General features: G+C 44.6%; 1 protein-coding gene across 2 annotated transcripts; it reads right to left on the minus strand.

Annotated features, from left to right (window-relative positions):
* Nucleotides 1–19,167: 19,167 nt before the first annotated feature.
* On the minus strand, nt 19,168–52,545 carry Stk35 (serine/threonine kinase 35). 2 transcript variants are annotated; one of them, XM_038330508.2, is made up of 4 exons: nt 52,225–52,545; nt 51,064–51,664; nt 41,244–41,991; nt 19,168–23,716 (listed from the first exon to the last, which is right to left on the minus strand). In XM_038330508.2, the coding sequence occupies exons 1-3, from the start codon at nt 52,528–52,530 to the stop codon at nt 41,279–41,281; spliced, it is 1,620 nt and encodes a 539-aa protein (XP_038186436.1). In that variant the 5' UTR covers nt 52,531–52,545; the 3' UTR covers nt 19,168–23,716; nt 41,244–41,278. The 2 variants fall into 2 exon arrangements, with proteins under 2 accessions (XP_038186436.1, XP_038186437.1); XM_038330509.2 differs by lacking the exon at nt 41,244–41,991 and having other exon boundaries at nt 52,225–52,530.
* Nucleotides 52,546–72,089: the final 19,544 nt, after the last annotated feature.

Here is a 72,089-nt window from a genome sequence, read left to right on the forward strand (position 1 = left end):
TTCTTCTATCGTCCTGTTGTTCTTTACTCTTCCTCTGCCCCTCATTCTCAGGCTCTTTCTCACTCCCCTCTTCCCAGGCAAACTCCCCTCCCATTTTTCCCATTTACCCCCTTACGGCACCTTGTGAACACTTTCCCGTCTACGGCTCCTTATCCACTCCACCCAGTTCCTCCATTTTCCGGGTTTCTGGGACTACTCCAGGTTCTATATACTCACGTCTAAATATTTGAAGGTAGGATCCAAAAGTAAGAGAGAACATGTAGTATTTGTCTTTCTAGGTCTGGGTTACCCCCCTCAGTAGAATACACTCTAGTTCTATGTGTTTACCTGTAAATTGCATGGTTTCATTTTCTTTACAGGGGAATAGTACACCTTTGTGTTTACACACCACACTGTCATTGCCCATTCATCAGCTGAGGGGTATTTAGGTTGTTTCACTTCCCAGCTATTAGAGCAGCAATGGCCATGGCTGAGTAAGTATCTATGGAGTGGGATATCAAGTCCTTTGGGTTTATACCACGAAACGGCACAGCTGAGCCATTTGGTGGATTTATTTTTAGCCTTTTGAGAATTCTCCACACTTCTTATTTCCAGAGGGGCTGCACCTGCTTACAAGCCCCTTAAGAAATGAGGGTTCCCTTCCCGGCATACTTGCCCACATTTGTTCTAAGTCCTTTGTTTTTGTCTTAAAGTGTTTTAGATTTGCACTTCCGTAATTGCTAAGAATGATGCACATTTCTGGAAATACTTCTTAGCTGCATGAATTATACTCATTAGTGATTAACTCTGAGTTACCAGTAATGCACAGGTGTCACATATAAAGAAAGAAATCACAACCCTTCCCCCAGAATAAGTCGAGAATTGAATTCTCTACACTCAGAGCTTCCGTTCTGTCTGTTTGTATGAATCTGAGTCTATTGCTGCCTGAAGGGGGTTTTGTGAATCTGTTCGTCCCTATGTCTGTCCCTGTTCCTGTGTGTCTGTCTGACTCTAACAAAGGACTTCCCTCTGTATTTACTGAACAGCATAGAAGAGAAAGCATTACATGGGGAAGGAGTGGGATACTTCACAGAAACCTTGAACAGAGCCGGACAGGGATTCCAACTGACCCAGATACTAAATAGCATTGTTCATCAACCATTATCCATAAATGGTTGTTTTTGACCTCTATGGCAGCTTTTAGAACTTGCTCTGAACTTCTGTATTTGATGCTTTCAGCAAATGATACACACGCATTATCTAGGTCAAAGGCACAGAAGAGTGCATGTTTAAGATTATAGTTAGACATTAGCTTAGGTTTTAAAAGTTGATCACACGGGAAATCCAAGGCAAGTAGGGCTGATTGTTGCATTGTTCCCGTAAAGGCGGGTTAATAAACAGGTTGAGTACACAGTGGGATAGCAGTCTTAGGTCTTAAGTAACCTGAAGTGTATTATCACTCAGGCTGTGAGGTCCAGCAAAGTTGTTAGAATCTACAAGATATTTTCATAATATTACATCACCACACATAGCCATTTTTATTTCTTCTTTTGAAAAATCTTTGTTCAAATCCATAGCCCATTTTTTCACTGGGTCATTTGATTTCTTGACCTTTTAAAAATTCTTTATACATTCTGGATATTAATCCTTTTTCCAAACACATAGCTGGCAAAGACTCTTTGCCACTCTGTGGGCCTCCTCTTCATTTGGTTATGTTTCCTTAGATGTATAGAAGCCTGTTAGTTTGGTGAGGTACCAATTGCCAGCTGTTGGACTTAATTCCTGAGCAAACAGAGCTCTGCATAAAGTTCTTTCCTACACATCAACCTTGTGGGGGTACGGCCTGTGTTTCCTTCTGTAGCATCAGGTTTCACACTGAGGTCTCGATCCACTTGGAGTTGATTTTTGTGCAAGGTGCTAGATATGGGTCTAATTTCATTCATCTGTAGGTAGACAGACATTTTCCTCAGCACTGTTTGTTGAAGATGATGTCTTCTCAGTGTATGTTTCTGTATCTTTGTTAAATGTCAGACGGCTGTAGTTGTGTGTACTCATGTTGGGTCTTCTGTTTTGTCCCGTTGCCCTACAAGTCTCTTTCTGCCAATACCATGCTGTTTTTATTACTATAGTTCTGTAATAAATCTTGAAATCTAGAATGGCAATCCCTCCAGCATTGTTCTTTATGTTCACGATTGCTTTGGTAGTATGGGGTCTTTTGTGGTTCCACATGAATTTAAGGATTTTTTTTTTCTGTTTCTGCAAAGAATGACATGGAGAGTTTGACTGGGATTGCATTTATTCTGCAAATGGCTTTTGATAGGAGGTCACTTTTGCAATATTATTCCTTCCAGTCCACAAGCATGGGAGGCCTTTCCCTCTTTTAATGCCATCCTCAGCCTCTCAGGTCAGAGACGCACAGTCTTCACTGAAGAGATCTGTCACCTTCCTGGTTAGGTTTATTCCAGACACTTTATTTCATCATGTTTTGAGGGTATTGTAAGTGGAATGCTTTCATGGTATTGTTTCTTAGCATGTTTGTCATTGGAATATAGAAAGGCTTCTGATGATTGAAAGCTGACTTTGTATCCTGTCAGTCTATTGAAATTGTTGATCATTTCTAAAAGTTTTCTGGTGGAGTCTTTGGGATCTTTAATATATATTATCATATCTGCAAAACAGTGGTACTTTGTCCTTATTTGTATCCCTTTAATTTCATTCTTCTGTCTTATGGTTCCAGCAAGTGCTTCCTGAACTACACTGAAAAGGAGTGGGGATGGTGGGCAGTCCTGTCTTGTTCCTGATTAGTAGGACCGATTCAAGCCTTTCCCCATTAGGTCTTCACTATGTTGAGTTATGTTCCCTTTAGTTCTACTCCCTCTAGGACAGCAGTTCTCAACCTGTGTGTGGTTCATGACCCCTTTGGGGGTCACATACTAAATATCCGGAATATCAGCTATTTACATTATAATTCATAACAGTAGCAATGCTAGTTACGAAGTAGCAATGAAATAATTTTATGGTTGGGGTTACCACAACATGAGGAACTGTATTAAAGGGTTACAGCGTTAAGAAGGATGACAACCATTGCTCTAGGATTTTGTTTTATCATGAAATCACGTTGCATTTTGTCAAAGGCCTTTTTGGCATCTAGCGAAATGATCATGTGTGTTTTTTTTTTTTTTACTTTAAGCAAATTTATATGGCTTATATTTATTGACTTATGTATGGTGAACATCATCCCTGCATCTCCAGGATAGACTCAACTTGGTCATGGTAGATAACTTTTGTGATATATACCTGTATTTGTTTGCAATAATTTTATTAAGGATTTTTGCATCTATGTTCTGTAGTATTTGTGTGGATGTGTGTGTAAATGCACATACATATGTATCTTTAACCTGAATTTTTCTTTTTTCTTTTCCTTCTTTCTTTATTTTGTTTTGTTTTTTGAGACAGGGTTTCTCTGTAGCTTTGGAGCCTGTCCTGGAACTAACTCTTGCAGACCAGGCTGGCCACAAACTCACAGAGATCCACCTGCCTCTGCCTCCCTAGTGCTGGGATTAAAGGTGTGTGCCACCACCTCCCGGCTTTTAACCTGCTTTTTACATTAGGTATGACTTTATAAAATAAGTTTTGAAGTATTCTTTTTTTTTCTTTTTTGAATAATTTAACCAATTTTGGTTGTAGATCTTTTTTTTGAAAATCTGGTAGAATTGTACTTGTGAATCCATTTGGGCCTGGGCCTTTATTTTTATTTAGAAGCCTTTTTAATCCTGTCCCAATCTTCTTTTTTGTTTATTTTGGTTTTGTTTTTTGAGACAAGGTCTCTCCGTGTAGTCCTGGCTGTCCTGGAGCTTGCTGGCCTCGAACTCACAGAGACCCACCTGCCTCTGCTTCCCAAGTGCTGGGATTAAAGGTGTGCACCACTATCACCTCTTATTTTAATATTTATACACACATATCTTCTTATATATATATATATTAATTATCAGTCTATTTAGGATGTTGATCTCTCTTGATTTAACTTGAGAAGTATAGATGCCTCTAGAAACTTCTAGAAACTTGTCCATTTCTTTTAGATTTTCTTATTTTAAATTTTAATATTATTCAATTTTGCTGGGTGGTGGTAGCACACTCCTTTAATCCCAGTGCTCAAGAGGCAGAGACAGACGGATCTCAGCAATCAAGGCCAACATAGTCTACAGAGTGAGTTCCAGGACAGCCAGGACTATGTAGAGAAAACTTGTCTCAGAAAAAAATAAAATATAAATAAATAAGTAAATTCAATTCAATTTTATATGTATGGATGATTTACTTGCACATATGTCCATGCACCATTACTGTGTCTGACACCTATAGGACAGATGAGGGCACTGGACCTCCTGGAACTGGAGTTACAGACGGTTGCAAGCACATCACACATGGGGCCTCTGGGAGAATAGCCAGTGTTCTTCTGAGTCATTTCCAGCCCCTAGTTTGCACTTACAGTCAAGTTAAGAACCAATGTGAGCTATCACAAGCTGCTGGAACTGGGGTCTTCTTTAAAATCCTTGAATTTGCTGATTAAGTTTATGACTTCTTCTTTTAAGTCCTGTTGTCTGGTATTCACATAAGTGACTCTCATAGGACACCATTTCTACAGGACTGGTAGACTTGGGTCAGGGATGAAGGGCATGCTGTCTTGGCCTTTCATATCTGTGTTTGTATGCTCAGACCTGGACATGTGGACTTTTTGGTCATGTGTCTCACATGAGGTTCTAGGCTGCCTTTATGGAGTGGAAGCTGACTGTGTTCTTGTTTAAGCCTGGCTTATTTCAGATCATCTATGAAAGCTTGGTCAGTGTTGCTCTTGGATTGGAGGAATGGAGGCAGTTCCAAACCAGTGGTAAACAAGACAACAGGTGAGTGGGACTAAGGGCTGAATTTGCTTGCGTTGTGCTAAGTTTCGCCTGAGAGTGTAAGGATGGTGTGAGTGGACCAGGGTCTTGGATACTTACCAGGTCATTATACAGGTCAGCATACAGGCTGTGTGTCTGAGGCTAGAACTGAGGGGAGGCTGGTATGACCACCTATGGTTTGTGGTTTTGAAAAAATGGCCTCTCTAGGTTTATAGGGAGTGGCACTATTAGGAAGTGTGGCCTTATAGGAGGAAGTGTGTCACTGGGGCAGGCTTTGAAGTCTAAGATGCTCAACCCAGGACCAGCAAGACATTCTCTTCCTGCTGTCTGTTGATGCAGATGTAGAACTCTCAGCTCCTTCTCCAGCACCATGTCTTCTTGCACTCCACCATGCTTCCCACCATGACAATAATGGACTAAACCTCTGAACTATAAGCCAGCCCCAATTAAATGCTTCCCTTTATAAGAGTTGCCATGGTTGTGATATCTTTTCACAGCAATCAAAACCCTAACTAAGAAACCATCCAAGTTTCTAGAGATTCATCAGGCTATATAGGTACACAAATGTGTTTCCCGGCCTGGATCTTAAAATTGGGTGTAGTGCAGGTTGGCTAGGGTCCACAAGACTCTTCATACTAGACCAGTAATAGTATGCGCTACCTGGACTAAGCCTGGAGGTTGGATATGGCATAAGTAGTCCAGGGTCTAGTGAATTCAGCAGGCTGGGCTAGGCATATCCCTGGGGCCAAGTCTTGAGCTTGGGAAGGGTGCAAGCAAAACTCACTAGATTGGGCTAGTGCAAACAAGGTGTGGTAACTGGGAATAGGTCTGGGGATTGAGAGGTGCAGGGGCTAGGCCTGGATATGGTAGGCAGGATAAATTTGAGTGGATTCAGTGGATTGGGCTGGCACAGAGGGTCAGGAAGACTCACCAGGCTGGACCAGAACACAGTGTGTGCAACCAGAAATAGTCCTGAAGATTAAATGTGGTCTATATATTTCTTTATTCTCTTCTTCACTCCTACCCTAAATCTTTTTTGTTGCTTTTAAATTGTTTTGCTTCATTTCGAAGCTAAATCTGCAATTTATTTATTTTTTTTTTTTGATGTAGGGTTTTTCTATGTAGACTAGGGTGGTTTTGAACCCACTATGCAGCCCAAGCCAGCCTTGAGTTTGCAGCAATCCTCAGGTTTCAATTTTCCTGGTGCTGGAATTCTAGGCATACACCACCACAGCTATTGCCTGCACTGGAAACCATGGACTGCAGACAAGAAAGCAAAGCTTCCCTGACTTGTCCCACTCAATAGGAATCTTGTCATTTTGTTGTGTGTGTGAAAGAAAGCAAGTTTTGCCTTGTTTCAGCAATTTGGGACTCTCCTGTTAGGTATACACTAGGTAAAAGAGCCATGCCCTGCCAGTGTGGGGCCAGGAATGTGCGGGTTTGGTACCACCCTTGGTATGCTGTCTGGAGCTCCCACTTTGCGTTCTTCCCACATTCAAATTGTCTGGTCAGTGCTCCCAGAGCATTTGGGCAGGAGACCTAGATCGTAGTTATTAAATTCCCAATATTATTTGTCTGCCCTGAGGGGACCAGACGACCAAGTAGAGGAAATGACTGGAGGTTTCATAAGAGGGATATCATCACAGTCTCAGGGGAGATGGGGTGGGGCAGCTGACGTCCCCTGGAAGGACATTAGGGTCTTAGAGGTGCTGAGATGTGTTTCAGCGTCTCCCAACACGGACTCTAAACTGATTCTCTCACAAAATTAGTGTGAGGAGATTTAGCAGGTGGTGTTCAATGTGTGAGCAGTGGTCTGAGAAGCCTGAAGAAGTCCTGCACTTAGTGGGATATTATGGGATTAGTAATTTTGAATTAACAATCCACTTAGTGCAGAACTCCTCAGAACCTTGAAGCTGCACAGGGGAAGTTCCAAGAAAGAAATGAAAACAACAGTATTCTTTAACATTATTTGAACTTAGAACCTTTTATTTGAAGAGCGTCTTACAGGGTGCCTATTAAACAAAACAAACCAGGCAGTGGTGGCGCACGCCTTTAATCCCAGCACTCAGGAGGCAGAGGAAGGCGAATCTCTGTGAGTTCGAGGCCAGCCTGGTCTACATAGTGAGTTCCAGGACAGGCTTCAAAGCTACACAGAAGAAGCCTGTCTTGAAAAACCAAAAGGAAGGAAGGAAGGAAGGAAGGAAGGAAGGAAGGAAGGAAGGAAGGAAGGAAGGAAGGAAGGAAGGAAACAAAACTAGGACACAGAAGGAAGGGGTCCCTGGACCATGAGCACTTCGCCCAGATGTCTTTCTCCCAAGCTCCAGGGAGGCCCAGAAAAATCGACCTACACGTCTACGTTCCACTCCCAGCACCAACAGGTAAGGTGTTCCCAGGCCCGAGACTTCCGACACCTACTCACTCCCAGAACCCGCAGGTAAGCGATCACAGACACTCAGTCTCTGGGCAGCCCTGCCACTCAACCACGTCCAGATGTGCAAGTTCCAGTGCAGAAACAAAACAACGCAAAAATCCAAGACAATACTTCTCCTCCAGAAATTACTAATCCCGTAATAATGGACCCCAGTGAGAATGACTGGGAAGAACATCCAGACAGAGAATTCAAAGAATGATTTTAACTCTATCCAAACAGTTCAAAGAAGACAACATGAGTACACTCCAGTAAGAAAAAAGATAAATGAAATAAGGAAGTTAACACAAGAAATGAAAACAGAATTCAACAAAGAGAATAACTGAAGAAAAGCCAAACTGAAAGGATACTAGAAATGAAAATTCAATAATTCAAATTAAAAACGCAGCGGAAAGCTCCACCGACAGAATGGACCACATGGAAAGCAGATTCAGAGCTGGAAGACAAGGTAGAGGACTTGGATCATACAATAAAGGTCAATGATAAATTCTTTAAAATATGAACGGAATATAGAAGAGCTCTGGGACACCATTATAAAGACTAAATCTTCGAATTATGGGCATAGAAGCAACAGAATAATACTACACTAAATGCTCACAATATATTTTCAATAAAATCATAGAAGAAAAATTTCTTAGAAAAATTTTTCATCTGGAGAAAGAGATGGCCATCCAGGTCCGAGAAGCTCACAGAACATCAGCTGGACAGGAGTAAACAAACTCACCATGACATAGAACATCAACTAGTCAAGAGTTACAAAAGAAACTCCCATGACACAGTCAGAACATCAGAGACACAGAGTAAGGTTGCAGGTTGACTATAAAGCAGGCCTACTGGAACAACATCTGATAATTTTAAGAAACCTAAAGTCAGTGCATGCCTGGAAAGCTATATTCTAAGTTTTGAAAGACCATAACTGTAACCCAGAATATTCAACACAGCATAACTATCCAGCAAAACTGAAGGAGAAATAAAAGAATTCCATGATAAAAAACAGAATAAATGAACTTATGATCACCAAACCAGCTCCACAGAGGATGCTGGAAGGAACACTTCACTTTGTAGAGAAGGATATACACACCCAAGAGATCATAGGAAGTAAATAAACAATACCAGGACAGTGGACAAAAAGAGGTCTAAAAAAACCCACAAAATCAAGAAAATGACAGGAATTAATACACAGTTCAATAATAACCCTGAGTATTAATGATTTTAAGCCCCCAATAAAAAGATAGCCTAGTAGATTAAATTAGAAAACACAATCATGGCTGAAAGATGGTTCAGCAGTTAGGAGTCCTAGCTGTTCTTCCAGAGAACCTGAATTTGATTCCCAGTACCCACACAGTGGCTCATAACCATCTGTACCTTCAGTGCCTAGGGACAGGACACCCCGTTCTGGCCTCTTTGGGGACCAGTCATGAACATGCTTCACAGGGAACATTTAATCAAATTAAACTTTAAAAAGAGAACACAATCCACCTTTTTGATGCCTCCCAGAAACACAGCTCCCCATCAGTGGTAGGCACCACCTTAGGGTAAAAAGTTGGGAAAATATCCCAAGTAAACAAAACTACAAAACAAGCAGGTGTAGCTATTCTAATATCTGACAAAATAGCTCCCAAACCAAAACTAGTCAGAAGAGGGAAAAGCAGGGCATTTCATACTCACAGAAGGAGCAGGCACTAAGAGGATATTATAGTTCTAAACATATACACACCAAACACATGTGCACCCAATTTCATAAAAGAAATACTACAAGGTGTAAAAACACAGATTAACCCCAACGCAGTGATAGTCAGCAAATTTAATACCACACTGTTACCAATAGACAGGTCATTTGGACAAAAACTAAACAGAACATTGGCAGAAAAGAAACCACAGTTCATATGAACGTAGCAGACATCTCCAGAACATGCTACCCAAATGCTAAAGAGCATTCTTCTCAGTAGCATCTATAACTTTCTTCAAGACTGAGCACATATTATGTATCCTTTTCGCATCTAGCTAAGACTTTAAATACTATATTGGAGAGAATGGGAGCCTTGACCTTAGTGAGAAAGCTTTGGGTTTTCTCCTGTTTAGCATGATGTGTACGTAGCCTTTCTATGTTTAGTTCATAATCCCTTCATCCCTAGCTTTCCCATAATTTTTTTGGCAGGGGGAGGGGGTTTCAAGACTGTAGCTTTGGTGCCTGTCCTGGAACTAGTTCTTGTAGACCAGGCTGCAGAGAACCACCTGCCTCTGCCTCCCGAGTGATGGGATTAAAGGCGTGCACCACCACTTTTTCATGGAACTGGACCCACGACTTTTTCATGGAATTGGATTTTGTCAGCGACCAATGTCACAGACTTTCTTTTGCATCTCATGAGATGATCATGTTTTCCTGCCTTTTAATCCATGAATATGATGGCTAACATTTGTGGCCTTATGCATGTAGACCCTTCCCTAAATCTCTGGGAAGCTAAATGATGGTAGGTGAACTTTTTTGTATGAATATAAACTAGGTTTGCCAGTATTTTACTGAGAGTTTCTGTTATGTTGATCAGGAAGATTGATGTAATTTTTCCTTCCTTTGTTTTTTTTACCTTTGTCAGTTTTCCTTTGTTACCCAGAGTAATACTGGTTTCATTAAAAAAAAAAAAAAAAAAAAAAAGTCTGGAAGTCTGCCTTCCTTTTTCATGCCATGGACCAATTAGAGTACTGCTGGTGTTAGCTCTTCTGTGAAGTTCTGGTGGAGTTCTGCCGCGACTCCCCATCTGCTCCTACTGTTTTGTTTGTTTGTTTTTGAGGCTATTACTGCTTCACTCTCATTGCTGGCTGTGGATCTGTTTATCTTGGTTTAATTTTGGTATGTTGTATGTACGTAGTGAATTGTACATTTGTTTTAGATTTTCAAATTTCATGGAATAAAGGTGTGGTTTGAATGAGAAGTGCCACACATAAGCTCGTGTATTTGAACATGTGGCCCCAGCTGGTGGTGCTGTTTGGGGGTGGTTCCAGAAGGCGGTGCAGCCTCGCTGAAGAAAGCATGTTCCTGGAGCCAGGCTTTGAGGGGTTACAGCCGTGCCCCACTTCCAGCTCACTTGCTCTGTTTCATTGAGGCTGTTGAGATGTTGATCTCTTAGCTTCTCCCTAGAGCTGGCTGCCACCGGGCTGCCTCCACCACTGAGGACTCTGCCCCTCTGGAACCATCAGCCAAAATAAATTTTTTTCCTTAAGTTGCCTGAGTCGTGGTGCTGGGGGACCTGCATGTCAACATTCAGAAAAGTGAAGCTAGATCCTTACCTCTCACCCTACACAAGACTCAACTCCAACTCAATGAAGGACCTCAACCTAAGGGCCGATACCCTGACCTGATAAAAAGCAACTTCAATTCTAGGCACAGGGAAGGACTTTCTAAACAGAACTCTGACACCTCAGGAAATAAGATCAACAATTAACAAATGAGGTTCCATGAAGCAAAAAGCCCCGTACAGCAAAGAACATTGCCAATCAAGTGCAGAGGCAGCCTGTGGAGAGGGAGAAAATCTTTGCCATATATGCATGTAACACAGGATTAGCACCCAGAACACACAAAGCACTCACAAAACTACACACTGAGAAAACAACCTACTTAATTTAAAAACTGAACTACAAAAGTGAACAGAAAATTCTTAAAAGAAAAAATTACAATGGCTAGGAAATTCTTTAATGAGCGTTCAATGTCCGTAGCCATCAGGCAAATGCAGATTAAAATGATGTTAAGATTCTATCACACCGCCGGGCGGTGGTGGCGCACGCCTTTAATCCCAGCACTCGGGAGGCAGAGGCAGGCGAATCTCTGTGAGTTCGAGGCCAGCCTGGTCTACAAGAGCTAGTTCCAGGACAGGCTCTAAAAAAGCTGCAGAGAAACCCTGTCTCGAAAAACCAAAAAAAAAAAAAAAAAGGAAAAAAAAAAAAGATTCTATCACACCTCAGTCAGAATGGCCACCATCAGGAGTACAAACGACAACAAATGCATGGATGTGGGGGTGGGGAAACTTTAGACATTGTAAACAGAGTCTAAACTCGTAAAGGCGTTCTGGAAGCCAGCCTGGAAAATCAGCACACGACCCAGCTATAGCACTCCTGGGTATAGACCCAAAGAACCTTCTGTCTTGACTATAGCACTGCTTGCATGTTCATGCTCATTGCCATTCTACTCACGACAGTTAGCAAATAAAACCAGCCTAGATGCTAATCAATGACAAACAGAATCTGAAAATAGGGCACATATGCGTGATGGACGATTACTCAGCTTTTGAGAAATGAAATAATGAAATACGCAAGTAAATGGATGGAACTGGGAAATTTTTTTACTTGGTGATGCTACCCAGGTCCTAAAAGAGAAACGTTGCATGTCCTCTTTCATGTGGTGCTAGCTTCAAGACTTGCGTTTTAGTGTGGAGCGCACGTAGAAGTCAGAAAATCTTAGGTCAATGGGTGGGGGATTATAGGCAGGATGAAAGCAGAGATGAGGCAGAAAGGTTCAAGCAGGTACTGGCATGAAGGGGATGGGAAATGGGGGGACAGGAAGGATTAACCAAATGGAAGTGAGCATGAGAACATAGAGAAGGGGCAGCCACCCAGCTACACAGCAAGTCACGGAGTAAGAAGTGAAGAAAGGTAAACAGAAATAGAGAGAGATGAAAAGCTCAGACGCAAAAGACAGATGGGATCATTTAAGTTAAGAAAAGCTGGCTAGAAACAAGCCAAGCAAAGGTAGGGCATTCATAAGTACCAATAAGCCTCTGTGTGTTTATTTGGAAGCTGGGTAGTAGGACCCCCAAATGAATAAAGAGAAAAAAAAAAAAAAACACCAGCTTCAGCTTTGTCAACTTGGTACAGCTTAGAATCATCTGAGAAGAGAATCTCTTTGGAGAGACTGCTAAAATCAGATTAGCCTTTGGGCATGTCTTGAATTATTATTATTACTGAATCTCCCATGTGGAGAATTGTCTTGATAGTTAATATAAGAGGGCCTAAGCCACTGTAAGCAGAAGCATTCCCTGGGCAGATGTTCCTAGGTTGTATAAGAAAGCCAGCTAAGTAGGAGACGGAGCAAGCGTGCAGGCAGGGTTCCCCATGGACTCTATTTCAACTTCCTGCCCGGATCTCTCAGTGATGAACCTAGAAATCTAACAAGACAAACCCTTTCCTCCCTCAAGTTGTTCTTTTGCCATGGTACTGACCACACACAGAATGAAGCTAGTACAGTGGCTGCCACCTACTTCCCTTGTCCTTACTCAGAGCTGTACCAAGGAGCCAGGTGGGCATGAAGCAGATCTCAGGGTCTGGGTCACCCTCCCCACTTTCAACAGGCACAGGCACCATCCTCATTCCTGTGAACGTGACACATGGATGAGTCACGGCCCTGGCCCCATCTCATGATAAGCCATTAGGTAGCTCACTGACTCCACTCACAAAAGCAAGCCCTGGACCATCTGGCGCGTGGTTTAATCTGTATATATATTTATTTATAACATTTATTTATTTAGACCAGTTCTCACTTACATAGCCTTGGCTGGCCTGGAACTTACTATGTAGACCAGGCTCTGGTATCAGAGTCACAGAGATGCACCTGGCTCTGCCTCCCGAGTGTTGGGATTAAAGGCGTGCACCACCATGCCTGGTAGGTGTATGGTTCTAAGCAGCTGAAGTAAGAGTAACTAACACTCTAGAGAGAATATGAAATTCACATTTCAGTGTTCAAAACTAAAGTTCTGCTGGTACTCGGGCCACTCATTTGTGTACATAATTCTTTTTGTTGTTTTGTTGTTTGTTTTTTGGTTTTTCGAGACAGGGTTTCTCTGTAGCTTTGGAGCCTGTCTTGGAACTAGCTCTTGGAGACCAGGTGTGCACATATTCTTAATGGCAGTTGTACATCACAGCAGTAGAGCTGAAAAACGTCAAGGGACCCTATGGCCAACAAAGCCTAAAATAGTTATTGTTTGGCCTCTGACAAGTTTGCTGATCTCGATCCAGATGTCAGAAATTAAACTGCAGTATCACTATTTACATCTGGTGATATCCTTGAGAAGCTTCATTCCCACGTCTCGGGGGCTGGCTGGAATGAAGCCAGGCAGAGAATGGGTGAGGGCTCACAGGCTCTGGGGTCCTGTCCCACTGCCACAGTCTGCTCTGCTGGCTCCCAAGCAAGTTATCTCCTTGAGATTGGGGAAAAATAAGTAGACTGATTACACAGTATCTCTCTCTTTCACCTACTTAACACTTACTGCTGTCTATGTGCCTTACCAGGCACTAAGGACATTCCATTTCCATCCTTCAAACCCTCCCAGAAACCTCCCCTTGCTTTCTTTCAAATGGTCTTTTTCCATACATGTCATTACATGCATACACATACATGTATATATGTATGCATGTGTACATATAAATTCTTGAATTCACAAATACAGCTTGCTCAGTCTGTATAAAGTTACTTATACGTATATAATTAGATAATCGGTTGGTATGCTCTTTCCTAAGGAAGTCTATTCCTCTCACTCTCAGTGAAGGGACTCTAGCAGCTGGAGCAAAGCAAACATGGCTCTGGCAGGCCTTGCCCTTCTCTCCCATCCCCTCTGCCTTCCTGAAAACCATTAGATTACACCCCTAAAGCTAGCCACCAAGGCTATTCCCTTATTTGGTCTCTTCCTCCTCCTGAGGCTGACTAACAAGGTCCAACTACGAAAGGAGTGAAGACCAGGCTTCAAAAGCCCACTTTGGCTCACCTAATTAACATGCCCAATTAAAATTAAACACCTCAGCTGGGAGTTGGTGGCGTATGCCTTTAATCCCAACACTCAGGAGGCAGAGGCAGGTGGATCTCTGTGACTTCAAGGCTCAGCCTGGTCTACAAGAGCTAGTTCCAGGACAGGCTCCAAAACTACAGCAAAACCCTGTCTCAAAAAACAAAATAAATAAATAGATAAATAAATAGAACACATAAATAAATAAATACCTCATCCTAACGCAGGGTTTCCCCTTTTAACTATATAAACTGCCACATTGTCTATGTGCCACATCTGTCTCCCCTCTAGCCAGAGACAGTCCTCTGTCTCCCCACCTCCAGGGCAAACACCTTTACCCTCTCTTTCTTATTCCCTCCCCCTTCTCCCTCATCCTCTATCTCTTGTCTTTGTCTCTTATTCCCCTACCCTCTGTGGTAAATAAATCTTTGTGCTGAGAACTCGGTCTTGGGGTGTCCTGAGCCAATAGTGTTCACGTCACTCAGCATGCCTTATTGTCTGTTGTGTAGGGCTGAAGTCCCATAAGCCTTCTTGCATCAGTGATGGCGTGTCTGCCATTGTCCTTGTTCTGCTCCTGTTCAGGCAACCATGTTGGTGAGGCTGTATGGGTATAGCGCTTCAAGACACACTATTACAGCAAACTCCCTGTTCTCTGGCTCTCTTCCACAGTGACTCCTGAGTCTTAGGCTCAAAAAGCTGTGTTGTAGACGCATCAGTTGGGACTGGGCTCCACATATGCATATTTATATCTTGATGCCTTCTATACATTTGTGTATAAATTATAGATATGTACATTATGTTGTAAACTGTGGTATTGATATATTTTAAGTGTTAAGTTGGGAGGGTAGACCCCAGCCCCTCGCATCTATTCCAGCCTCCAGGCCTGAGAGTTTGTATCGGTCTGGACTCCAAATCCCAGGATGCCACTCCCAGAGTATTTAAATGAACTCCCAAAAGAGGAACACGTGGTCCCTTTTCCTTCCTCCTGGTGGTCGCGTTCACGGCCTCCTGGTTCCCCTTGGGGCCACCGGAGAGCGCAGGACTCCCATTAAACCTGGATATTTCTTAATTTGGCTTGTTTTGATTTGGTTTGATTGAGAATTTGCGTCAGCGGAGAGCCTGCGTTAGGAAATATTCCTAACATTAAGAAAAAAAATGAAGCATGTTAAAGAGTCAATGATGGTGGGGCCATGTTTCTTTAAATAGCCAGGACAGGTCTTAGGTGACATGAACAGACCTCCTGGATGAAGCAGGACTACCAATGTATTCCAGGTGGAGGGAACAGCAGTGTAAAGGTTCAGGGTAGAAATGTTCTCTGTGCTTAGGGACAGCAGGAAAGAAGATGATTTGGGAGCAGAGACAGAGGATGCTGGGTGGCAAGGCTGGAGACGTAAACAGAAGAAAATACGAGCTACTGTATGGCCTGCTCTGTTGACTTAGAAGGAAGTTGTGTGGATACGGACCAAGATGCTCTCGATGACATAGGAACTCTGGAACTTCAGGCATGGAGATGGTGCACGGCTCTAAGATGGAAGACAGGAAGGGAGACCTGAGCCGTTGAGACTGCAGGCTCAGCAGGGTCTGAAGCGGGATTAGACAGTAGAATGGGCAGAGCAGTCACTCAGAGCCCTGTCTCCTCCATGCCCAGAGATGTCCCAGAGCCTCATTTCTGTCTCCCTCTGACCCAGCCTGCCGCACCAATATGCCTGTATTCTCCCAGATTCATCCTCTGGGCAGCAGTGAGCAGGCAGCCAGAGGCTGAAGCTGACCAGAAGACAGAACTGGGGCAGGAGCAGGATTAGTGAGGTGCTGGGTGACTCCTTGCACTGACGTGAGCATGACTTAGTTGGGTGTGATGGCTACTGGTGTTAACTTGGCAGATTAAGGGATTATTTTATGTTGGTAGATGTAGGAAGGTCCGGTTTAGTGGTGGGTGGGGCTGCTCTCTGAGCAGGAGAAACATGGCTGAGCACCAGCGTGCATGCAGTCACTGTCCCTCCCCCTGGCTGTGGACGGGATGTGATCGTCTGCCTCACTCTCTGGCCACCCTGACTTCCTGCTCTAACTGTGAGCTTCCTTCTTTACGTTTCTTTTCTTAAGGTATTCTATCACAGCAATAGAAAGAAACTAAGACACAAATTGGTACCCAGTGCCAATGCTGCGGGAAACCTGATTCGGTGGTTCTCAGGCCTTTGAAACTGTTTTATGGGACAAATGTGGAAGAATTGGAGCCTTTGGACTAGAAAACCCCCGAGTACTAAAAGCAAAACGGACTGTTCTGATGGGAGCCTAGAAGACCAAAATCCCGAGAATCACAGTGCAGGCCCATCACATGAGTTCTGAGGGGAACAAAGGACTTTATTTGGAGCGGGGCTAGGGGGTCTTTCATGTGATATTTTAGTCAAAGAGTCTGGCTTCATTTTGTCCATATCCTAAGAAGCTGAATGAAGTGCAATGTAAAGACTATATGTACTCATTCGTTTGGCAGAGGATAGGTGTGTGAGCAAGCTTCAAGTTTCGAGCAGAGAATATGTGGGCAGCAGAATGGTGTAGCTGTTGGAGAGAAGAGCCATTAACAGAAACCTCTGCTGCACTGGAACCACAGTACAGATGTCCCCATCCGAGCTCCAAACAAGGCTGTTGGCATTACTGTCCAACTGGTTTTGAAGGCATGAAAAACCCAAGACTGAAGGGTTTTTCACTGAGAGCAGCTGAGGCCAGGTAATCTCCAATAGGGTCAGACAGAATCCCTGTGAAGAGGTCAATGGACATTTGTTTGCAATTATTTAGGCAAAGCAATGAAGACCCCCCCCACACACACACACCCCAGGATATTGGAGATGTCAGGATTGTGGGATGTCAGCCAAGGCAAGCTGCAAGAATGAATTGGGATCAATTGGAGAGGCCAGAGCTGAAGGGGTGTGGCTACTGTATCTTTGGAGATCAGCCAATGTCATTCCAGCCTAGGACACGAGGCAGAAAGCTGCAAAATTGGTATTTGCTGGGCTGGGTTTAGGTCTTGCTTTGACAGACTATTCCTTGTTATGCCCAGATTCTTCCCTTATGGAAGAAAGAATATTTATTCTATGTCATTCTAAATTGGGCAGTTAAGACTTTAGACTTTTTTTTTTTAAAAATTTATTTATTCTGTACACAATATTCTGTCTGTGTGTATGCCTGCAGGCCAGAAGAGGGCACCAGACCCCATTACAGATGGTTGTGAGCCACCATGTGGTTGCTGGGAATTGAACTCAGGACCTTTGGAAGAGCAGGCAATGCTCTTAACCTCTGAGCCATCTCTCCAGCCCCCAAGACTTTAGACTTTTAAAGCATTGACATTGTTAAAAGATTGTGTGGAGGGGGGTCATGAAGTAGCTTAGTAGGTCTTTACCTGCTCTATGTGTACCCTGACAGGCATATGCACATGTGTGTGTACCCACAAGTGTGCAAACACACAATCACAAAAGATTTTTAAAAAACTATGGAGACTTTTCAAATGGAACCGAATGCATTTTACAGTGAGCTGTTGTGTTAAGTTGGCAAGGGGTAGAGATGGGACAGTACAGACTTGCCAGACTCCAGAATCAACTAAGATGGGAGTCTGGGCACCCCTGTGGACTAGTGATCCTGGACTCTCTAAGTGGAAAAAACAATGCATGAATACATCCATTGCCCCCACCACCTCGCTTTGTAGATGTTGACAGCTGCTTGAAGCTCTCGCAGCTTGACTTTCCACCAGAACAGCCATACCCCCTTCGGTTGTGCCCACCCCCTCCCCCATGTAGCCCTGGCTACCCTGGAACTGTTAGGCAGATCAGGCTAGATCAAACTCAGAGATCCAGCTGCCTGTCTTCCTGGTGCTGGGATGAAAGGTGTTAAGTTGCTTCTGTTTGGGTATTTTATCGAAGTGCCAAGTAACTAAGACATTGGGTGTTTTAGATCTATCCCTTTTGGGATAATTTAGACCTAAATTACCTCCGCTAATCCTGGAGCCAGTGCTTTACTACTGTGTTACAGGTGTCATGCTTCATGTTAGCCATGCCCAAGCACATGTCACAACGCTTTCCCTTTTAAATACTGCCCTAACTCCAGTGTCGCACAAGAGTGGGAGAGAATACCCATGGGAGAGAAAGGGCATCATCACGTTCCTCCTGTAAAAAAGGCTTCTCTTGGTCCCTTTCATCACGCTGTTATGTGGTTACTTCCTACTCTGTGGGTGAGAAAGTGGAGTTGGAGAAGCGCCCCGAGGTTAAAGGGCTAATAACAGCAGGCTGATCTGCGGCCCTTTAATCCTGGGTGTGGGCTGTGCACCTACTTCCTAGGTCAGTGAGTCATAATCTAAAGACTGTTGACCACTCTCCCTCCCTGCCACTGGACAATGGAGTAGGTGTCAACACGTCATGCCTACCCAACCAACGACAAGGGGATGGGAAAATGCATTTATTGAAATTTACAAATGGTAGAACCTCTTTGAAAGTTTGACAAAAGCCAGGTCTGGCGGTGCGTGCCTCTTAAAAAAGAATCTTAACACTCATACCCATAAAATAAAAATGAAATCTTAACACAAGCACACAGAAACACAAACATTACCCCTAAACTTGTGGGTTACCCTCTTCAAGTGTCAAGGACAAAAGAACCCTTTGCTTTGTCCCTACATCCAAGGTCTGGATGGAGTTTACAGTCCAAGTTTGTATCAGAGATCTTTCCCTCTAACACTATTCCAGGGTCCTAATTCTTTCCTTTTGTTTTTGTTGTTCCTTCCAGGATTCGCAGATCTCCTGGGGAAAAACCCACGATGGTAGGCTGTATGTCAAACACTAACCTTTACTAGACAGGCTCTGCACAGTGCCAAGAAAGCTAAAGCTCAGCTTTCCAGACTCTACTAGAATCCCAAAGCTGACTCTTCAGGAAAGACGGCGGTGCATCAAGGCTGCTATTTGTCCCAGCTGGCAAGTTTTCATTATTAATTGGTCTGTTGAGGGCAGGTCAGTAAGTCTGGCTTGTCCTAGGTGTCACAGGACCCAGGCTCTAACCCTAACCCCAATAACAATGCTGTCCAAACCGGTAGCAACAAAATCACAAAACACTCATTTGCAAGTAGTATATGGCTTTTTGATCCCATCAAATAACTTTATTCACACAAACGTCCCTTAATTTACAAAGCTTCAGTCATTCATACACATTAGGGGGATCCACAGTGTTCAAAGAACTTAAATATAATGTATCATACCAACCCAAGTAAGCCAAGTACAAAAAATGTCCATATAAAGTTGTTCACACATAGGTCCTATATTACCAGCTTCTGTGCAAAAAAAAAGAAAAGAAAAAGAAAAAAGAAAGAAAGAAAGGGAAAATTAGTATTTGAAACTGACCTTGTGCCTGGCTTTCAACCTCAAAACCAAGTCTGGTCCACATGAATAACTGAAATATCCTCCGGGTTTGATGGCAGGCAGCCGACGGGATGTAATTTTTTTTTTTTTTTTGAAAAATATCCCCTTAAGTAGGTTTCTTTCTTCCTATGATCTCATCTGAATTTAAAAAACAAAAAATGGCTCACTCCTTCTGGTACTCTCCCTAATCCTGGGGGCCCCTAGGCAACCAATGGCAGTAGGCTTGTCCCTCGGTGATGGCTGTGGATGCTGACATCAGCCACTGCTATAGAGTCCCTGCTGCAGGGCTCCCCTCCCAGAGCATGTTTCCAGACAAGGCTCCAGACCTCTGCAGACCTGAAGGCTGTATGACGAGCTCAGAAATCAGGGAGGGCAGAGGCCTCAGCCTCCAGTCTGCTGGCCTGGAGAGCTGAGGAACCAAGCTCAGCCAATTCTGAGGTAGACTCCAGCAGTTGTCTGGAGCTGCCAGACAGGGAGGAAGAACCCAGTCAAGGGGAGGGATAACCCAAAGATCCACTATGCCCCCAGATGTGGAAGGAGGGGCATACAAGCAAGAGACAAGGTGGAAAGAGCTCACAGTGAGCAGGGTTGGGAGGGATAACAGGGTTGGGAAGGACACCGGAGTAAGGCAGGGTAGGAACGTCCCCCTCCTTGGAGGATAGCAGTCAGAATCTCACTCTTCCCAAGATTCCAAAAGATAGCTAAAGGCTAAAACCCACACTTAATCCATCCTTTTAAGCTGTCTTCTCAAGCAGTAAACAGCTAATAGCATAAACAGATTCCCACAATGCTCTTTTCCTCTTCTTGAAAAATATTCACGCAAAAACAATAACCTTATTGCTGCAAACACTGTTTTTCTAAAATAGTGATATGTTAAAGAGCTGAGAATCTTGGAGGAAGGAATGATGGAGGTGGGAACTATTGGGGCAAGAAGGTGAGGAAGCAAGGGAGTGGTCTTAGCACCACGGGGTTAGGAAGCGAGTCAAGGGCCTCTGCTCACTCCAGGTGTCTGTCTGCCTTCACTGCCACTGGAGTTCCCACTGGCAGTGCCACAAAGGAGGCCAGGCCCTACTCAGAGTCAGATCTTCACCTAGTGTGGGTGCACTTCTTCTCCAGCTGTAAACAGGGTATTTCTTTAAGTAAACATTAAAACATCCCATCCTTCAGGCAGTCAAAGGGCAAACCCTACAAGGTGGGAACAGAGTTCCTATTCCCTGCCCCAATGCGCTAGAGCTAGGTGAGGCTAAAGCCTGAACCTTAGTCTCCTGTGACCAGGAAGGGGTTAGCTGGAGCCAGTTTGGATGGTGCAGTCAGTGTCTTCCTGGCTGGAGGTAAGAACAGGAGGAACAAAGGCAGTGTGCATATGTGGGCAGCAGCATTTGGTCCTGCTCTAGAGCTGCTGTGAGGGCCACAGAGGCAAGGGGGAGGTGTGTCTGGCTACAGCCCACAGGAGGTGGGTGGGGGCTCAGAGTCTTCCTTCCCCTGTGGCTATATACAAGTGGGAGATTATGAGTACCAGTGACAAATGAACACAGAGAAGACAGCCACCTGCTTCTGGCAGAGTCTGGACAGGGAGGACAATGGAATAAGGCACTATGATCTGTCCTGATGACTCCCTTCAGTCACAGGGAGCTGAGCTCTGAGTGCAGAGAACTCAGGCCAGGCCAGTCTCCCAACAGCAATCCTCACACCCAAGAAAAGGACAAATGTTTGAAGTTCCGCACACATCTAGAAGGTGGGCAGGTCTAGCAAACTGGAGGCACCTGAGATGATGCTGCACAGAGCTACTGGCAGGCCTGCAACCCACATAGAGGCAGAGCGGAAATAACAGAGGAGAGGGATGCTGATTCCCAAGAGGGACAGGCAGCTGAGCTTAGAGAAGACTATAGAACCCACCAGGGGCTGACTCACTGGCCACTGCACAGCAAAAATGTCACCGGGCCAGTGTCCATCTATCCGGCTGGCAGGTGATAGCACAGATTGCAGGAGAGGGAGGGAAGAAAACAGGAACAGGCACTTGGGGCTCAAGACCTGGCTCTCATCTGAGCCAGAGATAGAGGTGCAATCACCAGGCCAGAACCAGCTGGGAGTCATGGAAGACAAGGTGTGGGGAAACAGGCTACCCCTCACCAGGCTACCCACCTGCAACCTATGGGGCTACTTTGACACGAAGAAAAGTATGGTGAGAAAGTCTTGATTGCAGAGAGCGAAGAGACGGAGAAGAGAAAAAGGTAGGTAGAATAGTGATTTGCTAGGCTTGAGTCTTTACCAGGAACCCAGCAGGACTATAGCACGGAGAGTGGGGTACTGAGCTCGGAGACTGCTTTTCCCATCTGCTCAGGCACAAAGAGACAGCAGCACCCAGGGGAAGAGAGGAGGGTGGAACAGAAATGGAATGTACTTTGCAATTAGGGGATGCTGCTGTTCCCAGCCCCCTCCCAGGTGCCACTCTGATTAAGCTCAGGAGGCTGCTTAACAACTCAAGAAGACAAGATGCTACCACAGTGCAGCAAGGTGAGCGCCTGCATTACCAGCTGCAGCCGCGTACCCATGGGTCTGCAGCTGCGAATCACAGGAACAGCAGCTGACCTCTGGCCAAGAGGAGAAAGAAACTTTGGTGCTGAGTTTCCTGAGAAGGCTGGAAAATGTTAGTGGACAGAGCTAAGCAGGGTTCAGTGTTGCTCTGGCCTTCCCCACACTAGAGCTGCTGAAAGAAAAGCTCCCCTTGGCCTCTCATTTCCCTACCCATCCTATGCTAGCTTAGGAAGAATAAACAAGATGAACACACAGATACCTTCTTTCCTGATCCAGAGACCCCATCTCATGTGGCCAGGGTGAAAAATCTGAGAAAGTACTGGAGCAACCAAAGGTGCACCCAAGAGAATGATGGGGTCCATCAAGAAGGAGCTGGAAGAAGGGTATCTTCCCTCGGGAGGCTCTAAGAACACTGCAAGGGAGTTAAGAGTGAAAGACTATGCAAACAGAGGCAGCAGAGTCACAGGGACTTTAAGACGGCTAGCTGCTATATGGGCCCTCTGCTAGCCACATGGGCATCCCTATCTGCCTCATACCTCCCTAGTCAAGGCAGGTCCTTTCTCTTTCAACAGACAACAGTTACAAAGAGTTTGATCACTTAACATGAAGTCCCTGGGGGTAAGAGATGGCGCTTGACAGTATCACCCAGTGGTGAGAGACACCATGGATCCTGGTACACGGGGCACACCTTTTTCTGTGAGGAAATGATGGCAGCAGCCATTTGAGGGTAATCTGCAATCGTCAAAACTGGACCTTGGGGCCAGGTAGTCTCTGTGACAAGCTGGACTTGCAGCACACTGGGAAGATAATCCAGGAGGCAGAAGGTAAAAAAGTAATGGCCTCATAGCAGTGACAAGAGGCCAAGGAAGACCAAGTCTAACAGAGAGTTGGCACATCAGTCCTAACAGAAGATAGGCTTGTGCAAGTGAGCTGGGGTGTCTTTATCCCCAAGTGATGGGGTCATCACTCTTGGTCTTCTTCCTCAGAGAGCCCGGCTGGAAAGGACAGAAGGAAGCAGTTCCAACTATAGTGAGTCCTGGCATGACCTGGGGCTCCCAAGAACTTAAAAAGAACCAAACCCACGCTTCAGGTCTTCTTAAAGAGTGCTTCTGGCAAACCCTGGTCTTCCTCTTCTGAGAGGTTCTTCATTTCTGATCCTGACTGAGGCCTGAGGGCTGGCCAGGACCAGCCCACCCAAGGAGTCCAAGAGCTCCCACAGCTGGCAGGGAAGTAACTCAGAGCCTGCTTCCTTAGATCTTCGTATCCCTTTGCAGGAGAGACACCAAACTCCGGGCAGAAAGAAGTTCTTTGGGAAGCGGGATGCTAGAGCGCAACTGAGAGATGTGAACGAAAGAAACAGAACATGAAAGAGAAAACCAAAACTGCTTCCTAACTTAAGAAATTAACGGACTAACGGTGAATATATGCATAAGCTTTGCCCACATTCAATGTTCTTAAAAACAAAACGAAACAAAAACCCAAACAATAAAAAGGTGCCTGTCCAGAGTGTAGCCTTCTGCTCTTCAGAAGTCTTAATGGTTTAATGTTTAAAAAAATAATAATTATTATTATAATAAAGGAAAAACAAAAGGGTAGCGTGGGAAACCCAAGCAAAAGCTTCACATTGTGGGAGGTCCAGCTGTCAGGAGATCGCCACCACCTGTACCCTCTGCCATCCTGTCCGAGACATGATGAGACTGTGGGTCCCGAAGGATCGACCTGGAAGACAGAAGGAAGGCAAGGAATGGACATTGGATCAGTGGGTGAGGGTACAGAGCCAGCACCCAAACCAAACTGACCCTGAAGCTATGTGTGCCAAGTTTTCTAAATACTTTATGTGGAGGAAGCTGAGCCACCTGTAAAGACACTATTTCTCGGGTAAGGAAACCGATGTGTTCAAGGTCACAATGACTAAGGGCAGACTTTGGAAGAGGGAGCTAAGGTAGCTTGCTGGGTCCAGCTACCAATCTGATCACAAATTCTACACCTTATTCCCACTCTGTACTTCTCTGTACTGTAGCTTCTCTGTACTACACAGGACCCATTCCAAATAGAATGTTCCCAATGGACCCTGATGGTCTTGGTTCTATTTAGTCTTTCTTCTTCTCTCACAACAACTCTTATATAATTTCCCTGTTCTTTACAAATGAGAAAATGGTTTTCAGCATTGGAGAACTTATACTAAGTTAGCCAACAAGTTTTAAAAAGACATTACTTTCTCCTCCAAGGTCAGGTGGACTCAGAGCAAGGTTTCCCAGAAGCAAGTGATAGGTCCCTCTGCCCACAGCAACATCTACTGGGGTTGTAACTGAGTGTTCTGGAGACCAAACTATCTTAATAAAAACAGTCCTGCCAGCTGACTATGTTCTTTGGTCTCACAATCTACACCTATGTCACAAGCTGTTTTGGAGATTACATAAATTCAGTTGTGCATGGCTTAATGATATAAGAAATGTGGAACTGCTTGAGCATGACAGTATTCTATGGGACCACCACTGTATATTGTCTGCTATTTCCTGAAGCATCATTGTGTCTAACTGTACATATACTACTTACAAGAATGCCTGGTCCTGCCGGGCGGTGGTGGCGCACGCCTTTAATCCCAGCACTCGGGAGGCAGAGGCAGGTGGATCTCTGTGAGTTCCAGACCAGCCTGGTCTACAAGAGCTAGTTCCAGGACAGGCTCCAAAGCCGCAGAGAAACCCTGTCTCAAAAAACCAAAAAGAATGCCTGGTCCTGTGAGCACTGGCTGCTACCTGGGAACTACTTTGGTGCTGGGCCTTGGGAATAAGACAAAAAGCTGTCCTTCAAAGAACCTAGCACACAGAAGTCTATAGAGATTAGTCTTGGGGCAGCTCTATATTCTGAGCTACTTAATCTCATAGCTTAGTATAGCTTTGTCTTGGGCAGGGCAGGTCATCTGGGCAGCAATGTTCTAAAATTTTCAAAGTGCCTAGTTTCACTCTAAATGACTGTCCCAAACAAGCCCTTCCCTGTACTCTTGCAACCCTTCAGTGACTTCCTTGTTCCATGGACACACCAAGTCCACTGTCTAAGGCTTGAGAAGTATTCTCCGGTTCCAGCCCAGAGTACCTTCTTCACTGGAGCTGTGGTCAGTACAGCCAGACAACACTGGCCCCATAATCTCAAGTCTTACAGGTGCCCTCGCTCATTCACAAACTAACACCAGACTGGGCCTATCTGCCCCTGTCTCTTCCTCGATTGTCTTCCGTCTCTTTTGGGCTCTGAGTAGAATGAGTATAAAGTATAAGGCCTACAGAAGGTTCTGTATCCAATGAGCCCATTCTCCTTTGCCTGTGTCTGCAGCTAGACTCTCAATGTACCTTCAGTCAATCAGCAATCACAAGCGGCTGTAGGTACCACAGGAAAGGCACCCCCCACACTGACGGAGGAGAGCACACAGCCTGTGGGGAACAGCTGGGAGAGCTTTCAGAGCTTCAGCTGTGCTAAGAGCTAGAGAGCCTGGTAGCTCCGCTTCTGGAAACTTAGCTTCACTGCTAACTCTAAACATGGAAAAAGAATTCACAAATAAAGATGAGAATAAATTATGAGACATTACTTCCAATGTCCAAAACTAACAGACTAAATGATCTATCAGCTCACTGTTATAGTGAAAAAATGAGAGATGGGTGGCGTTGGTGCATCAGTCTGAAGCCTGTTAGAGTCAAGTGGGATACATACGTTACATACGTTACACACTGCATGGTAGAAAGCAGAAATATAGTTTGTCTCTACAGCTCAGGATGTAATAGGTAAAAACTTGTGGTGTTTGGATGGATGAGGCCTTTGGGAGGTAATTAGTAATATATAAGTCATTTGGGTGGGATCCCATGATTAAGCTCTGGTGGTTGTTTAAGAGGGAGATCCTAGCCGGGCGGTGGTGGCGCACGCCTTTAATCCCAGCACTCGGGAGGCAGAGGCAGGCGGATCTCTGAGTTCGAAACCAGCCTGGTCTACAAGAGCTAGTTCCAGGTTCCAGGACAGGCTCCAAAGCCACAGAGAAACCCTGTCTCGAAAAACCAAAAAAAAAAAAAAAAAAAAAAAAAAGAGAGGGAGATCCTAGGAGCTGGAGAGATGACTCAGTGGTTTAAGAACATAGGTTGCTCTTCCAGAGAACCAGGGTTTGAGTCCCAGTACCCACATGGCAGCTCACAACCATCTATAATTCCAGTTTCATAGGATCTGATACCCTTTTCCCTCCTTGGAAACTAGTAATATATGATACACATACATACATGTAGGTAAAGCAGTCAAACACATAAGTAAATCTTTAAAAAAAAAGAGGGAGATCTCACTCACACACACACACACAGAGGCTTCTTGATATATGATGCCCCTGTGTTGCCTCAAAAGACAGCCAGAAAGAAGGGCCATCCTCAGAGGTGAACCTCTGACTTAGGACCTAAGACCAAGAATTACCCTTTTTCTTTACCTTTAATAAGCTTATGTACAAAAAACTTGTACATAAAAACGAGAATGCACCAAAATTAACCAGACCCAATGTCTATACATAAAAGCATGCATTCTGGGAAGAGGTTAGGTACAGAGTAAGGGAAGCATCTCCCAAGCAAGGGGAAATAGAATATATAGTTATAGATGAATGGGGGAGTGGGATGGAATGGAAGGATTAAACTGAATGGGGGTGGGGCGTGGAGGGAAGAGGGCAATAAAGGGAATATGGGGAGGACAACTAACACTATGGACCATTGGAGGGGTTCATATAGAAACTTACTACTATAGAAGGTTCTTTTATTTATTTATTTATTTGTTTGTTTATTTATTTATTTATTTATTATGTATGCAATATTCTGTCTGTGTGTATGTCTGCAGGCCAGAAGAGGGCACCAGACCCCATTACAGATGGTTGTGAGCCACCATGTGGTTGCTGGGAATTGAACTCAGGACCTTTGGAAGAGCAGGCAATGCTCTTAACCTCTGAGCCATCTCTCTAGCCCCAGAAGTTTCTTATAACATATACATATATGAAAGAAATCTAGATGTAATAACCAGTTAATGGAGGAGAAATGCTCACTAGACATTTTTCACTAGACCCAACGAAGACACACAACTGGACCGTGCGCAGAGAATGAGGAGGACATGGTGACACAAGGAAACAAGGTCTTCTAGACAACAGGACATGGGATACACACATCAACTCAGACTGTGCTAGCACGCATAGGCCCAAGTCAGACAGGGCCCAGCACTGAGAGGTAGAACCAGACAGAGCTTCCATCCCTAGCCAGAAAGTTATCTCCAAGTGACAACAGCTTGCCAAAGAAAACCTAGTCTTCTCCAATGGAGTTTGAGTATATAAACTACACCTAAGGGCAGGCCCCTCCCCACCATGCCCAGCAGTTGATGGCCAACACAAAACAAACTCAGTGGTACTTTTGGAGATGATTTTTGCCTCTTTTTTGTTTTGTTTTGTTTTGTTTTTTTGTACCTTACTGGCCTTCCACTTGCACATTAATTTCCAATTTGGGAAATTTTTGTGTGTGTGTGTTTTGTGTGTAAGTATCTCTGTACATATGTGTTTCTCCTGGTTTTTGTTTTGTTTTTAATTAAATTTTGTCTTTTTTAACGTGTCTGTTTCTTAAGAACAGAAAAAAAAAAGGAATGGATTTGGTGGGTGAAGAGGTGGGGAGAATCTAGGAGAAGTTGGGAAAGGGAAACCATGATCGTAACTATATGGAAAAAAAGTTTTCAAACAGAAAAAAAAAATCAAAAACAAAACCAGCATGGACCAAAATAACCAGACCCAAAGTCTATGATAAAAAGCATGTACTCTGGAGAAAAAGCCTCAGATCTCTGAGGCCTACCCCTTCACTGGATGCTTCTGCTCCCCTACTAGCAATAGGAATTAAAAGTTTCCCCCAAAGATTCGTTTGGGGACTTATTCCCAGCCTTCAGTTTGGGAAAAACTCATGTACTCCCTGATGACTTGGCAGCCATTCCACCCTCGTGTAGCTTTTCCCTGTTGCTTTCTGCTTGTGTTTTCAGTAGACAAGTAGGTGAAGCCGAAGACAGACAAGTACACCTTCCCCAGGGAAGCCACAGCACGGTGTGCTCACGGGAAGATGGAGGAGGCACTCTTTTACTACCTCAACAAGAACAGTAAAGACTATCTGGCTTGGAGTCAAAGCAGCCTGCCCATTATTAATGCAGATGATGATGAAGAGTGCAGGTCCCAGCCTTGGTGGGCTCTTGTTCATCACCTTTCATCCTAGCAGATGCCAAAACCGTGGCTCCCTTGTTGGCCAGGCTAGAGCATGTGGGTCTGATTCTGATACCTAGCATCAACCAGGGCTTTCCTTGTTGCTCTCAGTGGGACCCCTAAGCACAGAGCCTTCCTGAAAGTCAACAGCATATCAGATAAGCATAATGAAGAATGGTAACTAACCATATGTAGTGGACTTTATGGTAAATACGGCCTTGGAATAGGTGATCTGTCAGGTTTAGGTTTTTTGTTTTGTTTTTTTCCCCAACAAACCCTTACTCTGTTATTTCAGATCTTGGACTAAGTTCCCACAGTAAGTCTCATTTCTCTTTATCACAACAAACTCTTAGTGAGTACTTGCAACTTTATAGGTAACTTAGTGACATAACTTTCAACCCTTCTACAAAGTTTTCCCATCATAATTTACATCTTCTAGCAACTCCGTGAGGTAGGAGGTAGTATTATCCTGGCCGTAAAGACAAACTGTAACTCAGAGAAAGGCTTAGTCACTATGCACCAGAGCAAATGGTCTATACCAATGACAGTTTCTTTCCAAAGCCTCTACTTCTATCATGTAACTTTGCAGTGTAAAATTCATTCTTTGAGACACAAGGGCTAAGTGCTACTGCTTACATTTAATCCTTACATTTATATAGAGAACTTAGCAAAGAGCTCACAGAAAGCCTAGTGTAGGCAACCACCTTATGCCTGGGGTACAAGTGGAAGGATGGATGTGTTACCACCAGGATCTTAAGCAGTTCCTCTGCCAGCTGAACAGAGGAACTGTTCTATTCAATGAGGTAGGGAAACAAATTGCTCCCATTCAAACCACTGGCATCTTAGAGCACAGAAACTAGAAAGACCTGAGGTGAGCAAGGGATGGAAAGATGTGGCTAGAGATGTCCATCTCCTGCCCCTCTCTATTCCTAAACACACACAAAATAAAGGATGTCTCCTAATCTAAAAGCACAGCCTTTCTCCCTGTGTGTCTGTATCGTTTCTTTAAATAACTGTTGATATAGTAGGAACATTGAAAAACTGACCCCCTCCACTGTCCCCTAGCTTATTAATTAATAAGATAATTGCATTATCTTAAGAAATATGTTTAAAAACATGGCACATGAAATACAGCTTTCTCGTTCCCAGACTCCATGAAGGAAAGGCACAGGCTTTACAGGAAACTCCTGAGCGTTTGAAGCTGGCTCCTACCCCTAGTCACAGTCATGATCGCTGTCTCCTCTCTCCCTTCTTTTGGAAATGCAGACAATACAAATTACACTCTGCTGTGGGGAGTGGGAACTCCAGTAGACTGCCAGCGGTCCATCTTGTCTACTTAAACCCGCCTAATCACTGCTCAGCTGGCGGAGGGCTCTCAAACTACCATGCTCTCAAGCATTAATGGTCATTTGGCTCTTAGGGCATCAGACCGGAATACCTGGAACTTTTTTTGTTTTGTTGAAACAGGATCTCATTCTGGGTTAGACTCAGGCTGGTCTCTAGGTCAAGACAATCCTCTCACCTTATCCTCCCTGAGTGCTGGGATTACAGGTAAGAGTCATCATGACTAGCCTGGAATTCACTCGTCAAGGCTTAATTCAGGAACTATCTTACATCTTCTATATTGGTGAGAGAATTAACAGTGGTGAGCTCTGTTCAGAGCATATACATCTCTGCCATAATGATCCCAGAGACAATCCTCCTGCCTCTGCCTCTTCAGTGCTAGAATTACAGGCAGGCACTACCATGCCCAGCTTCCCAATAGTCATTTTGTTAAAGCAAAATTTACGACTTGGTCTGGAGTCAGCCTTCCCTTGAGGTGAGAGTCTTCTTTCTGTTTTAGTCTTTAGCTCCCACTCTTCTGCTTCCTTCCTCATCCAGCAGTCACCGAGCCTTCTGGGTCCTTCTCTGTACCTCTTCCCAGAAAACATGTCCAAAGAACAATCTTTGCAAGGACGCTGCTTTGTGGTGAGCAGCCAGGCCTGACAGTCAGCCTCTACTACCTCACAATCCCTTAGACGAGAGTCTGCCAATTCCCTGAGGGCTATCGATTACCAGGTGGTGATGGATGCTACAAGCTCATATACTGAATGGCTGACAGAAACTTTCAAATTAGTATACATGGCAATATAAAACTAATTTATGTACTTCTAAGACACATTCAACAGGACAGCATTTTAAGGGGAAAATATGGTTATAAGAACTTCTGCCTGTGACTAAGCTCCTAGCCCACTGCCCAGTGCTTACATGCACAGCAAGCATCTGAGCAGCCAGTGCATGGAGGAAAGCTTATTCACACCTATGATGGTTGGGCTACTTCTCCACGCTCTGACATCTGGTGGGGACAGAGCTGGGACTGTGCCCAACCCTGATGCCTGCGCTACTCTGGAACCAAGCTAAACCATTCCTTGGCTCTCTCACCATCAGAGCTGAACAGGAGAAACAAAGCGTACGGAGACCATGGATTTTTCTAACATTTAGACAGTCTACTGCTTATAGAAAAGAGGCTCTTGGCTCCACCTTTTCTTTCCAATTTCTCATCAGGAGAAATCCCCTCAAAGAGAAAGCAGATTCCACACAACGCTCAAGTGGAAAGAGCTCCTGGAACCCAGTGTGGCAAAGCTGAGAGACAGCTGGTTTCAGCCTATGCCCCTGTATCAGGCATAGTACATGGTTCATGTCAACAGCAAAATTAGAAGCTGGCAACTATCTATCTGTAAGATGGCAAATAAATAAATAGTTATTAGTTTTAAAATAGCTTACTTGCCCAGGCTAGCAGGTGGCTCAGGAGGTAATGACAGAGCTCTGGAAGTGCTAGAAGGATTGGAACTCCACATTTGTAATCCACGATGTCAGAGGGGTGGCTATGGACAGACGGCAGCTTTCTCCCGTCTTCCAGATCCCACACACCCACCCTGTTCAGAGGGATGGATGTGGCCTCCACACTACCACCTAGGCTGTAGCAGTACATTAAGTCTTGCACTTAGCTGTGGAGGCCTATTCAGCAGCAGCGGAGGATCAACATCTCTACAGGGTGACAGGAGGAGAGAAAAGGGGCCTGGTTTCCAGTGTCATTGCTTTCCAAAGTGCTCAAGGAAGAACTTGACAACAGGGAGGGGATTTTTAATCCAAGGCCCTTCTAATCTCAGGAATATAACACGAGTTCTAGAATCCCCAAGGGCCTCAAACTCTCAGTGGAAGTCAGATGCAGTTTTCCGGAAGGCTATCTCACTACTCAGATCCTGAGACAAATCCCTGACACAATGGGTACTGACAGCCAGGAGCCTGGCTTATGCAGACAAAACTAACCAGAGGCAGCCTATCAAGAGGAGCTGCCATGGCTCTGGAGGTAGGCACAGGTAAACAGTACAGTCTATGTGGCTGAGATACTGAGGAAGCAGGTCAGTGAGAAAGAGTGAGGCCAGTCTCAACTCAACATGCCAGAGCCTTTGCTTTTCCTTGAAGTCTTCAAGCAGAACCTGAGACTCTTCTTAACGGGTATGCCAGCACTGAGAGACATGGGCTCTATCTCCTATCATCTGAAGCTGGTTCCACAGCTACCTTACTCCCTAAGAAACACAGTTTTTGAAGCACAGCTGCCAGGCCCAATAGACATCAGGGCAGGAGTCGGTGAGAGAAAGGACACGAACAGAATTTAAAGCCAGGATAGCATGCTGTTTAAACATCAGCTTTTCATCTACTGTGTCAGAAGGCTCCGCAGGGGCACTAAGTGAGTCTATGGCAACTACACAATCAGGGAGCTCTTACACATGAAGGCTGTGTCATAACAAGGCAGCGGTCACATTGACTGTACCCCTGACAATACTATTTTATTTTAGGCCATCTGATTCCTTAAAGTGTGCTGCCAAAATTAATAGTATTAAAAAAGTTCACCAAATGTACAAAAAGAAGAAATCACTGGCCATAATGGACGAGTCTAGATTTAAAAGGCTCCATGGTGACCTAACAGTAGGCAGAGCTACCCGCTGAGTCATCCTGAGTGTGCTTGAGAACTTGGACTCATTGAGACCTCTGACCTGGCCTTGCCTGTCTTTGGGGCTGGGGCTGGTGTTTTCCTGCAGCACTTTAGCTAGTAAGCAGGTCCTAAATGTAATAAGACTAAAGGAGAGACAATTTTTGTTTCTAGAAACAACTAATAAAATCAGCAGTTAGATAGGTAGATATCATAATACCCTTCCTCAAGCTTTTAAGTGTGGGGCTGAATTAAAAACTGCCAACTGCCTCAGTTGGGCCCCGCAGAACCAGGTTCAACTGTAGTGACTATGATTGGAAAAGGGGTCCAGGGGAAAGTCTGGGATCCTGGGATTTCTCCAAAGGACACTTTCCCACTAGGAAGTCACCTAAGTCCTTGTCACTAAAGGCGAGGTCACTCTTCCATGTGGTGACAGCGTAATTTGTGGTTATAAAAAGAAAGACCCAAGGCCAGAATGGTATGGTCTAAAAGAAAGACCATATGGTCTTCCAGTTACAGCTCAAAGCCAGGCATGCCAAGGGAAACTCTTGGGACTTTTTCTAAGGAGTCTATGGCTTTCTTGGGGAAAAAGTCTCCACACATTATTAGGGAGAGAGAAAATGAAGTTCATGGGCAGTCTGTGAAGGTTTTGCAAAAACAAATACCACGGCAGGGATAAAATGTGGCACTGCCACTGTGAGGTTTTGCGGCTCAACTGCGATGGAGACTACTGTGAGCACCAGGCTGCATTTCACACAGGGAAGCAGCCCAGAGGGAGGAGCTGCCCAAAGCCACTGAGACAGCAAGTGGAGTACAGTATAAAGGAAGATCCCCTAGCATGTCCCTAAATGTCACTACTGTGCAAGCTAGCTTCCACGCTTCACATGGTTAGCGAACTGTGTAGCTTCACGCCCTCTACAGATGTTTATCTCGCCAGGTGTGCTACTGGAGCTCTTTCCCAGGTCTGACCTACCCTCCTAAAAGGCTACAGGCACTCTTCCACCCACTCTCAAGCCCCGCCTTATTTGTAAGACCAAGTTCCTCTTCTTTAGGTTGACAAAGCCCCTGGTGACTCAAGGATAGCTCTTTAGATTCCTGGCTTGCACACGCTCACTTTGCACTCTGCTCAGCATGCCCTTCTCCAAGTACAGCTGGGTGAGCGAGTCCCAAATGATGCTGTCACTTATCTCAACAGCACTCTTTTCTCTGAGCTACTCCTGGCCTTGAGTGGACTCAGGATCCCCTGGGGTTGACTACCTGGCCTCTCCTGGGGAGTTCGATGGAGGAGGGCCTGGGTTGGAGCTCTAGCCCTTGCCAGGGCTCAATCACTTCCTGTCTGGAATGGAAGTGAGAACCTGGAGAAGAGACAGCAATACCAAGGACACAAAGGAATACTGAGTAAGCAAGCTCAGCAAGGTGATGATAAAGAAGTGAGCTTGTCCCAGGCCTGCTCCTCTGCAAAAGTAAACAATAAAATGCAGGACCATGAGTAATCATTTGCTCATGAGCGCAAAGAGAAAGGACCTAGGGGTTCCTGGGTTCTACTGCCAAGTCCTGCCTCTCTGTATCGTGTATCATTCAAACCAAGGTGTGAAAAGATACTGAAAGACGCCTCTTCTTCATCAGCTAGAGGACAAGGTACCCCTATGCTTTTGATAATTGTACTTAAGTGTCCTAAAGACAGCTGAGAGGACTGTGACAACGGCTTGAAGCTCTCTCTCTATCTGATCAGAATTATAATCTGATTAGTAGGAAACTCCTTGCTTATGGCGTCTTAGCAGTGGCAAGAACTGTAAATTGGAATCACCTTCCACCATAGCTCCATTAACCCAAGGTCAAGGAATGGGGTTGCAGAAGACTCCTGTTTAGTCTTCCCACAGCACCAACCCCATCTCATCTCTACAAATAGGTGGGCAAGTGGAGTTCTGGTTTTCTGTAATAGTGGGAAGGAGCTGTGTGCTCTCCAAAGGCTTTTTATACCACACTAGAATGAACCTCGGCCCTGAGATGGTCTGGGGAGGGAGGAGGACATCTGGACTGTGTCAGTGGTGACAGCTGTACTTCACTTTAGGTACTTGGCTTAAACCCCAGAACAAGTAGAAAGGTAAAATGTCACCCTGTTTGTCTGGGGTGTGGTAGTTTTCACACCCATTTCTGCTGCCCCATGCAAGCCGAGAATTCCTTCCAAACATTTACCAGATCCAAACAGGCAATCTGGTTACTAACAACAAACGAGTGAGTCCTTACTTGCGACTTCCAGTTTTCTTTATGTCTGGTACAAGGGGCTGGGTCCTGCTGGCAGTGTCTGTACAGTCTGCCAGGATCTCACAGCAGCACACCCCAAATGCCTGAGGCTTGTCCTAGACTTCAGCTTTCTAGAAGGGCATGTCTTAGGCATGTCCAAAAAGTAGAAAAGGAAAAGCAAAGGGGCGCTAGCTCTATCTGGTTGCTAAGGGTGTCCCTTTCCCCAAAGAATGGACAGAGATGCACAATCAACCAGTAGACTCACATCATTTTGGTAGCTTTACTTACTGGACAATATGATAAACACTAAACCCCAACATGATATAGGCAATCTGTTTCTCCCATCACCGTTAAAGTACCATGCCTCTGAGCTCAGAAAACAAACTAAAAAAAATCCAGCCATCATTCACAAGACTCCTTCACCCAGCTTCAAATCAAGATTAGTTTTGTAGCTGGAAAACAAGCATTTCTATCTTCCTTACTATGCCTTATGGGGTACCTGGGTGGTTCTAATACATTCTTCCCAAGTCCCTAGACATCATTTTCTTTAACAAAGAAACAAAATACAGAATTCTTTCTGACCTGTTTATGTTACAGCTGAGTTACAGCTTTCCCCTGGCACCTCTTACTGAAAGCGAAATTCTGTTAAAGTTGGGAAATTCACAGCAGTGTTTTATAGTATTGATTTATTTTAAACTTGGTTGGCATTTTTAAGACCTGCCATGCCTCTGAGCCCTAGAAATGCTGAAAGAGATCTCTATTTCGTCTGATTTGGAATATCATGAGGTATTAGGTAAAATAAAGAGGGGCTGGCAACTTATCTGCTCTTGCCCACTTTGTCAAGACAAAATCTTGGTTCCTCTCCCCAGGCCTGAACCCATGTATCACCGCTTGGGAACTGCACCTTCCTTCCACAGCAGGGTATCCTGAGTAAGCAAAGCCTCCTCTGGACATACCCAAGCGATCGCTTCGCACCCAACTCTGATAAGACATTCCCAAACTCCCTCAAGAACCAGCCCTAAGATTTCTCACAAAGGCTTCTCTGTTCTCCAGAGCCACCATCTACAACTAAACTGCAAGCTCTCAGGAGACAACACTGAATTCTAAATGACCAATGTCACCAATGGGCAATTGCCTGCCAGGTACTAAGATGGCTCCCCTACTAAACCTGACCTGGCCCCAGAATCTTTCAACACAGGGCTGCAGGCAGCCCCACCCATCAGAGCAGACAAAAATGATGGCATCTGAAGCTTCAGTAGGAATTTGATAGAGTTGGGAGATTTGTCTGTCGCTGAGAATTATTAACACTGCCGTTCTGCTTTGGGTCCTCAGCTACCTGAAATCTCTGGCTGAATCTTGGGAATAGGCTTCAGCCAGGACTCTCTTTTTCTCAAGGGGCTACTGCACTACTTAAATGAGAACCCTCCTTGGTTATATGGGTGCCTGCCCCCCCTGTCGATGTCTAGGGCAGTGTCACAGTAACTTGAAATCTGTACACAGGCAGACATCACCTAACACAATGGCTGGGCTGGTCATCCTGCTGTGGTGTGCATAGCCTGGCAGGGCTCTCAGTTCAGTGCTTCCCACTATCTCCTTCACAGCATGAACCTACACAAACGTGGTTTTCAAGAGACTGAAGAATGGAAGGATGGAACCTCCAAACACACACATTGTTTCAGATTCTGACTCTTAATGAACTGCTGCTCTCTCATGTACAGAATGAGGACAAGCACCTAACTAGACAGATGGTGTAAAACAATAAGTACCTAACAACGAAAACTTACTCCCTGAATAAGTTAATTCACGGTTATAGATGAAGAGGAAGGGCCATTGGTCCTGACTCACGCTCCTCCTCCCCAAAGCAGGCTTCATTGATAACATGAAGTTATTACTTCAGTCAGTTGGAGGGTCTTCGTGTCCCTGGGGTCCCAAAAGATGGGAGTTGGAAGAAAGCTAAACCTTCGGGCAGCTTTGCTGGCAGTTGGATGATTATCAGTGTCCCTCAGATTTGCCTAAGGGACGCGATCTCTGCTGGATTGAATCAAGGATGCCAGAGAGAGCCATGTGAGCAGCATCTGGGCCTTGCTACCAACAGCCCCAGGGCAGGCCTGTTCCTTCCAGATGCCCGCACACTCATCTAGTTTTCAGGAACAAAGGACACCCGGGTGGGTCTACAACCCGTTACAGGGCTGACAGCTCAGCTTCCTCCAGTTTGAGAGCAAGAGCCATCAAGAGGGGGCAACAGGATGTCCCAGGAAGCTGCTTGGACCTGATACCACCCCATCTGGTAGGGAAACTCCAAAACACCTAGAAAGATAAGGCTCCAAGAGACATGTGTGTGCCACTGGTACCTAAGCAATCACAAAGTCATCACAGTCCAAGGCAAGTTCTATTTCCTGGAACAAAAAAAACAACTAAAATTGGCAACTTCCCCCCAAGTTTTCTCTTGGCACAGCTCTGTGAAGTGCTAGTGAGACCCAGTTAAGATACAGCCCTTACCCTTGCTATCTAGACAGTGATTTAAAAGAGGTTAAGACAGAAAAGACAAGTTCTAAGTCTGCCTGAACCCTACCCCCAAGAGAAAAAAATGCTAATCAATGAATCCTCTTTCTAATTAAATAAATGCCTCATACTTCTTATAGAGGCGATAATCTACTTTTGCCAGAGTGGAAGTCCCTCCTCCTACCCCTACCCCACAGGCTGTGTGTGTGTGTGTGTGTGTGTGTGTGTGTGTGTGTGTGTGTGTGTGTAATTCAATGCTCCAGAGACTTCGGCTAAATTAGCTTCTGGGACAGAAACCAAAGGCCTTGGCCCTTTAGCAACCACACCTTTCCTTGAGGCCTGACTTGGACCAGGACACTAACTCTCACAGAAGAAACCACCTCCCAAGAGAAAACTACTAAGTTCTCTTGCCCTTGCCTGCACTTCAGAATGCTTAGAGCTAGACAGCCAAAGTCAGGCTGGTCCATGCTAAATTATTCACTGAATTCAACTATGAAGATATCTTTTTTTTTTTTTAATTTATTCTGCAGTCAACAGCAGTCAATGGAGAGAAGCCTAATTGGAAACTGATTGTTCAGTCGGACATCTATCTATATTAACCTTCCATCTCTACCAAAGTGCAGGGAACATCTTGAGAGAGGAGGTGGAAGGAAGGAAAGAACTGAAGGATGGAGAAGAGTGCTATGAAGTGCTGTCTCCTGGGCATGAACAACTCACAATAGCTGTGGTTACCAGCACAAGACCGACACAAGATCAAACCAACTGAATGTTAGGTGGGAAGATGCTCTTTAGAGTCCATACCAAAAAGCTATTGGTGATGGGCGAGAGGGGAGGTTGGCCTTGTTTCAGTGGATAGTCCGATACACATGCACTACGTCCAATTACTACTTAGACTTTATTTAAAAGAAAGACATGAAATTGTGAGGTGGCCATGTTAGGAAGGAAATAAAAGAGTTTATGGAGATACACAGTGATAGATATGATTGTGTTTTGAACTATGAAGATATCTTAAGACTTGAGTTAAAATCTATACACCTTATTAACTCTATAACCTTCAAAAAACAAAAACCAGGACTAGTTCTTTGATGTTAAGCAACTACCAAGACCTCAGATGGAGTGGAGAATATTTTCTATGACCCCACCCCTTCACAGGCACCTTGGGTCACATCAGTATCTGATTTCCTTCAGCAGGCTTTAGCTGTCCATTCCAAATATACATTACCCAGAGTGTGGCTTCAAAAGGCCCTAGCAAACGTTTGTGTACTGGACTATAGGATTCGTTATTAATACAGCGGTGCTCATGTACAGCACCTTCCATGTACAGTGCGCTTGAAGGCACTAGGAACATCAGTTTGGCTGGCTTCCTGCTTGGGATAAGGCTTGCAGCTGATAGGATTCACTAAAATTACTCTTCTAAAAGTGACAAGGGAGAAAGACAGACCTTATTGAGCACTCGTTAAATACAGATTGTGCCTTTCTAGAACAATTGACAAGACAAGCTGGCTTTGTTGTAAAGGCAAACCACCCAATGTTCTTACAGAAGCTACTAAGTACCAGCAAGCCTCCACCTCAGCTGAGTACACACCTAAAACCTAGTGTTTGACTGAAACAATTTGTTTGGGGCAACCCCTATAATAGGTATGGTTAATTTCATTTTGTGGGTAATAAAACCAAGGCCCAGAGTGGCAATATACTCTGCCCGATGATCATATAGCCAATAAACCACAGAAAAAAGACTAAATCCCCACAGTATTTGCAGCCAATTCTCTCTCCATAGGAAGTCTACGTTTCCAGACCAAAGGGCAGTCTCTCCCTCTGTTCACTGTTACAGAAACAGCAACAATTAACTCCTCATTCTGCACCTACCTGAGTGTCAGTTGAATAACATCTTTTCATGTTGGTACTAGGGTTAAGTATACTTAAATTCTCCAGCCACAACCAGTCTAACAGAAAGTTACCTAGAAACCAGGGTATTCAAGTTCTGTCCCTTCATTTGGGACAAACAAATTCCTTTCTCTGTAGGGTTCTAACTACACATTTCTCAGCTCCTCTTCACAGCAAAATTCCTCAGCTAGAGCCATCTGCATTGCTGCTTCTCAGCCCGCCGTCTAGTCTGGGAATTTATGAAGTTGTATTTTTCATAAGGACAATAGGATGGCATTTATGTTTTCCACTTTCATGGCGTTTTCTAGAAGTTACATGATGAGCTGTCTACACCATGTTATAATGAAGCAGCCAATGAGATGATCAAGGCAAGAATTAAACAGATTTGCAAAAACCATGCTAGTCACCGTTAGTTTTTGAAGAGTTATCTTTCATAAAACATAATTAAGACAACATTTAACTGGCATATTGTTATTAATCCAATCATTCACCTGAAGAGAACTAAAAACTGTTTCTTAGGACTGGAGAGAGCGCTCAGTAGTTAAGTGACTTGCTGCTCTTCCCAAGGAATTGAGTTTAGGTCCTAGCACCTAGGTCAGGTGCCACACAGCTTCCAGGGCCCATCACCCTCTTCTGACTTACAAATGCTTACTTGACTCCGTTTTGTTTTTGTACAGACATCCTCCTGTCCTAGTGCACTATCCGATTTTCAGATCAGTATAATACTAATTATCATTGAGACAGTCCCTCCCCCAAAGTCTTCAAGATGCTCTCTCCCAACTATTCTCATGTGCTCAGAGGGCACTGTTGGGAAGAAGAAATGCGGGGGGCGTGGCCCTGATCTTGTCTGTCTAAAACACCCTACCTATACACAGCACTTAGCCTTTCCTAACAGAAGACCTGAGTTCACAGCCCATTTTCACAATGAAATATGAACTTTGAAAGTATAAAGTTTTGGTTTTGCCCATTATTGTATCATTTATGCCTGAAACAGTATCTAGCTAGCAAAATGTTTCTCAATAACAACACTGGAATTAGTCTGGCAATGGGAGGGGGAACTAGGTGGAAGGCCCTTTCTAGCTCTAGCCTCTGAGTGTCTAGCTAAGCAGATATGGCTCAACAACATGACTGAAAGCCGAGGCACCAGGCCCACAACTCAAAGTGTTCTGCTAGGACAGGGCAAAACAGGCCAGTCAAATTGGCATGACGACATAGCAATGACTAGTCAAAGAGCTTGGGACACACACCCAAAAACAAGTCCCTAACCTTTCCCCCCTTCCTCTCAAGGTCACTTATTTCTTTTAGATGAAGTCTCTTCTCTTTAGCTATAGAACTTTGCTCTGTAAATCAATACAAATCTCATGCTAATCCAAGTAAGGGCCCAGATCTCAATTGAGACAATACATAATACTAACCTAAATTCAGGTCCTTTTCCCAATGCAACCTTTCTCTTATACAAGTAAAATCTGAATTCTAAGAGGTCTCTTTGAAATGCAAAGGCTAAGATGGAAATGGAAAGCTATGGTAAGAAACACAACGAAAGCATAACTGGCCAGCCAGTTCCACTGGGAACAAGACAGGTGCAAGCTGCTCGCTCAGTACAAGTCATCGCCTGCAGAGGTATGGAGGAACAGAGAAGCCATGCCTGTGCCCACTGAAACCAGCTCTCCCCTGACTACTGCATCTCAAGACGTCAGCAAACTCTAAGTACAGCTTATTTCTACTTGTCATCTTGGTAATCCAGGGCAAGGGGACAGATAAACTCAGGTAAGATATACCTACCCTTAATTTAATGGGAAATGGGAAAAATGACTTACAGTATGTGTAATGTCTCACATATATAGTGGTCAATTTATAATACCCTGTCTTGTCCACACCTCAGCCTCTGGTCTAGTCTAACTGTTCTGGGCAGAAAAATCAAACATCTCTGGATACTCTGTTCTTTATCCTAGCGTCCCTGTCCTTTCATCTCTATTATCTCTATTCCACTCTACACCCAATTAACCTATTCTCTCCAAGTCCTCCAGCATCAGGTCCCATGTGGACAGAACTGATGATGAACAGCAAACACAGGTGGGACAGACAAAGTTCCTTCTCTGAAAACTGCATTCCTTTCAGCATCATTTTACATGGAGAATTTATTATTTGCTAAAAAGAAAAGGTGTTTCTAAAGCTCTCGGGAAATTCCGCCTCATATAATTTCCTCTTAAAGATTTCACTTCTCGTTCTGTACTCAAATAATCTGAATTATCTCCACTCACCAAGATTTGGGGGCCAACCTGCAGCAACAAGACTTATTTTATTTCTTCCTGGCCTTGCATCTTCTCTACAGCTCCAGGGTCCAACCCAGTACAGGACACACAACCAGCCCAGGGAGTGTGTATGCACAACAACAAGAAAGCACTCACCTAGTTAAAAACACCCAAGACGTTCAGCCCTGGAGTTAAGCAGCACATGTGACCTGGTCCATTCGGGTTTCAAGTTCAAAAGCATCAGGTCGGTCCTGTGGGTTAGCAGCTAACATGTCTTTCAAGAGCTGCTTCACACCCTCAGACATGGAAGTCCTACGTTTCTGGGGGATATGCAACTCCATCTTTGGGTTTTCTAGCAGCGCCTCACCAACAGGGACGATCTCAGTCCCTTGTTTAATGTAGGTCCCCAGGAGCTCCTTCTTGGTTTCAGAGTCAATAAAAGTAATTCTTTCTATCATTGCCCAGATGATAATGCCAAGGGCAAAGATGTCCGCCTTGGCTGTATAATGTCCCTCCCAGACTTCAGGAGCCATGTAGAAGTCTGAGCCACAAGCTGAGGACAGCCAGTACTTATTCACATTCACATTTTTGTTATCTTGATTGCCCTCTTTGCCTCGAGGTGCCAGCCCTGCACAGACCTTGCTCAGTCCAAAGTCTGCTACCTTGAGGATGGGGGTGCCAGACCGTTCTGTGATGAGGATGTTGTCTGGCTTTAAGTCCCTGTGCACGATGTGGTTTTTGTGCAGGAAGGCAATGGCGCTTGTAAGCTGTAGCATGAAGCTTTTGTTGGTGGCTGGGTCTGGTCTCCGGGACAGGACATACTGATTGAGGTCTCCACCTTCACAGTACTCCATGACAAACCAGAGATAGCAGGGCTCCTCAGCATAGCCCAGGATCCTTTCTCCTAAACCAAAGGACAGGAAAGAGCTTGAGTGGACATTCACAGCACTAGAGTAAAGAAAGAAGACGGTGTAAGTATCTGTGCCGAGAGGACCGGTCCAATTGGCACCAAGCAAATTCTATACACACAGTCCACTTCTACCCATACAGAACAAGTCAAGGTATGGCAGAGGCATTAGGGCCTGGTGTCAAGCACCTAGAGTTCAAATTTAAGAGCTTTTAAGTTTACTGTCATCTAGTTGGTTTTGAGGTTATTTTGTTTATTTATATTTTTTTCAAACTGGTGTACAAGCCTATCTTTTTTTTAAATTAATTTATTTTTTATTTTTATTTTTTTTTGAGACAGGGTTTCTTTGTGAAACAGTCCTAACTGTCCCGGATCTAGTTCTTGTAGACCAGGTTTGGCCTCGAACTCACAGAGATCCTGCCTCTAACTCCTGGGATTAAAGGCATGTGCTACCACCGTCCAGCAAGCCTATCTATTCTTTGTAGGGATGCTGAAATGATAAGAATAAGAGGCATACAGAAAAGCGTTGTGAAGTGTGGGCTGTTTCTGCTATTACCATTTAGTTACTGGGCCAGCTTTTCCGACTGCTAATCCACACCCAGCACATGTTCTTTACTCTCTTCTTTCCTGATGTGTTTAAGCATTTGTATTAACACAAACTCAATGACATTACAATTTCATTTCAGATGTACACTCCAACCCATGCACATCTGCTAGTTCACCATATGCCTAGTCCAAGCTAGGTCTGTATCAAGCCTCTGGCTCTCTGAGGCTTGGTTGCACAGGTTCCTGACAGCAATAATCATAAGTGGAATGTTGGTAATAAGGTCAACTTCTATCAAAGATCAGCACACATGCAAGAACTCCAGGGAGAGATGACAAAGACGATGGACACAGGGACAAGTAGAGCAGGAAGGTCTAGATAAATGGGATATGGGTAGGAAAGTATAACCTGATCAAACAGTGAGATCTGAGGCAGATGCACAGGCAGTATCGGGTGTGTGGTTCAAACCAGGAAAGCTGCTGACTGGCACTTTCTTGTCAATCCCAACATTTTTTATAAAGCAACTGATGAAACAGAGTCCTTTTGTGAAAGTTATTACATGATAAATGCCCTACAGCTAAGTCCAAAAAAACAGTTGTCTTATTTTGACAAAAGGAAGACCATTCTGTGTGTGCAGACCACACGCCTTTAATAATAACACTTGGGAGACAGAGGCAGGCGGCTCTCTAGGAGTACAAAACCAGCCTTGTCTACAGAGCAAGTTGCAGGGCAGCCAAGGGCTACACAAAAACAAAACAAAAAGAGGCGGAAGGAAGACGGACAGACTATAGGCTGGTCATTTGTTAAGTGAGTCAAGACCTTAAAACAGGTCCCTTGGCTCAGAGTATGCTATGTCCCAAAAGACAAGGCTGACACTTCCTCAGCCTCTGGAAGGAGGCTCATTTTCCTAGCCATTTGCTACACAGTGACTCAATAAGCCAGATCAGTCTCTGCTTCCTCAATGGCCCTTAAGTGACTAAGGCAAAGTCTACCAAAGCCAGAGACAGAATACATGACAAAAGCTGTTGGATTTAACCACAATCTGACAGACCTCACTTCCCTTATATATTTTGTTTATAATTTGTGTATAATTTGTTTATATTAGTCACAATCGAAGTGATACTGAAAGAACCAGTTCAGGGCATATGGCCTCATTTAACAATCTGTGTTGAACTGTTCCCTCACCCCGACCCCCTGCTCTTTAATCCTCTTTTTGGTCACTCACAAGCAGGCTGAGTCTACCAAAAAAAAGAAAGAAAGAAAGAGAGAGAGAGAGAGAGAGAGAGAGAGAGAGAGAAAGAAAAAGAAGAAGAAAAATAAAGCCACAATCTGAAGCTGAAACCCATCTAGATGGTAAAAGAAACAGACAGAAAAAGGACAGACAGCAAGAAATGTTCCCTGACAATACAGTCAGGGAAGAAATTATAAAGAAATTATCAAATTCCTCCTGCAAAGACACATCAGATAGCAACAAAACATCTAATAAGAGACATGGATAGAGAAATTATTATTTAATACACAAAGCTGGTAACTATGGTAACTAAGGGGAATAAAAGAAAACAAGTTGGCCAAAGGAATAAACACAGTCCTAGGTTATAAGAATCTAGGAAAAGGAGCCAGGCAGTGGTGGCGCATGCCTTTAGTCCCAGCACTCAGTAGGCAGAGGCAGGTGGAGCTCTGCAAGTTCAAAGCCAGCCTGGTCTACAAAGTGAGTTCCAGGACAGCCAGAGCTACAGAGAGAAACCTGGTCTCAGAAAAAAAACAAAAATAACAAAAGAATCCAGGGAGAAAAAAAAGTTAGGTAAAAAGTGCCCTAAGCTAGTCTATGGGTGGGGCAGACGGAGCCTGAAGATGCAGATACAAGAGGAGCCCTTTGAGAGAAAAGCTAGGCAGAAGCAGCATTCTCCGAACCCGTGCAACATCACTGACCAAGACACATGGAAAAACCGCAGGATTCCTTTTCTAGCAGGCAAGGGTCTGGGCTTCCTTCAGGGGAAGCATGCTTTCCTGCAGCATCTTTTCATGCACAAGTCCCAGCTGTTCACCAGAACACAGAAGAGACATATTAGGATTCCAGTCCTTCCTTCAAGCAGACTACCAGCCTGGGCCTCCGCTAACTCATGACCAAGACTCAAACATGTCTGGTATTGAGTGAATGTGTATGGAGAAGCAAGTCGGAATAAAGCGAACAAGGCAAGCAGAGACCAGGAATAGAGTCTGAGTGACTGCAGACCCCAACAGTAGACTCTCTAGTCTAATGAATTATTAGCTCATTAGCACAAATGGTAGACAACCAGAACCTTAGGAAAATCCCTGAACTCTGAGCTTCAGAATTCTTACCTATCAAATTTGATTATTTAACATTACCTGACAGTTCCAATGAACTAAGTCACAGGTGTGGAACAAATTTTGCAGATTATAAAATACTTTTGGAGAATTATCTACTGACCATCACTAACATCCTCATTAGCATCCAAACTCAGGTCCCTCAAAAAAAAAGGGGGGGGGGGGGGGGGAAGAAGGGTGGCATGCAACTACAGAAGCCAGTGAGGGCATTATGTCCCATCCCCCCCCACCCGGTGTTGGAGTTACAGGCAGTTATAAGCCACCTAACGTGGACGTCGGGAACCAAACTAAGGTCCTCCGGAAAAAAATCCTGTTAGCCTCCACACTGTCTCTCCAGCCCCTGATCTTTCTTTCTTTATTTTTGAGACAGTCCTGATATGTATCCAGGTTATCCGCAGTACTGGAATTACAGATGAGCAGCCACACTCACCTTGGAAATCACTGTTTCCCAGTACTACACAGGCCATAGATTGTTACATGGTACCCAAAATAGAAAATTTAGTTGGGGATTTAGCTCAATGGTAGAGCGCCAAGCACAAGGCCCTGGGTTCAGTCCTCAGCTTAAAAAAAAAAAAAAAAAAAAAAAAAAAAAGGCAAAATAGGAAATTTAGAACACCACATTTTTACACACTAGCTGGACCAGAGGTGAAGTTGTGCTAGGGCCTATCTTGGACAATGGATGAAGGCTGAGAGGCTAAGTCATCAGGAGGCTCTGAAACTGAGTGAGGAGTCAAGGGAGGAAGCTGGAAAGGAACAGGGAGAAAGATTTAAAGGTTTTCATCAGAATTTAGTAACTAATCTCCTGTGATAATCGAAGAATTCAAAGCATTCGCTCCAACTGTTTCTGCTCCAAACTGTAATCCTGATAACTACGCCCTTAATCCTGATAATTACACCCTACTTCCAGGTGAGAAGACTGAGGCTCAAGAGATCAACTATTTGTCTGTAGTTACAGCTAACTGGAGGAGGATTCAGAAGTCCTCACTCAAAGCTCTACTGTTTCATGGTGCTAGCAGCAATTTCACACTTGAATATCCTATTTTTTCTCGCTACACAAGCTCCTTATATGCAGGCTCTTGCATACACCAAGCAACTTAAGCTTCATCAAGTCCCTAGTGCTGGATTATCCAACTATAGAAAATACAGATTCCTTTTTATGGTGCAGGATTTTGATGGACTTAAATGTGCTTTGTGAGAGCTCCTCATCAGGATGCAACTAAAGAAGGATGGAGAATTTGAGTCACTCGAGAGCATCCCTAGCCCTAAGGATAGGGCTGAAGGGCAAATTCAAAGTGAACTGATACTCTACGAGGGAAGATAAGCTCTCCCTGAGAGTTTACCCTATAAAACGTCTTACCCAATGCAACCCCAATTAACCAATGTTCTCAATTAAGACAGGGTGGCTTCTGTCTCCTGGGACTGGTTCCTAAAATCCCTACATAGAAGGAAAACACTCAGAAGCAAGAGAAAAGTCTGTGCAATTGCCCCAAGGCATCCAAGAACAGGTCAGAAAGCAGGTGCAGTGTCTTTGGCTGCTGAGATACATGGAAGGCACCAAGAGAAAGTAGTGCAGTAAGCACCGATAAGACATAATTCAACACAAACAGCAGCAATTAGGATGTATTAATACATTAGTATTAAATCTTATTAGTAAAGCATAATTACACACATTTTACAACCAAAACAACAACAAAACACAATCTGAACTTGAAGCTACATTCTCAAGCATACCCCTTAGCAATTATTATTTTTATTTTTTGTCCACTCAGACTGCGCTCCCTCCGTTCTTCCCTCCCAGAAGGGAGAGAAGAATGATCATCAATGGCAGGAGGCAGCTGCAGGAACCCCTTAGCAATTAAAAGACAACTCAAGTCAGGTCTGTACTGGAACCCTGGGTTGGGTTACTTGTTTAGCTCCTTACACTATACAACTTCACCTACTTCAATAGTTTTGGACACATCACCTGCAAGACACTCATAGTATCTTTTAAAAGATGGTCATGAAGGCTAAATGAGCTATGGTATGAAGCCTTTACAACAGCCCTTGACACATATCAGCAAGGTTTTGTTTCTGAACAGTCTTGCTCAGCCTAAACTGATTTAGGACTCTCTATAGTCCTGACTGACCTTGAACTCAAAGTAATCTTCCTACCTCATTCTCCAAGTGCTGGGATTACAGATGGGAGTCACAACTGGCTATATCCAGTAAATTTCAGTAAAAATTGAGAAGAAACCTTTAGACCTTAGATCCATTATTCTATTGTATCCCATTAATTCTGAAAGTCTCCAATCACTGTTATAGTCAATTCTACCTGGTTGGAAGGTTTCTATATTCCAAGGTCAAGCCGGCAGTGGTGGCGCACGCCTTTAATCCCAGCACTTGGGAGGCAGAGGCAGGCAGAACTACAAGAGCTAGTTGCAGGACAGGCACCAAAACCACAGAGAAACCTTGTCTCGAAAATAAATAAATAAATAAATAAATAAATAAATAAATAAATAAATAAATAAATTGCAAGGTCAAGCCACTGAGTTGCTTTGCTGAAGCCTGGGCAAAAGATGACAACTCTGCTCAGAACCCTTTAGGTTGGTTTCCTTGGGCACTCAGTGGCCAGGAAGTTTGCAGTTAATTCATTTCCAGACTCAGGTCCCCTACACTAGGTCTCATGTCAGCTACTTCAATTCCTGCTTCGCTAGGTCACTAATGAAACTCTCACCAAGAAATTGTTTATTAGGAAGCCACCACTGTGACCTTGCAGCATAATCACTTAGGTATACAGGTCTTATAAAGGAGAGCCTGCAAAAACCTCTTAAACAGCAGCCTGGCTTAAAGCAGCATTGGTAAGCAGCAAGGACTGCTGCCCAAATGCCCAGGTCAAACCTATCTTGAGCTATATTCTATATGGAATAGACATCAGAGTTTATAACAAGCTGGCCTCCCAGCTCGTCTAAATTTCTAGTTCTATGAGAATTAATGCAAAATTTATGTATTTAGTATACATGGGGTCAATCTTTACCTGTTTGTCAGAAGAATTTCGACTAGGGCAACAAATTCCTGAGTAAGAAAAAGTGAGGCTTGCTTGCTCTCTTCTAAGTGGCAATAACCTTAAGCTTTGTTTTAGGTATATCAGGACGGGTTTTTAGGGATGGAAAAGGAAAACTAGGTGGTAAAAGCAACCGCTGATGCCTTAGTTTCCCTTTTCATTGAAGGACTTCTAAGTAGAAGACACAGTTACTAACCCATCAATCAAATTTACAGGGCTGGTAATACATTACTAAAGCCACAAGGCTGGTTAGTATTTGCCATATTTATTTTAGGCAAATCCTGCCCTCCTTTCAGAGCTCCTTTTTCTTTCTGGTGAAACAGGCTAAGGGCTGGGGACAGACTGCTGTTGGGAGAGTTTACCCAGTATGCACAGAGCTAGGTATAATCCTCAACAGCAGATAAACCAAGTATGATAGCACATACCCTTAGCCCTAGTCCTCAAGGAAGAGTCCTTAGTTCAAAGTCATGGCTACATAGTAAATCTGAGCTCAGCCTGAGCTACCTGAGACTCTATCCCCCATAATGTGTGCCCCCACAAAAGGCTAAAGGAGGGATTTGAGATTCTGACTGTACTATACTTCTGGGTAACACTCATTTGGTCCATGCTCAGAAGAGATGAATTTGGTACACAGAAGCTAACAGAATGGGACATGATCAAGAACATAGTTTTTCTAATTGTTTTTTTAAAATTTATTATGGGTACTTATTTGTATATCATGTTATTTCTGAGGGAAGAGGGGTAAATAACTATTCTGCTGGTCTAGTACTTTGCCATTTAAGGCCTGGGCACTCACTTTCAAGATCCTTTCAAGATCACCTTTCCTGCTAACTTTTTTCTCTTTTCCTCTTCATTTTCTCTACAAAGCCCTGGTGAATGAGCTAACCCCTCACACTTAAGAATGACCCTGATCACTATTTATGCCTTCGAACTTTTCAAATATCCATAATGTGTCTTGTCTTTTTTTCCCTTCCAATACTACCAGAGGAATGCAGTTAAAAAAAAAAAAAGTATGTTTGAAAGATGCCAATTGGCGGGTAGTGGTGGTACATGCCTTTAATCCCAGCACAGGGGAGGCTGGAACAGGTGGATCTCTGTGAGTTGAGGTCAGCCTGGTCTACAGAGTGAGTTTCAGGACAAGCTCCAAAGCTACAGAGAAACCTTTTCTCAAAAAACAAAACAAACAAACAAACAAAAATGTCAATGTAGGCAATCATTTGGCCTATCTCAAAATAATTCTGAATTACAAGAAACAGGGCAATGAAAGGTTGTAAATAACTTTTCTGTTTAAGGAAAGTTATCCCTGGTTATCTCTGGAATTCCTTTCAGCTCCGATATCACTGGGTAGCATGGTAAAGACCCAGGGCTATAGAACAGATACTTTTAGAGTTAGCAAGCAAAAGCTGACTAGGTACTATTTTCTTTGCTAAGCTGACATATGACATTAAATTTGATTGTCATTTTTATAAACAGAGACAATGCATATTAAGAATCCAAACTGAAACAAACAATATTAAGTATGTGGTCCAAAGGGGGAAAATTAATTTCTCTAGTTTTAGCTCACAAATGAAGTTGAAAAAACTAGTATTGCCTTCAACCTACTATTCTGACCACACAGGAAATATGGTCCACAGCCAAGGTTTGGAAACTTCAATAAGAACCCGAATCTCTAAGAGGATAAAGATGGAAGAAATTCAGAGTCATCCAAAGCTAAAGTGGCAGTGAATTCCTTAAGGAATATTATGGACATCCCAGCACACATAACAACCTCATGACAGAGATACCCATCTTAAAGGGACTCTCATGGGTTCATGTCCAGTGTCATATATCAGTTCAGAACAACCCAGGACTGCATGTAAGCCCCAAACTCCAGGCTGTTGAAATATGAATCACTCACAAAGTGTTTCATTCATTAGTACACATCAAGAAATTGGTGTATAAAAAAGGACTAAGAAGGGATGAGAATGCAGGCGAAGTGGAAAACTCTCTCTCATAAGTCTTTAAAAAAGCATCCATCCTGCTGGAAAATGATGGCCTTTTCAGAATGGACAAACAGGAGGGGAAAGGGCCCCAAGAGAATTAGATCTCACCAGCCAATCCGCTGTTAAGTTACTTCAAAACTCTACAAGGGCTTCTCCTGGGGTCTTACAGCAAATCCAACAGACACTCCATGAAGATGTTAGGAAACCCTCCCATCTAGTCCTGCCCATTCTTTGAAGGTCAGTCTTAGGTAGGAAAGGCAGCATTGCAGTACTCTGAGGACAAATCAGTCTGGGTTCAAAGCATTTCTGCTTCAAGGGACACAAAAACCTCAAGTCAGGAGCCCCACCCCTGCCAAGCTGAGGTTAATCAGGTTGTGTTTGTTCAAGCTTCAGTTTCTCTGTTTCTAGAATGGAGACAGAACTTACTCTCACAGAGAGTAACTAAACTGTTTAGAGCTCATGTTAGAGCTGGGATTCAGATTCGGCAACTTCGGGCCACAGGAAGCCTCGGCCTTACCTAGTCCACTGCCTGCCCCTCACCTACAAAAACCACTTCTCTGTCATACCTAGAGGTTATGACAACTACCGAGATGGTAAAATGGCAGGAAAAGATGTAACCTGTTTTGTTATCCGAAGTTCTTGGCCCACCTGTGGGGGTTATTACTCTGTGTGAGCACACCTCCGGGACTAAGTGAGAACCAACTGAATGATTGTCTGCCCTGGGGTGAAGAGTTGGGGTTCTCAGAGGAAACCACACTTGGAAGCAAGAATTTGGGAATGGAGCTGGACCGGTATCAGGAAACTAAAGCCCAGGAGAGCATGGGTGGGTGGGTACTCTAGATTTTTTTCCTCAATGTTTTGAAAGGCATCAGGGGGCTCTGCAGTTCTGCCAATAACTTTTGAATCCTACTCTTCATTCCTCTTTAAAATGCTAGACTTACAGCTCACACCTACTGACTGAGTACTAGAGCGATCATGGAACACTTAGTGAGCTTGCTAAGGAATGACAGTAAGCAGACTGATTTTGCAGCATTCGGAGCAGAGAAGGTCCTAAAGTCAGGGCAAGGGCCTGAGTGTGCCAGAGACAGTTACTGAGGCTGAATGGGTCTCAGAATAAGGGGATCCAGAAGAGGGCAGGTCTCCCTACTGTATTCTACCTTTGAGTGAAGTCTCCACCAGGCGCAGGTACAGCTGTGAGTTCTTGTTGCCGTGACTCATGCGCTGGGCTAACCCATTGCGCTGCAGGACGCACTCCTCAAACTGCACGATATTCTGGTGCCGGCGCTTGAGACTGGTCAGGGCCCAGAATTCTGCTAGCGCCAATTCCACGTTCTCGGGGGCGTCGCAGCGGATCTTCTTGACTGCCACCCTGGCCCCACTACGCCCAGCCACAGCCTCATAAACCACACCGTAGCTGCCGCGCCCGATCTCCGCCAAGAGGCTGTAGCGCGGTCGCGCAGGACCACCACCGCCGCCTCCCTCTGGCCGCCGCCGGGCCAGGAAGGCCTCGCCCGGGGCTTCGACCATAGCGGGATCCATGGCCTGGGCCGCCGGCCTCAGCTTCGCGCAGAGCACCCGCTGCACTGGGCTTCGCCTTTTCCGCTCCGGGCTTTTTGTCCCTCTGCGGGCTCCGTTCTCCTTCCCCGTTTCCATGGCTGCGGGAGGCGGGGGGAGCAGCAACGGCGCCGCCCGGGCCCCCCCTGCCTCATCCCTCCGTCTAGCCCCGAGATGCGGAGGAGCGGTACCTTGGATTGTGATCTGAGGGCGAAAGAATCAGTTAAAACCACCAGGCAGAGAAGGGCAGACAAGGACCTGAAAGTGTCCAGCGTCCCACCTCCGCCGCCGCCGGTCGCGGCCCCTTTAAGAAGGAGCCACCGCCTCGGATTGATCGGGGGAGGGGAAAGGAAAGCGGGAAAGACGGAACCACCGGGAAGTACAGAGGGAGGACCGGAAGCCGAAACACAAACTGTCCCCTTTCTCCATTGATTTATCCGTCAAAGAGTAGGGGGAGAAAAGCAGTAAGGGCCTTCCCCATCTAAGACAACCGTCTTCCGAGGCGGCTCGGCCTCCTTAAACTTTCCCGGTGCACAGCGCCCTCCAACAGCCCCTCCCCGCGTCCTACCCGGAGCTCTCCCGGTGTAAACAGTGCTTTTGAATTAAACCCAACCGAGCCCACTGGGTCGACCCAAGCCTCTGGGGACGGCGGGTGGAGACTGGCAAAAAGTTGGGCTTCCGAGAACCAGCCGAGACCCCGACGGCCGTCCCCGAGTGCTGTGGGGTACTGGGGTTTCCCGCTTCGACCTTCCCTTCACACTTACCTGGCCGGCGCTCCTCCACTTCCGGGCGGACCGGTTCCCCCCTGGAGCCCGCACCGGAGGATGGTCCGTTCCGAGCCGGGGTTGTCTGCCGAGCCGAGCAGGGCGCGAGGCGGTGAACCGGGCGGGACGTGATGCCGGTCGCGGCGCTGCTCCTGGAGTGACAGCAACGCTCCCGGGGGAGGCCTCGGCTTCCAGATTCCCGTGTCCGTCCTCGAGTTCGCGCCAGCTGAGCGCTTTACGTAACCTCTTTATGTAAGCTGCACCTCCCGCCGCAGCTCTGGTCAGTGGAGATTCCTGGTGGCCCATCCCCCAGGAGGCCAGCCGAAGGCTGCGCCGTCTCTGTACAACCGAGGTCGACCCAGCAGCCGCGACAGCCCGGAGCCAATCACCGGCGAGAACACCCAACCAACAAAAAGAGCGCGCCAAAATTCCGCGACTTGCACAGAGGGCCCTCGAGAGTCGTCTGCACTCCGCAAACCCCGCTCGGCATCTGACTTGCTTAGTAGCTCCACGCCGGCACGTTATGGTGATTGGATGAATGGCTTCGGTTTGATTGATTCACAGCTCAGGCCTGGGTTAGAATGCTGATCCTCACGCCCACTAATGATCCTAGTGATCTCAGCCTCACGTAATCCTCAGTATCCTTCTCTGCCAAACCGGGTGGTCCTCACTTCCCAGGTTGCAAAGGACCAAATGATAGCTGGCTAATTGAGTGCCCCCATATAAGCTGCTTTGGGCTTGGAATTTGGATTCCCTCCACCTCAGCCACCCGTTGTAGGGGGGAGGGAGCACACAATGTCTATATAATTAAGAATGATCTTGAACTCTTCTTCCTGCCTTCATCTCCTGAGTAATGAGATTAAAGGCGTGCACCATCACACCCGGTTTATACATTGCTAGGAATGAAACATAGGACTTTGTGCACGCTAGCCCTGGGCACGGATTTTTAAATATTTTCTGCCGTGCTTTGTACCCCAATGCCTACAAGATGTCCAATATTTGTTAGCTGAGTCTTCAGAGATTGAAGAACATAACTAGAGTTTCTGCTCCATGCTATTTTAAGTCTAGGGAAAGAGCAGTGGGCTTGACATTCTTTGCCTTAATTGTGGTTCTTTGCCCCTGGAGGAAACAATCAACCTTGTGTCTTCATAGAGGTTACAGAGTTAAAGTACTAAGAACAGAACATTTATTTGCAAAATAAGTGGTAGACATTGTAGTTAAACAAGATAGATTAAAGGTACCATAAAAGAATGGACTAGAGTTTCTGGAATTTGAGGACAGACCACTTAAGACAGCATACACTGAAAAGCTCTCACTGTTGTGTGTGTTAAGTGTAAAGTGTACACACAAAGTGTAAGAATAGTAGAGAGGTCTCACCTTTCTGTCAGAATTACATTGTTTTGCTATATTTTCATGTTCTGTGAACAAATATATATACATATGTATACATTTTGTGTATGTGTATATCCTTGTAAATTTAGATGTCACACTCCTTTACCTCTTTATATATTTTAATTCCCGAGGGCAAAGATAGTCTCTTGCACAATCTTAATACAGTAATTAAAAAAAAGAATATTAACAATACCATGTTTTTCTGTTTTTGTTTTTTTGTTTGTTTGGTTTTTTGAGACAGGGTTTCTCTGTGTAGCTTTGGTGCCTTTCCTGGAACTAGATCTTGTGGACTAGGCTGACTTCGAACTCACAGAGATCTGCCTGCCTTTGCCTCCTGAGTTGCCACCTGCTGGGTGGTGGTGGTGGCGCACACCTTTAATCCCAGCACTTGGGAGGCAGAGACAGGCGAATCTCTATGAGTTCAAGGACAGACTGGTCCACAAGAGCTAGTTCTAGGACAGGCTCCAAAGCTACAAAGAAACCCTATCTTGAAAAACCAAATAATAATAATAATAATAATATGCATTTCCTTTCTCTTCTAGTCCAATATGATACCAGTCATCCGTCCCCATCCTATTGTATTAATATTATTCCAACAGCTTTTTTTTTTCTTTTTTTTTTCTGTTTCTCGAGACAGAGTTTCTCTGCGGCTTTTTTTTTTTTTTTTTAAAGAGCCTGTCCTGGAACTAGCTCTTGTAGACCAGGCTGGCCTCAAATCACAGAGATTCGCCTGCCTCTGCCTTCCGAGTGCTGGGGTTAAAGGTGTGCGCCATCACCACCCTGCTGCAGGATTGTTTTTATTAGCTTTGGAGTAATGACAACATCATGATTATGCTTGCAGAATTCCTTTTCTCTGTCAGTTTAATGAGTAAAAAGGCAGGGAAAGCAAGGTCTCAGGACTCACCAAGATTTATTGAAAGTAAAGGAAGTACATACTGCTGGAGAGAATACTCTGTAGTTAAAAGCACTTGTTGCAAGTCGGTCGATGGTGGTTCATGCCTTTAATCCCAGCATTCGGGAGGCAGAGGTAGGCAGCTTTCTGTGAGTTTGAGGCCAGCCTGGTGTACAGATCGAGTTCTAGAACAGCCAGAGAAACCCTGGTTTTTTGGTTTTGTTTTTTTAAAAAAGAGCACTTGTTCTTGCAGAGGACCAGGGTTCAGTTCCTAACACTCATGTGTTGGTTCAGAGCTATCTGTAACTCTGGTCCCAAGGGATCCAATGCTCTGTTCTGACCTCCAAGGGCCCCAGACACACACATAGTGCACATACGTATAAGTAGGAAAGATACTCATACTCACAAAATACAATAGACCTTTAAAAAAATTTAAAGAGCCGGGCGGTGGTGGCACACGCCTTTAATCCCAGCACTCAGGAGGCAGAGGCAGGCGGATCTCTGAGTTCGAGGCCAGCCTGGTTTACAAGAGCTAGTTCCAGGTCAGACTCTAGAAACTACAGGGAAACCCTGTCTCGAAAAACACACACACACACACACACAAAAAAAAAATTTAAAGAAATACACACCCCTCGAAGCACACAAGAGCCAGGTCCCCTCAATGGGGAGGGAACCCAAAGATGGTGTCTAAATTTGTCTAGTAAAGCTAAAGCTTTTTACTGGGATGGAGTGAGTATTTCCTTGCCTTTCTCCAAATTGGATTGCTTGGGTTGTTCCAGAATATTAAATAATCCAGACAAAGAAAGAGTAACTGATTGTTTCTCTCAACAGGACCCAGGAGATTGACAGTCCCATTGAACAATTCCTTCTGGGTTTGGGGGAATAAACAAAACAAAACAAAACCTCCCAAGTGTCTGTCTTGGAGAGTGAGAAGAAGCAGGAATTCGGCTATTTTAAAGGTTTAAGTGAAAAGGTACATTGATCTACCTAGAACCTTTTCCCCTGTCTGCTGCCTACCAGGGATCTAACTCCTAGTCCCTTGGTAGTATCCAAGCCATAGTGATATCTAACTCTTATATGTTTATTCATTGAGTTAAAATAGATATTAAAGTAAAGGTAGGGGCTGGACAGATGACCCAGTGGTCAAAAGCACTTGCTGGTTTGCTAGAGGACTCCAGTTTAATTCCCAGTATCCACAGCAGGAGGCTCACAGCTGCGTTTAAGTGTAGCTGAAGGGGCTCTGACAACCTCTTCTGGCTTCTTCCAGCACCTGCACATCTGTGGCATGCATGCATATACACATGCACGCCACCCCCACCACACACACACACACACACACACACACACACACACTTTAAGAAGGGTGTACAATCCTTAACTACCAGTAAAGTAGTTTTCCCAGTGGGCGATGCTGATCACTTCTGGCCAAGAGGTACAGCTGTAATGGAATTCTCATTGGCTAATCAACAAACTGCGTTGGCATTTTGATAGGGCAAGATTTAGATAGGTGGAGTAGACAGAACAGGAAGAAGGAAGTGAGGTAGATGGCTCAGTCAGATGCCACGCCTCTCCTCAGGGAGAGAGATGCGATGAAGCCAGCCGCCAGGTCAGACATGCTGAATCTTTCCCGGTAAGACACCCCTCATGGTGTTACATACATTATTAGATATGGGTTAGTCAAGATGTGAGTAAGAGGCTGAACCTAATGGGCCAGGCAGTACTTAAAAGAATACAGTTTCTGTGTAATTATTTCGGGTGTAAAGCTAGCCGTGCAGGAGCCGGGCGGCGGGAAGCGGCCCACAGCTCCTCGCTACACAGCTGTTTCACCTACCTTCATCTGGGGGCTGCCAGGCAACCCTTATCACATACCGGGTTAAAGAGATTACTAGTAAGACTCTACAGAGAGTGCCTCTTCTTCATTAAATGAGTGTGCCTGTCGCAGAAAATAGAAAGATGTAGGTGCAGCCAATGGTCTCCCAAACTTGGATGGTTTTAATTCCAAATATTCTTCCATATCTGCCATCAGAAAGGCCATAAAACATCAACATTTCATCCCTTCCAATCTGGTGACAGCACAAATATCTGCAGTTCATGTGTCTGTATATTTGTTGCTGAATAATGGTTGCTAAATCCTTGGTTACTTAAAAAAATTTTTTTTGAGACAGGGTTTTTCTGTAGCTTTGGAGCCTTAAAATAATATTCCCCCAACAGGTGGCATCTATGTGGTCTTCCCCAGTCTATATTTCATCATTCAGAAGAAGGTTATTAGGAGCTATGGTGTGACATATCCTATGGATATGTGAACAACATCTATTCATTCCAGATGGGGCATCAGTAACAGTAAAGAAACAATCTCCCCATCAGAACTGTGGAGACGTGCCACCTCTGGTAGCAAAGGATTAAACAAGACAGAGGAAGCGCTGTCTTTAAAGAAATTGGTAATTTGTAAAGTTGCCACTTAGCAAAAATCCCTCCCCTGTCACTGTTTTTTGTTTCTTTTCCTTTTCTTTAAACAGATTGATTTACTTTTATTCGTATGTGTGGACTGTTTGACTTGCATGTATCATTGTGTACATTTCTAGTGCCAATACATCAGAGACATTATGACCCATTTCCTCTAGTAAGGCTTCACCTCCTAAAAGTTTCACAATCTTCCCAAATGATGTCACCATCTGGAGACTAAAACATTTCACATTCAAGCCACAAGGCCCTCAATCTTGGAGTAGGTTTCAAAGTAACCTTTCTTTTCTCTTTATAAATTAATTGTATTGGGGGCTGGAGAGATGGCTTAGAGGTTAAGAGCATTGCCTGCTCTTCCAAAGGTCCTGAGTTCAATTCCCAGCAACCACATGGTGGCTCACAACCATCTGTAATGGGGTCTGGTGCCCTCTTCTGGCCTGCAGGCATACACACAGACAGAATATTGTATACATAATAAATAAATAAATATTAAAAAAATTAATTGTATTGGGTATTATAGTAATAGAAAGCTTATTAAGATATCGAATAACCTTATATTTGCACAGAAGCATGGTTATTTTATTTTTGTTTTTGTTTGAGACAGGCTCTGTGTCTCCCAGGTTGGTTTTGATCTTTTCTGTCTCTACCCACAGAGTGCTGGGATTGCAGGGTCTGTGCCACCACGCCCAACAATCAATGTTTCTACAGACTCAGTTCTTGGATACGGAGCTATGAAATCAAAGAATACAGGCATTTTAAATTCTGATTTGATTGTCAGATTCCCTTTCAGGGTATGTGTTAGATTACACTCCAAATGGCAATTTAGGTAAGTGTTTGAGTTCCCCTGGCTATGAGACATTTCTGTTCCATGGAGCCTGATAGCAGCTGGCTCCTTAGACACCTAAACTGAACTCCAGCATTGTTACTGGTGGGGAAACCTGGGTGTGGTGGGGCCAAGGACTTGCTCAACACCACCCGTCTCTAATAAGCTAGTAAGTGATGGGAAGAGGTGGTGCCTAGCACTGTAACCCTGCTAGGAAGTGGGAGAGGACCTTGGGTGCCAGGCTTTTGTGCTCTTTCTTTGCAGGCTCTTTATTAGCCCTGTTTTTCTGGAGTGCTAGCTCATGGGAACATGAGGATAGAGGAAGCACTGGAGGCTGCAGTCCAGCATGTTGTCAGTTACAGATTCCGCTTTCTAAGTTACAGACATTACCTTCCTTCCAGAACTTTCTGCACCCCTCCCTGCCATTTTTTTTCTCCCAGGTTTTTCTGGACCTGAGTACCTGCAGCACCTGGGAACTAGTTAGAAATGTGTACTTTCAGATCTACTGAAGGTTTACTCAGTGAGAGACTTTGGGTATAGGCCCAGCCATTGAGCTCTAATAACCTTTCAGGGGAAGCAGATGGTTTCTAGAATACAACCTTCAGCTGGCCACTTCCCATCAGGTGCCTGGACCTTCCTTTCCCACCAGTTTGTTCTTCCATGGCTCAAGTTCTGAGCATGCTCTGGCTTCCAGCTTTCTGAGACAGTCCTTGTTCTCACGTCTAAGCTCAAGCAGACGTCTCCAGTTGACCCCCAGTTGTTCCTCAGCAACAAAAACCCATAGTTTAAGATGGATGGCTGCATAGATAGATAGATAGTAGATAGATAGATAGATAGATAGATAGATAATAGATGGATAGATAGATCAATGATAAATAGATGGGTAGATAGGCAGGCAGGTAGGCAGACAGACAGACAGGTAGATAGGTAGATAGATGGCAGGTGACTGAACCAAGGGGATTGTAAATGCTGGGCAAGCACTATAGGATAAAACCATATCCCCAGTCCATTTCTCACTTTTATTTTGTGCTGGGGTCCCAAGTTGGTCTTAAACTTGTGATTCTACTGCCTCAGCTTCCCTGAGTACTCGGATTATAGGAGTGCATTTCATGCCTAGATAACACTAAGTTTCTTAAGTGTGTATATATCTGTGTATGTGGTGTTGGAAATTGAGCTCAGGTCCTGGTACACTGTAGGTAAGCCATCTACCTCCAAGCTATACAGTCCAAATCCTTGATTTTGTTTTTGAGATGGCATCTCCTTTTGTCACTCAGGCTGGCCTGTGATTTTTCTGCTTCTGCCTTCCAAGTGCTGACTTCACAAGTATGTGGTCCCATAATTAGCAATGAAGCCCACATTTCAAAATTGTGTCTTCCAGGTTCTCTTGCAGCTATAAGCTCTGCCGTGGGATGTGAGCAGAAGCGAAGTGTGCAACTTTGAAATTGCTTTCTTAGGAGAGAAGAGCAGGCTCATCTCTCCCTTCCCATCTGGCTGGAATACAAACATGATGATGTTTGGAGCCTGCAACTAGACACAGGCCAGATCGCAGGTGTAACAGGGTGTTGGCTGGGGCCATAGTAGGAGGAAAGCGCGGAAGGAAGAAGCTTTGATTGCATTGGCCTCCTGCTACTTTACATGTGCATTCAAGCAGATGTCTCTTCACCCTCTCTGCAGAACACCCTAGTAAAGGGTGGTGGTTTGAGTAAGAACGACCCCCACCGGCTCATCTTTGAATGCTTAGTCACCAGAGAGTGGAACTGTTTACAAGATTAGAAGGATTAGGAGGTGTGGCCTTGTTGGAGGAAGTGTGACACTGGGGTTATGTTTTGAGGTTTCAAAAATCCATGCCAGGCCCAGTCTCAGTCTCTGGGCCTGCAGATCAGGATGGGGCTCTCAGTACTGTTCCAGTGCTTGCCGCCATGCTCCCCACAGTGACGATAACAGACTAAGCTTCTAAAACATCAAGCAAGTCCCAAGTAAATGCTTTCCTTTGTAAGAGGGCCTTGGTCATGATGTCTCATTATAGCAATAGATCACTCACAAAGACAGTTTGTTTGTTTGTTTGTTGTGTTTTGATTTTTCAAGACAGGGTTTTTGTTTTGTTTTGTTTTTTGTACAACCCTGTTTTTTTTTGTATAGCTACTCTGTAGACCAGGCTGGCCTCAAACTCAGAGATCCTCTTTCCCCTGCCACCCAAATGCTGGTTTAAAGGTATATGCCACCAACACCTGATTTATCTGGCTGTTTTTAATCTGATAACATGGTGATGTGGGATGCCCTTCTGTATGCTGTGAATATGTTTTATTGTCATTGGTTAATAAAGAAGCTGATTTGGCCAATAGCCTGACAGAATAGAGCCAGGTGGAACATCTAAGCAAAGATACAGGAAAAAAGACGGCAGAGTCTGGGAGATGCCAGCAGCTGCTGGAGGAGTAAGATGCCAGAATATTGCCGGTAAGCCACGGGGCACATGGCAATAAACAGATTATTAGAAATGGGTTAATTTATATGTAGAACTAACCAGTAAGAAGCCTCAGTCATCAACCAAACAGCTTGTAATTAGTATTAAGCTTCAGAATAGTTATTCGGTGGGTGGGAGAGAAACCTCCAGTTACAACATGGGAATCTTTTCCTTTCCAGGACAAAAATCAAATCTGCTACTGTTCCTCAATCCAGAAGAGTTGGTTTCTCTTACACAAGTGCTCATCCACTTTCAGAGTTCGTGATGGTTAAGGCTGATTACCAAAGTGACAGGGTCTGAAATAACCAAGGAGACAAGCCTCCAGACACACCTGGGACAGCATTTAGGCGGTTAGCCCTAGGCATGTCTTGAGGAGTGATCTTGATTGGGTTAAATGATTTGAGAAGACACTATTCCCCCACCCCCAGCTTGGGTCCTGGATGGCATAGAAAGGAGAGAAGGGAGCTAGACAGCAGGGGTCAAGTTGTCATCCCCACTCTAGATTCCTGACTGCCTTCCACAAGCACTTACCGCCAGGACTTCCTCGTCGTGATGGACTTTACCCGCCAACGTAAGCCTGGCAGTGGTGGTCCATGCCTTTAATCCCAGCACTCAGGAGGCTCAGGCAAGTGCATCTCTGTGACTTTGAGACTAGCCTCAGCTACAGAGTGAGTTCCAGGACAGGCTCCATATCTACAGAGAAACCCTGTCTTGGAAAAACAAACAAAATAAATGCTGTCTCCCCAAAGTTACTTTTCTTGGGATTTTTTGTTTTGTTTTGTGCAGGGTTTCTCTGTAGTCCTGGCTATACTGGAACTCATTCTGTAGACCAGGCTAGCCTCAGACTTGAAGATCATCTGCTTCTGCCTGCTGAGTGCTGGGATTAAAGGCACCACCCTGCTTTTTGTGGGGACTATTTTATCACAGCCAACATGACTGAGTTCCCACCCTCAGGGGATGGGGTTTCACTGAAGCAGGGTCTGAGCTTGGCCAGCCTGATTGGTGCTTTTCCCACAGAACCCTCTCACCAGCAGAGTGGGTGCCTGCGAGTGTTATTCTAAGCCAGCACCCTCACCTATGCCCCCAGCTAGATTAAACTTTGGTTAATATGTTAGATGAGAACAAATAACAAACTCAAAATTGAACTGCACCCCAAAATTCTTTTCCTTTTCCTAGAGCTGCTGTGGGTTCAGTGAACTGAACTTGGCCGCTAATGGATCCTTGGGGGGCATCCCAAGGTATCAGGAGTATCAGAGAGGTATATAACGGAGAGAGCCATTCCTGATGTTTCTACAGAAACTGCTAAATCCCTTTTCTTTGTGCGTGTTCTGAATGGTGCAGAGAGGCCATAACAGGAAGACTGAAAACCACTGGGGAGACCTTTCTCAAAAGGCCACTCGGTCTACATACCCTGTTTTTTATGCCCTAGGAGCTTCTCAGAACAATGTTTGTTCCCTGGATCAAGCTAGATCAGGACATTCTGACCTTTATTCTGACTCAGAACTAGAAGTCTACAGTAATAAACTGTCAACCAGATTGGCAGTCTCTCTCTCTCTCTCTCTCTCTCTCTCCCCCCCATCCCTGTCCTTGGCAAACAGGTCACTCTCTCTTTCCCTCTCTCTCTGTCCTTGGCAAATGGGTCATTAATATTTCATTGGTTCATCAAATGTTTATTTGGTATCTACGTAGCACCAAGAATTATATAAGGCATTTGAAACAGGAAATGAAAGCTCACTGTCCCTGCCTCACTCGCCATCCACGCAGGAGCAACTGTGGACAAACGGTCACAGATTTGGGACATTCTGAGGCTGTTTGAAGGGGTCTTTGAGGTTGAAAACTATTTTTATAGTAATGATAAGGCATTGTTTACCTTTCATTCTATCCCAGAACTACACACTCCATATATATATATATATATATATATATATATATATATATATATATATCCCCAGAGAACCTTCTAGGCTGTTCGGTATGGATTTTTGTGGGAGGAAAAGGAAGACCCAGTTCTTTGTGAAATCAGACATTAAACAGACTTTAAAAAAATACAGAATAATGCCAAATATAATTATAGTTCATAAAAATGTTTGAATTAATATGCAAGTGCTTATTATTAATTGAAAAATAAGTTACTAAATTTCTTTTTTCTTTCCTTTTTTTGAGATAGGGTTTCTGTGTGTAGCTTTGGCTATTATACTAGAACTCACCAGGTTGGCCTCAAACGTGGAGATTTGTCTGCCTCTGCCTCCCAAATGATGGGATTAAAGGTGTGTGCCACCACCACCCAGCCTAATTTCTAATGTGATAAATATCATTGAGGTTCTCAAAACATTTTTTAAAATGTTTTTGATTTTTTTTTTAAATTTATTTATTATGTATACAATATTGTCTCTGCATGTATGCCTGAAGGCCAGAAGAGGGCACCAGACCTCATTACAGATGGTTGTGAGCCACCATGTGGTTGCTGGGAATTGAACTCAGGACTTTTGGAAGAGCAGGCAGTGCTCTTAACCGCTGAGCCATCTCTCCAGCCCCAATGTTTTTGATTTTTGAGACCACTGTAGGCTGACATGCAGCTGTAAGAAACAAGACAGGAAGTCCTGTAGAGCAGTTTGCCCTGGAACTAACAACTTACCTCTAAACCCACCTACCTTCTCCAGGTTCGTGTTGAACATGAATGTGTGTGTGTGTGTGTGTGTGTGTGTGTGTGTGTGTGTGTGTGCGCGTGCGTGCTTGTGCTTATATTCAACAACTCCTCAACAATTCATCTCCCTCGCTGGCTGTATTATGAACACCCAGGTCATATTACGAGACAATGCCTTATTCTAGATGGCTGAGCCACTTAACATCCCCAGCTGTTTACAAGAGAGCCCTCCTCACTTGTCTCCGTTCCCCCATTGTTCTCCGCATTTCGCCAGCAGCATTCAGTGTTATCTCTGTCTTTTAGAAAGTCCTGGTGGCGATGGCAGATCCCTCGCTGACCTTGATTTGCACTGCCCTAATGTGTAAAGATGCTGAGAGTCCTTCCACACGCTTACTGGGAAGCTATGGATATTTTCCAGGGTAGTGACTTCTTAGAGCCTTTGTCCGTTCTCTGCTTTGATTGCCTTTTATTTTAATTTTGAGAATCCTTTGTGTTCATTTCAGTACATTGTCAGATAAGTGGTTTGCAGATGCTTTCCCTTTGGTCCTAACTCTTCCGCAGGATCTTTTCCAGAACAAAAGGTTTTCACTTGGAATGGTTAATTTTCATCATCTTTTCTTTGACAGGAGTCATCTAACTACTTTCATATTCTCCCGTTGTTTTCTATGCATAGTGACAAATTTACTTTGATGCAGTTTGAGTTAATTTTTATAAGGTTTGAAGTTTAAATTGAAGTTTATAGTCATTAATGAACATTGCTATGGCTTGGATATATCCCTCAAACTTCATGACTTCAAAGTTCCCGGAAGTCACATGTTAATGGTATTTGATCTGTGGGATCTTTTGGGAGGTAAATGGTTCTACTCATGGATTAATGGGTTAGTTTTCCTTAACTAGCTAGCTCACCTACCTTCCCTAAACTTCAGGTGTTTCGAGGACACTGAGAATGAACAGTGATAAGGACGTCCCCTGGCATCTGCAGCTGCTGGAAGGATGCTGGTCCCTTTCCTTCCATCACTTCCTCCTTCCCAGGCTGGGGAGTGGAACTCTCCTTGGGCGTTCAGCCTGTACTTGATTTCAGTCTTTTTCCCAAGTTGATGTCCAATCAATTGTAGAGGGCTTCTGTTTTTCTTTTTCTTTTTTTAAAAATGTATATATTTTACACCTGACCACAGCCTCCCTTCCCTTCTTTCCTCCCACTCCTTCACCCCTCCCCCACCTCCCCCTCAACCCACCCCTCCTCCATATTCACTCAGAAATGGGCAGGCCTCCCATGGGCATCAGCAAAGCATGGCACATCAAGCTGCTGGATTACCAAGCACCTCCCCTTGTATTCAGGCTGGACAAGGCAATCCAACATGAGGAATAGGTTCCTAAGAGTCAGCCAGAGCACCAGGGACGGACATAGCCAGGAGTCTCACAAATAGACCAAGCTACACAACTGTCACACATATGCAGAGGGCCTAGGTCAGTCCCATGTAGACTCTCTGGTTGTTGGTCAGACTGTAGAGGGTTTCTTAAAACTCAGTTGCTGATTTGACTCTTAGGGGGTATGATGATGTAACCAAGGAATGTGGAATCTCCTGGGGGAACAGGTTTTGTGCTTACATTGAGGTGGTGCTGTTCCCTAAATTGTTAAGAGCACTTAGGAGACACAGGTTCAATTCCCAGCATCCACATGACTGCTAATAACTGTCTATAACTCCAAGTTCTGACACCTTCACACAAAACACCAATGCACATAAAAATAAGTAAATTTTCTAAAAAGTAGGGGGAAGGTGAGCTAAATACTCGCGTGCATGCTCTCACGCATTGACTGGATGTAATCTAGCTAGCTACTTCAAATTCACGCATTGACTGGATGTAATCTAGCTACTTCAAGTTCTTGTCACATGACTTCCCCCTAATGATGGAGAAGAACCTGGAATTATGAGCCAAATAAGCCCTAAGTTTTGTGGTCAGTGTTCTTTATCGTAGCAACAAGAAAAAAAACCAAGACAGTAGGCTTGGGGACAAACCGAATAATTCCCTCTTCCGACAAGTTCCCATGTGATGCTACTGATGGTTTAGGAGCCGTATTGGTGGTGAATTTTGGCTCCATTAATGGAGAGAGATGTGTAAGCACCTTTCTGGGTGTGTCCATGAAGACACAGAGAGGGTTAACTAAGGAAGAAAACACGGTCTGAATATGGAGAGGTACGATACCACAGGTCGGGTTTGGGAGTAGGGGGTTAACAGGACAGAACACAGGAAAACTGTTCCCTGCCACCGGGAGCGGCTCGACCCAGCTACACCCTCCCTGCCTCTCAAATGATGAGTCGGAAGAAATAACTTTCCCCCTTTCTGCTGTTTTACCTGAGAATTTTGTCACCGTGACTCAACACAATCGCATTTTGAGAAGTCCCACTTTTGATAATTCTTGTAATAACTTGAATAAATGGCGTAGATGGAATTAAAATGTGCTAACTCTCTGCAGTGGTTGGTCTTACCAATTTGATTGGTTAGCGTCACATAACAGAAAAACCCCTGGGCATGGTATGTGCATGGGTATTGTTTATGGAGGTGTTTTCAGAGAACTTTAGCAGAAGTGGGGAAACCTGTCCTAAATGTGGGAGGTGCCTCTGTGGGCTGGCACCCTAAACCGAGTAAAAAGGAGAGCTCAAGTGGGGAGCCGGCATCCAACTCTCTGATTCCTGACCAGGGACACAGTGTGACGGTGGAGCTGCCTCACATTTCGGCAACTATCCCTTCCCCACCATGCTGGATTCTGCCTCTTCTTAAACTATCAGTTAAAATAAAGCCCCTCTCTTCTTCTTTTATAAAGTTATTTTTAAGGTAAATATTCTTTTTAAAAAATATATCTAGCCGGGCGGTGGTGGCGCACGCCTTTAATCCCAGCACTCGGGAGGCAGAGGCAGGCGGATCTCTGTGAGTTCGAGGCCAGCCTGGTCTACAAGAGCTAGTTCCAGGACAGGCTCTAGAAACTACAGGGAAACCCTGTCTCGAAAAACCAAAAAAAAAAAAAAAAAAAAAAAAAAAATCTATTTTTTATTTTATGTGCATTGGTTGTTTTGCCTGCATATTTGTGTGAGAGTGTGAGATCTTGGAGTTACAGACAGTTGTGAGCTGCCATGTGGGTGCTAGGAATTAAACCCAGGTCCTCTGGAAGAACAATCAGTGCTCTTAACCACTGAGCTATCTCTTCAGCTCCTTTCTTTCTTTTTCCCTCCCTCCCTCCCTCCCTCCCTCCCTCCCTCCCTCCCTCCCTCCCTCCCTCCCTCCCTCCCTTCCTCCCTTCTTTCCTTCCTTCCACTTTTTAGAAGACAGGGTTTCTCTGTGTAGCTCTAGCTGTCCTGGAACTCGCTCTGTAGACCAGGCTGGCCTTGAACTCACAGTCCATCCGCCTGCCTTTGCCTCCAGAGCTCTAGAATTAACGGTGTGTGCCACCCCAACTGGCTAAGCCCTGTCTTTAAGTTGCTCTTGTCAGGTGCTGTGACCAACAGCAGCAGAAAAGAGATGACGTGTCCTGTGTGGAAACAGACTCAAAAGGACATGGCCTATTGTGTTTGCTTTCTGAAATTTACAGAAATTTAATGGGGAGTATTTTTTTTAATGGCATATATTTTGTTTGTCTTGTTTTTAATTATAATTTAAAAATACAGAACATAATATTTACCATCTTAATCATTGTTTGTTACAGTTCAGTAGTGTTAGGCAGATTTAAGGCTGCTTGAGTTTGGGGAATTTGTGAGAGCTCAGCAGTTAAGCGCACACACTCTTCTTGCAGAAGACTAGAGCTGGATTTCCAGCATCTGCAATGTTCTGGAACTCCAGATCTGGCTCTTCTGTCCTCCAGGCGAACTGGTACCCCCCCCCCCCACACATATATATAATAAAAAAAAAAGAAAAAAAATTAACTGAGTCTTGTTTCCGCCACTCTCTCTTTAAATGCACTTCAGGCAATAAGGGCACGCAACAGAATCACCCTTTCCATCCTTGACAAAGGCAGTGGGAATTACTCAGCCAGAGCAGTGTGGATAAAGATGGGAGGCAGGCTGTGTGGAATGGTAAACACTGTCAGAGTGAGAGAAGAATATCCCTGATGGTCCAAGAAGGGAAGATACTGGGGAACATCCAGTTCATCTAGAATGCTATAAGACTCAGGAGTTGGTAGAACCAGATGTTAAGATGAAGGGAAAGTAGGGTACCCGAACAACAAGACTGGCTTTGAGATGGGGCATCTTGACACAAAGAAGTTAGTTATTTCTGTCCTCGTAGGTCATACGGGCTTAATGTCTAGGAACTTTTGTTTCTTTGAGACAGTATCTTTCAGTGTATCCCAAGCTGGCCTTGAAATAGTGGAAATACTCTTACTTCGGCTCCCTGAGTGCTGGAATATGACACCATTCTTGACTAATCACTAGGAACTTAGCACACAGTTTACAGATTCAGTGATGACAGGCAGTCTAAATGGGAAATTATGAGTATTGAACTAAACATCAGAGTTAACTAAAATTGCTGTGTCCTGAATGATGATGCCCCCGTACTCACAGACCAGCTCCGGAAGGTTCATGTCTGTGTTAGACTTCTCATTGCATTGAAACACTCAATTACATTAATTGAGGTTGGAAGACCTGATCACTGTGGGTGGTACCATCCCCTAGGCAGGGGATTCTGTACTACATAAAAGCAGAGACAGTGAGCTAGACACTAGTGGGCAGGCATTAACTCCTTGCTCTATGCTCTTGACTGTGGATGTAATATAACTAGTTATTCCAAGTCCTTGCCGCCTGACTTCCTCATAACAATGGAGTATAGCCTGGAACTGTGAGCCAAATAGATCTTTTTTTGTTTTGTTTTGTTTTTTTTTTTTTGTTTTTCGAGACAGAGTTTCTCTGTGGCTTTGGAGCCTGTCCTGGAACTAGCTCTTGTAGACCAGGCTGGCCTCGGAACTCACAGAGATCCGTCTGCCTCTGCCTCCCGAGTGCTGGGATTAAAGGCGTGCGCCACCACCGCCCGGCACCAAATAGATCTTTTTGCCTTAAGTTCTGTGGTCAGAGTATTTTTATCATAGTAACAAGGAAAGAAACCAAGGCAGTAAGTTTAGTGGAGCCTGACAGGTTTCCATGTGATGCTACTGAGTAATGATGGCCCTGATACTCGAAGACCAGCTCCAGAAGTTTCTTGTTAGACTTTCTATTGCAGCATGAAATACTCAAGAGAACAGTGCGAAAGTAGGAAACATTTATTGTGGGTCATAACTGTGGAGGGGTCAGTTGACTCCGTTGCTATGGGTGTGATGAGGTAGCACATCACGGCGATAGCGTGTACAGTGGGGCAGAGTTGCTCACCTCATGGTACCAGGTTACATAGAAGTAGAAGCTACCAAGTTACATAGAAGTAGAAGCACAGAAAAAGATACAGTCCCGCTGGGAGGTGGTGGTGCACGCCTTTACTCCCAGTACTCAGGAGGCAAAGGAAGGTAGATCTCTGTGAGTTCAAGGCCAGCCTAGTCTACAAAGCTAGTTCCAGGACAGCTAGGACTGTTACACAGAAAAACCCTGTCTGGAAAAAACAAAACAAGAACAAGATAAAGTCCCAAGAACACACTCCTCAGTGACCTTTAAGTGACTTTCAAGCAGCCTTCCCCGCCCCCCCCACCTCCAAAAGAGCCTTCATAATCCAGTTGCTACTTCTCAATGATTGGATTCAGTGTACTTTTTGGTGAGATTTATGAACATTTTTGGTGAGAAAGGTCAGTGTGAAGGTTTCTATCTAAGCTCATCCACACCATATTTAGGCTCCCATAGGCACCCACAGGCAATGGATTGAAGTACATTTTTATGAAGAAATTGAACTACTCCAGTAGTCATAGCCCTTGGGGCTGCTTCATGAAAGAACTTGCTGGGTGTCAAGTTACTCAACAATGACATGTGCCAGTTGTCACTCCATCTCCATATTTGAACTAATTCCATTCAACTTTTACTTGTGTCCCTTCGAAATAAAGATTGTCAGTCTCCCGAGGCAGACATACAACCTGAGCAAGAGAAGCCAAGTACAGCATCCTTGGGAGTGAGTGCTTGTCTGCACCGGCTGCCTCTCCCCTAGCTGCGCCTAGGTGTGGATTGATTTGCGCAGTGGATTGTTCACCTGGAACTCCGGCACTCCTTGGCAATGGGGGCCTGTGTTTGTGTCTCTGTGACCCCAGCTTAGTTTTGGGGTAAGCTATGATTCTTTGAGAGCCCCTAAGAAGTGACGGAATGCTTATTAACCGCGTCTCTGTACACTCTCCCCATGTGTGCTCTTGTGGCGTTTGTCCTCTGCACACACAGACACTGCTGTTGATCCTATCCATGGATTTGTTTGTATATTTTTAAATCCTAGCCAAAATGTCTCAGTTGCTTTCATTTCATAGTAAATTTTGAAATCAAGTAAGGTTCACCTTCTAACTTTTCTCCTTCAACACAGGGTCGCTTTCTCTGAGTCTTCTGCCTCTAAGTTTGTTGACATCCACAAAACTATTTGCACTAATTTTAATTTTTTATTGCATTTAATCTATCCATCAAGTTGAAAAGGATCACACCTTGCCAATATTGAGCCTTTCTAACCATGGACATGGGCTGCTTCTCTGCAGACTTAGTTCTTTGGTTTCTTTCATCAGAGTTCTGTGGTTCTCTCTCTTAGGTCGAGCTGATTTCTGCTCTTCCTGCTAGTTGTCTGGTTTCTCTGGAAGTCTTTCTTGGTACTCAGACTTCAATTTGCAGCAGAGGATTCCTTAGCATGCCCCCCCCCCCCAAGTTAGCTATGTCCTTTCTCCATCACCTTAGAAGACCACATCTTCTGCCTCCTACTGCTTCTCCTATATTTGTCTCTTCTGGAGCATTGTCAGCTGACTATGGGCAGCACTTTTAAAGAACACTGACTCTCCCTCTCCCGGAAGTTATCAGTTGCCAATAGAGCCTCAGCTAGGGTGGGACTTCATCTCCACCTCCCCTCTCCACGCTGGGATTTGGTTCGGCTTGAGCTTGCACTGGTCTTGTACATGTCATAACCACAGTGAGTTCATATGTGTAGTTACCCTGCAACACCTAGAGGACACTGTGTCCTTGTGGTCATCCACTACCTCTGGCTCTGGCAGTCTTCCCACCGCCTCTTCCCCAATGATCCCTTGGGGTATGGAAGAAAGGGTAGACTATAGATGTTACATTTAGGGCTGGATATTACTCTCTATACCTTGGCCAGTTGTGCTAATCACAACTACTTAACTCTGTGTTAGTCACCATCTACTTGAAATAGAAATGTCTCTAATGAAGGTTGGGAGAGGCATAACAATGTCAGTTTAATGACTCCTAATGTTATTAGGAGTCAGTTTATTATAGTGTCCATCCATTTAGCAGAATAATGCTAGTAAGTTTTCTCCTAGGTCCCATGACCTATCTAGTCATGGGTTATTGGCTCATCCATGGTGCCAGGTATGGGTTTCATCCTGTGGAGTGAGACCTAAATCTCACCAGCAAGTGGTTTGCTACTCCTATGATGGTCATGCCACTGTTGGCGCCAGTGGGCTTGTCTTGTCAGGCCAGTCATCATTAGCGCTCACAGGGCTCACACCTTGGTAAGACTGGTGAGTAGTGTTCTCCTCGGGTAGCATGCATAGCACCTTCCAGCATTATGAACACCAGCTAGTAGGGATCGGGACTCCAAGTTAGTACCAGCGTGACCTTTGTGCATTCTGTGACTCCAGGATGTGGGGTCTAGCAATAGGGCCTTACCATCTAGTTTTAAAGGGCCGACAGTCACCTGTAATGTCTGAGGGCCCATGGCTCCTCACTGGCTAACAACTCCTTTTCAGAATTTTCTAGCTTTGTGGGGTTTTTTTTTTTTTTTTTGGTTTTTTTTTTTTATTGCTTTATAAATAATACCATTCAAAATTTCTACTTCCTTCCCCTCCTCTCACTCCTCACTTCCCCTCCTCCCTCCCCCTCCAGTCCTAAGAGAGGGCAGGGTACCCTGCCCTGTGGGAAGCCCAAGGCCCTCCCTCCTCCATCCCTCCATCCAGGCCTACGAAGGTGTGCATCCAAACAGACTAGGATCCCAAAAAGCCAGTACGTGCGTAGAGACAAATTCCAGTGCCATTATCACTGGCTTCTCAGCTAGCCCCCATTGTCAGCCACATTCAGAGAGTCCAGTTTGATCACAGGCTAGTCTGTCCCAGTCCAGCAGGCTTTGGTGAGCTCCATTAGATCAGGCACAGTGTCTCAGTGGGTGGGCCAACTCCCCCGCGGTCCTGACTTCCTTGCCTAGCTTTGTGTTTTACATTCAGGCAGAGGCTCCCCCCTGAGTTAATTGCGGTGAAGCGCGTAAGCTCTGTGTCTGAGCTCACTTTATGTTTTGGCTTGCTCAGTGTCTCAGTAGCAGTTGTTGAAAACCACTTTCTTTCTAAGATTTTTATTTTGTGTATGTGAGTGTTTTGTCTGCATGTATGTGTTTGTATTATGTGTGTGCCTGGTGCCCACAGAAGTCAGAAAATAGCATCAGATCCCTTGGAACTGGAGTTGCAGATGGTTGTAAGCCATCATGTAGGTGCTAGGAACAGAATCTGTGCCGGCTGCAAGAGCAGTCAATGCAGTTACATCAATGTGGACCTACTTCCCTGCTGTTGATCCTATCCATGGATTTGTTTGTATATTTTTAAATCCTAGCCAAAATGTCTCAATTGCTTTCATTTCATAGTAAATTTTGAAATCAAGTAAGGTTCACCTTCTAACTTTTCTCCTTCAACACAGGGTCACTTTCTCTGAGTCTTCTGCCTCTAAGTTTGTTGACATCCACAAAACTATTTGCACTAATTTTTTTTATTGCATTTAATCTATCCATCAAGTTGAAAAGGATCACACCTTGCCAATATTGAGCCTTTCTAACCATGGACATGGGCTGCTTCTCCACAGACTTAGTTCTTTGGTTTCTTTCATCAGAGTTCTGTGGTTCTCCTCATATATTTCTTTTTTTTCCTACTTCTTTCCCTTCCACCAGTTCCGTCCAGAGCCTCCCCACTCCCTATGTTATGTGATTCTGACAGGTACTGATGTATTATTTACTTTTGTAGACATGTATTCCTTCCAAGTAGCCTAACCCCACCTTGAATCAAATAAAGAATATTTTGTCAGGTCCGCAAGGCCGCTCAGCAGGTAGA

This window comes from Arvicola amphibius, chromosome 5 (genome assembly GCF_903992535.2).
Source record: "Arvicola amphibius chromosome 5, mArvAmp1.2, whole genome shotgun sequence".
Classification (NCBI taxonomy): Eukaryota; Metazoa; Chordata; class Mammalia; order Rodentia; family Cricetidae; genus Arvicola; species Arvicola amphibius.

Coding starts and splice junctions, on each gene's coding strand:
- Stk35 (XM_038330508.2), bottom strand. CDS start 52,530: ATGGGCCACCAGGAATCTCCACTGACCAGAGCTGCGGCGGGAGGTGCA. Junction 51,665..52,224: donor AGTGGAGGAGCGCCGGCCAG/GTAAGTGTGAAG, acceptor TTTCGCCCTCAG/ATCACAATCCAAGGTACCGC. Junction 41,992..51,063: donor GGTGGAGACTTCACTCAAAG/GTAGAATACAGT, acceptor CCTTTGGTTTAG/GAGAAAGGATCCTGGGCTAT.